The sequence below is a fragment of the Manis javanica genome, chromosome 13 (assembly GCF_040802235.1).
Source record: "Manis javanica isolate MJ-LG chromosome 13, MJ_LKY, whole genome shotgun sequence".
In the NCBI taxonomy this organism is placed as follows: domain Eukaryota; kingdom Metazoa; phylum Chordata; class Mammalia; order Pholidota; family Manidae; genus Manis; species Manis javanica.
The window spans coordinates 76,583,807-76,655,895 of NC_133168.1; the positions used below are offsets into that span (position 1 = coordinate 76,583,807).

The following is a 72,089-nucleotide window of genomic DNA, read 5'->3' on the forward strand; positions in this document are numbered from 1 at the left end:
ATTTTTGCTCATACTTCTATTTTTTAATTTGATTTTTTTATTTGAGGTATAATTGACATATAACATGTTAGTTTCTGGTGTGCAACATAATGGCTTGATATTTTCCTATATCCATAAGCCTAGTTAACACCCATCACCATATAGAGTCATAAGATTATTTTTTCTTGGGATGAAAACTTTTAAGATTTACTTTCTAAGCAACTTACAAATTTATAATACAGTATTATTAACTAGTTTCTACAATGTACTTTACATCCCTAGGACTTATTGTTGTGTAGGTGGAAGTGCACCTCTTTAGGCTGCCTTCATCCAGTTCACCCACCTCCCACCCTCCCACCTCTGGCAACCACCAGTCTATTCTCTGTACCTCTGAGCTTGTTTTGTTTGTTTTAGATTCCACATATAAGTGGAATGATCATGTGATTTTTTGGTTTTTTCCATCTGGCTTATTTCACTTAGCATAAGGTCCGTCTATCCATGCTGTAGCAAATGGCAAAATTTCATTCTTTTTTATGGTTGAGTAATATTTGATTGTATATATATAAACCACATTTTCTTTATCCATTCATCCATCAATGGAACACCTGTGTTGTTTCATATCTTGGTTATTGTAAAGAATTCTGCAATGAACATGGGGGTGCAGATACCTTTTCAAATTACTGTTTTCATTTCCTTTGAATGGATATCCAGAAGTAGGATTGCTGGATCATATAATAGTTCTATTTTAAATTTTTTGAGGAACCTCCATACTCTTTTTCACAGTAGCTGTACCAGTCAATTTATATTCCCTCCAGGAGTGCTTTTTTTCTCCACATCCTCACCAACACTTGTTATACTTTCTTTTTCGATAATGGTGTGAGGTGACATCTCATGGTAGTTTTGATTTGCATTTCCCTGATAATTAGTGATGTTGAGCATGTTTTCACATACTCATTGGCCATCTGTATGTCTTCTTTGGAAAAATGTCTATTCAGATCCTCTGCACACATTTCAATGAAATTTTTTTTTTTGCTTTTCAGTTGTATGAATTATTTATCTATTTGGGATATTAACCCTTATCAGATATATGATTGCAAATATTTTCCTCCCATATAGCATGTTGCCTTTTCATTTTTTGGATGGTTTCTTTGCTGTGCAAAACCATTTTGATTTGATGTCCCACTTGTTCATTTTTGCTTTTATTGCTTTTGTTTATGGTGCTAAATCCAAAAGGTCATCACCAAGACTAATGTTAAGGAGTTTACTACCTATATTTTCTTCTAGGAGTTTTATGACTTCAGGCCTAATATTCTCAAGTCTTAATCTGTTTTTCAATTTTTGTGTATGGCCTAAGATAGTGGTCCAGTTTTATTCTTTTGAATGTGACTGTCCAGTTTTCCCAATACCATTTATTGAACAGACTGTCCTTATACCATTGAATATTCTTGGCTCCCTTGTCATAAATAACTGATCTATATGTGTGTGTTTATTTCTGTGTTTTCTATTCTATTCTATTGATATATGTGTCTGTTTTTAATGATGATACAATACTGTTTTGGTTACTATAGCTTTGTAACATAATTGAAAAAACAGAGTGTATGATGCCTCCAGTTTTGTTCTTCTTTCTCAAGATTACTTTGGCTATTTGGAGTCTTTCATGGTTCTATATGAATTTCAGAATTGTTTCTTCTTTTTCTTTGAAAAATGCCATTGGGATTTTAATAAGGATTGCATTTATTAATTAACTTATTAATTAACAATATTAATCTTTTCAATCCATGAGTACATGATTTATTTGTATCTTCTTTGAATTCTTTCATCAATGTCTTACAGTTTTCAGTGTAAAAATCTTTCACCTCCTTGGTTAAATTTATTCCTAGGTATTTTATTCTTTTTGATCAATTGTAATTGGGATTGTTTTCTTAATTTCTTTTTCTGATAGTTCATCGTTAGTATATAGAAACACCATAGATTTTGTATCCTGAAACTTTATTGAATTCATTAATTAGTTCCAATAGTTTTTTGTTGTAGTCTTAGGTTTTCTATATATTATATCATCTCATCTGCAAATAGTGATAGTGTTACTTCTTCCTTTCCAATTTGAAGGCCTTTTATTTCTTTTTTCTTACCTAATTGCTCTGGCTAGCACTTCCAAAACTATGTAGAATAAAAGTAGTGAGAATGGTCATCCTTATCTTATTTCTATCTTAGAAGAAAACCTTTCTGTTTTTCACCATTGAGTATGATGTTAGCTATGGACCTACCAAATATGGCCTTCAGTTGAGGTACATATTGACTATGTATGATGCTGTATGGTGATGGATGTTAACTAGGCTTACTGTGGTGATTATTTTGCAATATTGCAAATATCAAATCATTGTGTTGTACACCTGAAACAAATATAATGTTATATGTCAATTATACATCAAATTAAAAAAAAGAGGTATACCTCTATTTGGGTAAATTCCTCTGTCCTGTCTTCAAGTTCATTGATCCCTTCTTCTGTAGTTTCATCTAGTTTGCTGTTGAACCCCTCCAGTGTATTTTTCAATTAAATGATTATATTCTTCAGGTCTGTGACTTCTGTTTGGAACTTACATTATCTCTCTGTTGAATTTCTCACTGTATTCATCCCTTCTTCTCCATAATTTGGTGAACATCTCTATGACCATTACTTTGAACTCTTTATCAGGTAATACTTATCTTCATTTCATTAATGCTTTTCCTAGGGGTTTATCTATTCTTTCATTTAGAACACAGTCCTGTTTCCTCATTTTGCTTGAATCTCTGTATTGGTTTCTATGCATTAGATGAAGTAGCTAACTTCCCCTGTCTTGAAAAATTGGCCTTGTGTAGGAGATAAAAATTATCGTTCAACCTTGCCCTAACTTTTGGCCATCTCTTTAATCTTTGTTATTGTCCAAGCAGTCCATTTTATTTTTAATAGTTTGAATAGTTGTGGGTGTGCCAAAGCCAGTCAGTGTCCCAGAGGGGGGGATCTCAGTCAGCCCCTAGATTCAGTTTGATTGGAAACCAGACCCTCAGGCAGCAGCTTCTGAAGAATGAAAATACATACAGTCCTGTGGGACTGAAAGTTTAAGCTCCACTGACCACCCATACCAAGGTATTATGGAATTGTCCCCTGGCAGCAGCACAAATTCAGGGCACCAGGGAAGGGCATAAACTCTTTTCTGTCAGATCCTTGCAAGTGGAGTAAGGCAGAAGGAGAGCGTAAAGGCTGTGCGCCAGCTCCTGCTCCTTGAGATCACCTCTGCAGGCCCCTATAAACATGCCAGAACAGAATTCTGCCCCTCAGGCCAAATCTGCACAAGCAAAAGGCCTCTTTCTCAGAAGAACTAGGGTGTGGTTCAGTCTGCTGTCTGTACAGTGCCCTGTGAATGGTAGCCAGCCAAGAACTGTCTCTCAGATTCTCACAGTCCCGTAGGACCCAGAGGTGCAAGCCCACCTAGCCTCCAGAACCAATGAAAAGGTGTACTCTGCATAGCAGCCACAAAAACCGGCTCACCAGACATAAAAATTAGGGCTTCAGATGTGTGTAGAAGCTTCCTTCTGGGAGATGCTGGTGCTCTAAAGTGCAGTAGAAGGAAAGTGTGAAAATGGTAGCCTAGTACTGGAGTGAAACAGAAGGCCTCCACCAAAAAAGGAATAAAATGGAACAAAAAAGAAAGAAAAGAAAAAAAAAGAGAAAGAGAAAGAGGAAAGGCAAAGAAAGAGGATGGTAATGGCACACACTGGCTGCAGGAAGGCAGAGGGAGAGCTTGCAAGATGGTGCCCACCAGCTGGAGCACAAAGACAAAGACAGCACCCACCTGAAAGGAGAAGGACAGATGGCGCCTGCAGCCTTGAGCAAGTCCGAGGGAGAGCTGGGAGGGGGACGGCACCCGCCAGCCTCTGTCCTCAGAGAGGTCCCCTATCCCAGTGTGCTGCTTCCTCTCAGACGAAAGTTTTAAAATTAGGGAACAAGTGTCTTCACACCATCCGGGAGCCTCTGTGCTGGGCCCTGGGGTGGGTGGTGAGAGCCGCTCCTCAGCTTATGATGGCTCCCGGTTCTGTGGGCACGAGCCACATTGGTCTTCGAAGTCAGATGTTTTAGGGGCTTATCTTTCGGGCACTGGTCTGAAAAGTTGGGGTGCCTGATGCAAGATATTAGCCCTTCGAAGCTCTGGGTTTTGAGTTCCTTCCCAAGGGTGGGTCACCACACTGGGGGTGCAGCTTATGGTGAGATTGTGTCTCAGCCTTTCTTACCCACTTTGATGTGTTTTCCCTCTTGTTTTCCTGATTTGAAGGAGTCACTATGACAGTTTTTAGGTTTTATTCAGAGGAAACAATTCCATAGATAGCTGTGTTTTGTTATGTACTTGGGAGGAGGTGAGTCCAGGAGCTTCCTGCATTGACATCTTAAACCAGAATCCTGCACACACCTGCTTTTGATCTAAGACTTCCGCAGGAGTTCTTGGGATGGATCAAGAGGGGATCCACAGCTGCTGGGTCATACTCCTGCCCTGTAAGGAAGGGTCTGCTGATGTACCTCTTCTGTGTGGCTCCTTGGTTCTTCTGTCAAAACAACTGACAGCAGGGCAGGCTTGCCAGTGCCCCAGATTCCCCCAACATGTCACATTTCTAGAGTGAGGACATAGAGTGTGCTATTCTGGGGGATTTAAATAAGTGGTAACACTCAGATCCTTAGATGGTGTCTGAAATCTTTACGCTGTGCACCTGGTTGGGGTAGGCAGGGCCACATCTAGTGGAGAAACTCGGCAGGGTGTTTTGAATACAGATTGGCACTAAATTCAGTTCTATCAAACATCTTTATTAATGATCTGGAAGTGGGGTGTAAACAGGCATTAATTAAATTCCTGGATACTAAATTGGGAGGTTTCAGAAGATGGACTAATCACTTAACCATTTAATTTGTATACAAAACTTGTATAATTCAGTGTATCTACTGATTAAAAGTGGAAATGATCTTTGTTGACAACACCATTTGCTCAATTTGTAGCTGGTGTCTTGGTTGACTTTCTTTACATATGCATATGCTTATACCAGAAGCCTTCCTATTTATGTGAGTTTCAGCATGATGAGTCATCCTATTTGTATATTGAGGACCCAAGTAGAGAGAAAATATTTTTGAAAGACTGAAGTGATATAAGCAGAAGCAAGGGCAGAGGCCAACACGAGGTAGACAAGGCCAGTGACCTCAGTTGTCTGGCGAAGTGATCATCTATCCTGATCCTGGGCAGGGCCTCCTCTGTTTCTCTAGATGGTACCCATTCTTCTAGCAAGTATCTCAGGAATTTTCTTCTTAGGAAGGGCTTGGTGAGAGTGGCTGAAAGCTTAGCACACACTTCATACCTATGGTGCAGATTTGGAACCAGGAGACCTGAATTTGAACCCTTATTCTGCATTTTGCTGGCTGTGTAGCTTTGAAGAAGTCCCTTAACCACTCTAAGCCTTAGTTGGTTTATCTGTGGAAAGGAAGATAACATGCATGCCTCGCAGGAGAACACTGGGGGAACTAAATGGAGTGATACTCTCAAAAGAATTTTGTGAACTGTAAACCATCCAAAGTTAGTGTGACATTGGATTAATTCTCAAAGAATGAAGTGTACTATCCTCTGTGGATAAAGCACTCCACATGATTATCAGCAGCGCGGCCAAGAACATTTAGAAATATGGATAGGAAATCCAATCTGGAAAAGTGCTGGTAAATACTTAGGGACAGTAGAAAATTGGCAGGGCTTTGAGTTGGCAAAATTAATCAAACTATTTTTCAAATGCTTGGGTTCAACAAACTATAATGAGTTTGCCAAGCACCTTTTTCTTACAAATTTTGGATCCTTTGTTTGTTTCGGCTAAAACATGATCCATAAGCTGCTGATTCATTTACACTTAATTTGCTAAAAGGCTATTTGTTAACAGGAATCAGATGTTCCAGAAACCTGCTGGGCCTGTTGCAAAGATGCGTTCCAGATTTCTCTCTTCAGAAACGTTACTGACCTGGTACACAGTGATATGTGGGTGTATGCATGTGAGCAGCATTTGGTCAAACTCCTTATTTAAAAAATTTTTGAATATACATATGGAAATGTTGGGTGTGCAGGATGGAATATATTGCTCAATTCCTACAACTCATCTTCCTACCTTCTTAATGGTTCTGATAGACTATAACCCACAGGCATGAGCTAGTTACAGCTCAGATATGAACTCCATGGGGAGCCTGGGGTGGAGACCACAGCTGAGATCTGGGCCCCATGGAGTATCCTTCTTCTTCACCCTCAGCTGAAGGATGCCTGACGTGCCCATCGGGGCTGTGCTGTGGGAGGCCGGGCCTGGGAGAGAACTGGCCTTCCCAGGCTTCTGGACCTGCCCTGGACCCCCGAGGGGCAGGTGCAGGGCTCTGCGTTCATTCACTGGTAACTCTGATCCATTACCAGAGCTGCTGAGCTGACTGAGCACACGTGACCTTCTACCCTAAGGCAGTCATGGCCCGGCCAGCAGTGACCTTAGTTTGTGGGACTGGGCTTTGCAGAATGCACTGGAACCATCAGGCTTACTCTGAGCAGTGTGGAAGCTGAGAGCCGGCTCCAGCTGCTGAGATGAGGTGAAACTCCAGGCGGCTGAGTATGCTTGGGCTGCTGTGACGAAGTGCCCCAGACTGGAGGGCTTCAAGAATGCAAGTTTACGTTCTCACCGTCTTGGGGGCGGGAAGTCCGAGATCAGGAGGCAGCAGCTGGCTCCTCTGAACCTCTGTCCTTGGCCTGCAGATAGCCGTCTTCTCCCCGTGCCCTCACAGGGCCTCCCCTCCATGCGAGTGTGCAAACTAATCTCTCTTCTGATAAAGACACCAGTCACATAGCACTAGGGCTTACCAAATGACCTTATTTTAACTCTATTACCTCTTTAAAGACAACTTCTCCAAATAAGGTCATATTCTAAGGAGAGGACTTCAACGTGAATTCTGGGGAGACACATTCGACTTGTAGCAGAGACTCTGGCTTGGGGCACCATCACAATGCTGGGGCTCTGAGGACGGCCGTGGAAAGAAGGAGGATGGAGCCTCAGACGGGGGCCAGGAGCCAGAGGCCCTGAGGGAGACCCGGGTCAGTGCCTGCCTCCATTCGGGGACCTGCTCCAGACCTTGTCCATTCCCTCTTCACGGCACCAGAAGACTTTGAGAGGCACATGTAGCTGTGGGCCCTTCCTACCTGGGAGACAGATGTGAAAATCAATCACGTTTGATCTGTGGAGCTTCCTTGGCTGACTTAGTGGCAGCCTGGTGCCTAGAGATGGGCAGACATTAGTGCAAAACTATGCAGATTCCCCAGATGCCCCAGGCTTAATTTGTGTGTGTTATGTTTTGGGATCACAGTGATTAGTGCTGTTTGCTGAAGGCTCCAACATAATTCCCCTTCTATCCATTTTTTTCTAAAATTTAGTCTTCAGCCAAATAGTGTGGTCCTCACCCCACGTTTGTTAAAAAGGTTAGGGAAAATGTCATCCAACCCACAGCCTGGAAAGGAGCTCTGAGCAGCTGGTGGAAGCTCAGTGGGCATTTTCCAACAGTCTAGAACAAACAGACTGTATCCTTACACATACTGGGAGCTGCCAGCCCTGTTCCACGAGGTGCCATGATCAGGTCCCACATAAACAGGCGGAGCCCGTGTGCCCCCATCCGCCTTCCCTCTTCCCGACTGGTGTCTGCCTCCCACCACGCCCTTCCACCCGGCCGCCTTGCTCTGCCAGCGTGGACTTGTCTCACTGTTCCAGCTACCCTTTGAATCCCTCTATTAGTTTTCACAAACAGAAATAGCCATTGGAGAAAACCACATTTGAAACATTTTAAGGAAATCACATTTTGTGTTGCTTTAAAGAATACAGAGTATTCAGATACCAAAATAACAAGAGTAAGAGATGGGTGTCTTTTGGCATCTCTTTAATGTATAAACGTATGATTGAATGTGAGTATTTACAGTAAGCATTTTCTGTGCAATTCTAATTGTACTGCGTGCTTAGCAAATGCACTTTTCAAAGGTAGTTCAAAGGCAAAGGTCCATCTGGCCCTGCCCAAATTATGTGTACACATATACCAGCAACTCCCAAATGAATAGAGTCGGCATTAAGAATGTTTTACAGGCAGGATTTAAATCAGCCTTGCTTGACCTGGATGACACTGGACACGGGAGATTCATTTAAAAGTGATGTGACTAAAACTCTCTTTTAAATGGGCTGCATTGTGCAGGCATCTTCAGGGCACCTAATTTTAAAATGGGAGCTTTGCCAGTGGGACTCCGGGACCTCAAGCGCACACTTCAGAAGGTATTTCCTTTTTTGGTTGCAAAGCAAGTGTCTGTTTGCTGGAGAGGGCTCGCGGGGGGCCTGGGCCTCCTGGGGTGCATGGCTGCCCAGAGGTGAACTGTGCTTGCGGCTGGAGCTGCCACCGCGAGGATGCCACAGTGGCTCGCAGGTGATCTGCATGCAGAGCTGGTGCGAGCCATCCCCAGGCGCAGGGGCACTGCGAGGCCCCTGTGTGTGCCTCCTGCTTTATTCCAGCAGGTCTCACTAAGGAAGAATGCTGTCCTTTCTGATTAAATCACGGCTGGGCCTGAAAGTGATGAAAGGAAAGAAGCCATGTACAAGGGGCATGTCGCTCAGCGGGTCCGGGTGTTTGGCCCGGAGGAGGCCTGAGGGGTGCAAGGCAAGGAACAGGGCTGGAATCTGGCTGGGTCACCCTGAATGCATATGACTGCGGGCCACTGAGTGACTCCTTTGAGCCTCAGCGTCACTGTCTATACACTGCAGATAAAATAGATGATCGGTGTGTAGATTTCATTATTTAATGTACAAACATTCACAACCCAGTGCCTGGCACAGGGGTGGCACTCAATAAGTGATCATTGTTACCATTGTCTGTTTAATTGGATTTATTTCTATTTTGCTTCCTTTTCTATTTCCCATTTCTGAGGTTGTGGGCATCCTCTCCCCGCAGGACAGCCCACCCGGCATGGTGGGGAGCCCTGACAGGAGTCAGTCAGGGGCTGGGGGCCTGCTCTGGGGTCAGGTGGGGCATGTGAAATTCCCCATACACTGGGTACAGTCGAGGCCTGCATCTAGAGCTCTTCTTGTTCTGAATGTCTGTATGAGTCCCAGAGTGTATGTACATTGCCATTTGAAAATTGTTTCCTCTGACTGAACATTTATTTAGTGCTGGATAATAAATGGGAAGTTAGTAAGTTGGACGCCAGCCACCCTGGTCTGCAGCGTTGAGAACCGTCCAGCTCTTCCTGCCAGAGGCCTTCCAGGGGCCTGTGCTGCAGCTCTGCCTGCAGAATTGGGTCCCTGAACACTGTGCCAACCTTTAGGTGACTCCCACCCCGGAGGGGGGTATCAGGGGCAGGAGCAGCCACCCCACACCCTAGGGAGACAACAGGGAGCAGCTGTCTTCCTGGACTCAGTTTTACAGTGTGGATGGTCTTTTTCAAAGTTCAAGAAATTTCCAAGTGAAACAAGGAAATGTCTTATGATTCTCCAGAGAACTTAAAAAAACACAAACAAAAATAGTGCATATGCTCCTCTCCCATCTTAATACCTCTGACAAGACAAAGGATGGCTTTTTCATGTGCAGAATTCAGGCAGCAAACATACTCTGTGATGGTGGTTTTGAAAGTCAGAAGAGTTAACCACCCCCCTGTGTACCTGTGGGGAGCTTTGAAATGAAGTCCAGGGCAGGGGTGTCCTCCATAGGGGTCCCTTAGGGTCACCCCGACACCGTGGTTGTCTGGATGCTGCTTGACATGGCACCTCACACGCTGGGGGCCGGCTGCCCAGCGAGAGGACAGTGATGGGGTGGCATCTTCTCCAAGAAGAACCCACCCACTTTGGGCTATAAACTCCCCTGCATGATCTCCCCTGGTGTCACCAGGATGCCGCCAGTCATAGGACCGTCCTGCTGTGCCTCAGCTCCACGTGGCTTCTTGTGTCACAAACCCTGCTTCCTGTTAATCCACTTTGGTCCTAGAGAACAGACTTCTCTGATTCTTGTCCTGGAAATAAGTTTGCACCTCTCCCCATTAGAAATCAAACTTAAGTAAAAATTTGAGCCATGAAGAGCACCTGATCTGGAATCGGACCTGGGCCTAAGTCTTCACCCTCCACTTGAAGCTGTGCAAGCTTGGGCAGGCTGCTAATCCTCTCTGGTTCTCAGTTCCCTCATTAGTTAAGGTGGACTAAGATAGCGACCGAGGTTTTCCTGGACCCCCATGAGACCCCAAGCATGGCAGTGGGTGTGCTGTGTCTCTCATAAGCTGTTAGTGTCTCAGGAATGCTCTGGGGTTGGGAGTCCCCTTTTGAACCCAAGTCAAGTTTACTCAACAGTTCAGACCCGTCTGGGACACCTGAGGGTGTCCCCTGCGGGTCTCCGGGTGCAAAGACCTCATAGCTCCCTGGAAGCAAACTCATCCTCAGGCAAAGTCGGAGGGAGACGAGGGAGGAGGAAGGGGATGGTGAACGTGGGCTTGTGAACAGTGTCACTGTCTGCTCGCCCACCTGCTGCCACACCCGGCTCCCGCGGCACATGTGGGAGGTGAGGCTGCGGCACAGCTCAGGAAGCAACTGACTCCTGAAACTGTGGGGTGCATGGAGAACAGGCAGCTTTACATGGACCCACCGAGAGGCCAAAGCACGAAGGGGAAGGGGGGCTTTTTCCGAGTGGCTCCCGCAGGGCACCAGCAGGCTGGCCTGCCCTGGTTGGCAGGAAGCCCCAGGAAGGCCACGAAGGAAAAGGGGCAACTGGTGATGTCCCCACTGGGGACCCAGAAGGACTCGCGGTGGAGGGAGGCAGGGGAGGGCTGGAGCAAGGCAGAATAAGTACCCATGACCTCTGATAGTGGTCCTGCTTGCAGAGCCTGCCTGGCCTGGCCTCAGGAAGCACGGCTAACAGGACAGCTGCTTGTTCATATCCAGTTCTCAAAATATGTCTCCCTTTGAAAGATGTACATGTGTGTTCTTGTTACTGATTGAAAATGCTCATCTTCCTGATAACACGCAGAATGTGGAAATAGCTTTTTCTTAATCTTCAGGACTGGGCAGGGGTGGCGTGGTCACACCGCCTCAGCTGGTACAGGCCCTTGGCTTGGAGCGGTCCACCAGCAAGTTCTTGAGCCTCTTCATTAGCAAGGAGGTGGGGGGACGTTTGGGGGCAGAGGATTCTTCTGTCTGAAAGCACTTGCACCCTGCTTGGGGAAATAGATTCTACACACCCAGAGGCAAAGAACATTTGCTTCGAAATCCAGAGGTGGTTGGCCCTGTGGAGGAGGCAGCCTTACAGGAGAGAGCAGCGTTCACCATCACAGACGCCCCCAGAGGAAATGTGACCTCCCCCAGCACTCACTGAGGCTCGGCCCGAGGCCCAGGACACCATTGGTGTTGCAATGAGCTTTAACGCATCTCCTTTACAAAGTATTGCCATTCGCCTGTTTCAGGACAAACGTGAGGGTTAGCTGCATATATGTGCCCAGCCAATGTCTATCTCTAATATTACTGGTTCCTTTTTACCCTTTCTCCTGCTCCCTTGGTGTATATTTAACACTCAACGGTATTGCAGAGCAGATGGATGAGCCACTTAGGAGCGTCTGCGTTCCCATTACACTTATGCCTCTTACTTAAGGATGCTAATTCTCCTAGAAGTTCCTCCTCTGGATCCTGAAGCTGATGCTGTTGGGCCTTCGGCTCACAGCTGTCTCATCATCCCAAAGGGTGCGAGAATATTCCGCGCAGAAGCAGTCCCTCCAGGCTGTCTCCATCTTACACCGTTTGCTTTCCATTCAATCAGGACTTCTCGGTGGATAGTTATTTACTGTCCAGATTCCCCTGCCCCCTCCCTTGCCAAGAATTCACCTCAAGTTATTAGTGCTGGGAATGAGGTGGGCTCTGTTTTGGGACATGGGAAGGGACTAGAAGCTTGGCTTCCCTGCATGGTGTCTTCCCCTTTTGCCTCTGTTCTTTCAGAACTGTGTTTAGGGGCATTGCCTGTGAGAGAGAGAGGACTGGTGCACAGAAGAGCCAGAATGCTCCTCCGGGGGACTTTCCCTAAATGGGACCCAGGTCCGGGTCCTGAACCTCAGGCCTGGCTCTGCACGTGTTCCTAAGAAGCTGTGCTTGGCTTCCTTGGGAAGCATCTCCCTTTCTTAATTGGTATATGGGGCTTTCCCCTCTTCTTGCTTGTATTGTGCAAAATAAGATATTTCCAAGAACTGTTTGCTGAGTTCTCACCACAGTACAAACTCCAAGGATCTCACACCCCAGATCACTCAGGCTTCCCACGGCTGCTCCTCAGTGGCTGTGACTGTCTCAGCCTCCTGTGCGCCTCCATGCCATGACTGCAGAAAGGAAAGGGAAAATGAGTTTGTTAGCGTGGAGCCCAGAGCCTGGTAGCCAGTGACATCCCTGTAATTGAAGTGCTTATGTGTCTAAACATTTCAGCATCTTCCACAAACCCACACGAAGTGCACAGAAGTGAATCTATCACACGGAGGTAGACACACCTGCTCAGGCAGGCCCTCATGTGCAACCTAGCAACTTTTCTTGGAACGTTGGAAGGATTTTCTCTCCTTGAGTTCCCATTAATTTAAAGCAAAACTAAAGTTCACTATGTCTCTTCTGCTGGTGACATTTTCCACTTCACACATTGTCAACCTCATTTAACACATTGGTACTCCGCTGCAGTCACCTCCGCGGGAAACCACGCACCCCTGCTTCGCCTTCCACCTCCCTGCTCCTTGCCCACCTCTTCTCCCGAAAGCCACTCCCTGTGAGGCCACAGAGTCCAGGTGTGTGGCCCGGGGTAGCTGCTTATTTGGCCTTGCCCCCCGTGGATGCCAGGGATGTCCAGATGGTCTTTATTTTTCTGGGTGTTTCTAGTGGACTCAGATGTTGGGAATAACTCTGATAGAATTAACAGTCTGCACCATGGAGGAATCCCGGGAAGGCAGCCGAGAAAGGATGTAAAACAAAGCAGAGAAGAAGAGGTTGTGATGAGCCACCGAGTGAAGGTTAGCTGAGAGTCCAGGGGCTGAATTAGGGCCAGCATTCTATCCTGTTGTGTAGGGATTTGATGTCAGCATTAAAAGTGAGTGTCTGAAGGTATCATGTAAAAATTCAGATTCCTGGCTTTTCTGGAAATACCAGTCTGTCTGTCAGCACAGCCCCATGTTTCCCTACAGAGATGAACACACTCCCTCCATGTGGCTGATTCCCAGTTGGCTGCCCTCCCCAGCAGAAATCCTTCACTCAGCTGTGGACCTGACCTGTCCTTCTTGGCATCTAAATATTGAGCTCCTGCCCCAAATTTGGTAATGCTGGAGGCCACCGTCTGCCTGCTTCCTGTGCACGGTGTCCAAAGGGAAAAGTTGCACATGGCATGCATATGGTTATGGTCCATATAGCTACATATTTGAAAGTTAGATGTGGTATTTGAATACTTCTCATCATGAATAATTCCCCAGCCAAATTTTCCTAAAGAAAACCAGCCTTAGAACAGAACCTAGATTTTCTTCCTAGAGTCAATGAACAGAATTCATTGCACTCAATACATGCACTGTGTGAACACCAGCCTTGAAGAGGATCTCCACTCTTCCCAAGACTCTACTAAATTCCTGTGGCCAAGAAGTTCTATATTCCTTAATGACTATTTCAAAGTTTCTTTACTCTTATGGAAACTAAAGGCTCAACAATGTCCCCCTTCTCAGAAGAGAACCCTGACTTTTTATAGTGTTTGGACTAGAATTCATCAACTTCCTGATACCAAACTAATACACCTTACTGACGCCTACCATCAGCCTACCGTCAGTCATGCCTTTGGCACTTAGAGGAGGTGTTGGTCTCCTAACAGATGCTTGCATTTCCACCTTCATTCTGGACTGCATCTCCCCCATCTCTCAGAAATGTCTCAGTATTGATGATCCTTTCTAGCTCTAAATTCCCCCTTTTTCTAGATCATTCCTATCATCATTTAAATACATTTGGACTTCTACTATCTTTATAGAAGAAATAAATCTCCTTTGATCTCACTTCTGTCTGTCAGTTTCTAAATTATCTCTTTTCCCTTCCATAACCAAATTCCTTAAAAGAAGTATAGGGTGTAATAACTAGCTGACTTTTTTAAGGTACTAAAACATGTAATGTATTCTATCCTATCCACCTATGAATATGTGAGCGCTACATTTGCAAAACTGAGGTTTTAGTTTTAATTGTGGCATAATACATTTAACACAAAACTTACCATTTTCATCATCACTAACTGTAGGGTTCAGCGTGGTGAGTATATTATTGTGCGATCGACCTTCAGAACAGTTTCACCTTGAAACACTGAAACTCCATCCTTACTAAACACTAACTCCCCATCCTCCTGTCCTCCAGCCCCTGGCACCCGTCATTCCAGTTTCTGTTCCTATGAATTCGATGCCTCCAAGTACTTCATGTAAGTGAAAGCATAAATTATTTGTCTTTCTTGGTGGCTAGGTTATTTCATTTAGCATAATGTCCTCAAGGTACACCCATATCATAGCATGTGTCAGGACTTCCTTCTTTTTTAAGGCTGAATAATACCCCTTTGTACATATACCGCATTTGTTTCTCTGCTCCTCTGTGTGCTTGGACCCCTTCCATCTTTTTGCCGTTGTGCACGGCGCCTCTATGAGCCTAGCACACAAACTCCCTTTAAGATCTGCCTTCCAGTTCTTTTGGGTATGTCCTTAGAGGCAGAATTGCTGGATTGTATAGTAACTCTATTTTTGATGTTTTGAAGAACTACCACTCTGCTTTCTTTACAGGCTGAACTGTTTCACATTCCGACCAACAGTGCACAGGAGTTCCAATGTCTCCATATCCTCGCTGACACAGTTTATTCATTTATTGGTTTGTCTGTTTATTTACTTATTTATGATGGCAGCCGTCCTAATGGGTGTGAGGTGGTCTCTGACCGTGGCTGGGATGTGCATTTCCCTAACCACTAGTGAGGTCGAGCATCCTTTCCTGTGCTTGGTGGTTATTTGTACGTCTTCACTGGGGAATGTCTATTTGAGTCCTCTGGCCCATTTGCAGCCCCCTCGGCAGCCTTGGCGTGGCTGACGCCTCCTCCCCTCCCACCGGCTCTCACCTGCTGCCCCCCAGCCCTCCTGCTGCGTCTTTTCAGTCCACATTTCTGGGTCCAGGTCTTCCACCATCTTCCGCATCTTGTGCTGCCTCCCGAGGTCTCCTCTTCTCCACACTCTACTCCTGCAGGAGATCTCATCCCCACTCAGGCTGTTGCTGTCTGCTGAGCACTGTTTATATTCTAACGGCCCTTCCATTTAGATTTCCAGATCAGCCAGCCTCTCTGAATTCCAGATGCTGTCTTGTCTAATTGCCCACTTGACATTTCCGCTTGCCTGACTTAAGGGCACCTCATCATGTTCAAAACCGAACCTGTGTTCTGCCCCCAGAAGTCACTCTTCCTCCTAGATTTCCTACCTCGGGAAAAGGCACCATTATCTATCTGGTCTTCAGAAACTTTAGGATTATGACATCTTTCTCTTCCTCCCTTCCTCTTGAGTCTTTAGAATTTCAACTCCTCAGTATATTAAATAACTCTTATATCTATTTTTATTTACTTCTATGCATCCTTATTGCCATCACACAAGTCTAACCCTTATGACTGCCTTCTAACTCAACTCCTGTATTTTCTCATTTATTTTATATACCACATGCAGAGCGACCTCTTTACATTGGATAGTCTCTGTCCGTCCCCTAAGGTCCTCCGTGGGCCTCCCTACGTCCTAAGAGTGACATCCAGTGATGCCTCCTCCCCCAAGGTGGGAGCGTAGGGGAGAGGCAAGAGGCGAGAGTGTGAGCTCTTGAGAGCCCCATCACGAGGGTTTGAGGAGTGGAAAGACCCAGAAAAGGGCCAGCAAGGTGGGAAGGGAAGGAAGCTGGAGCTGATGGCACACAGGAAGTGCCGGCTTGTCAGACGGTGCTGACAGTTGCCAAACAGCCAGACGGAAGACATTTGGAGTGAGTCGAGGAAAGAATGGGAGACAAGGAAGCAGAGAGCTCTTCTGAGTTTTGCTGTAAAACAGAATCAGATGGTGCCTTAAGTCTGTCAGGACTGTCGTGACAAAGAACCACAGATGGGGGGCATACGCAGCATTGGTTTTCTCCCAGTCTGGAGGCCGGAAGTCTGAGATCAGGTGTCAGCAGGGCTGGGATCCCCCAAGGCCTCTCTCCTCGGCTCACAGTCGGCCACCTTCTCACTGTGTCCTCACGTGGCCTTACCTCTGTGCGTGTCTGTGCACAAATTTCCTCTTTTTAATAAAAGGCACTAGTCACATGGGATTAGGGCCCACCCTATGACTTCATTTTAAGTTAATCACCTCCTTAAAGGCACTGTCTCCAGAGGAGCATTCCGAGGCCCCGTGAGTTGAGTTAGGGATGTTCAGGTAACACAGTTCAGCCCACAACAGACGGGAAGTGGAATCTAGGTGCATTTTGCCACCCCTAGGTCCCATCTACATAAAAATTGCAGAACTGACTTAGGTTTTCTTTTTTTTTTTTACCAAGTTACTCACTTCTGTTTTCCTAGTTATCCCTTTGCCATCTCCTGATTATATCAGTAAAGATGTTGATTCTGTCGGCAACACCTGTGGTATGTCAGGCTGGCATTCCCCTGCGGGGTCCTGCTTGCTAAAGTTCTTTGCAGTTTTCTTGGGCAGCACTCAGCAGTTTGTAGTCACTTACTTCTGCTTCTTTGATCAGGGTCTCTCTCCCTGCTGAACTGGGAAGTCAAGGGTTATAGGATCCCTGCCTGCTCTGCCCACCACTGTATCCTGAGGATTCAGCAAAGTGCCTGGCATGTGGTAGGTGAGAAATAAATATTTGTTCCATAAATTATTGACTGCAGGAAAAATCAACATGCTCCCTGGTAAACATTTACTTTAATTTTGCATACTTCTAAAGGTATATTCCAGGGCTTCAGTGACTCGTGCAAATAAATAGAAAAAGGCACATTTAGGGTAGAGATCAAGACCACCAATAACAAGAGTCTGATACAGAAGGCACCTTTGGTAACACTGAGCACTACAAATTATTAATTGCCCTGTAGCCCAGAGTCCTTAGGTTGAGCCATATGCCAGCTTCTTAACATTTTGTACATTTGAAAGGTGTTATATAAATTTCCCTCTTTTCTAACGTGTTCTGTAAATATACACTAAAGGACTTTAACAGCAAGAAAGCTGCATATTTGAAGTTACGTTCATGTTTAGTTTTGTAGAAATATTAACTCTACCAAGTGTTTGGAATGAGACCCAAATTCCTTACGAAGCTGCCACATGGAACACTTGCTGTGCTCTCCTTCCTACTCACTACTGCTGACCCACACTTGGGACTTTGAGCTTGCTGGACTTGCAGCTGAGGTGCTCCTCTCCCAGCTCTTAGATGGCCTCAGTTCTTCTGGTCACCTCTGCCAAGAAGCCTTCTTTGACTTACATTTGTAAAGGAGCAGCCTCTGTGCTACCCTTTGTATTGATGGCATCAATTGTCGAAATGTCCCTCCTCACCTGGCACGGTCTGTAAGTAGACGACTGGTCTCTTCATGCTCTTTCAACCCTCTGCTCCTTCTGCTGGACTGTGAGCTCCGTGAAGACAGGGCTGTTATCCTGTTGAATCATCAGCAGTTGGAAGAGTGCCTGGCACGAAGCTGTTGTATGGTAAATACTAGTTTGATGAATGAAAACATTTTTAGATGGGCGTTTAGTTCTATTACCAGAATTTAAGGTACTGGAGAATTAAAATTAATTTGAAGAAAATCAAAGACAAAGCAGGCTTCTGCTTTTAAGTTGAGCAGGTTTCAGGTGCATACAGACATTGTATGAGAGACCTAAGAGTACAGAATTAAAAGGTCTCCTGGTGGGGAGAGAAGCCCCGCTGTGTCTCACTGTGGTGCTCAGCAGTATGCTGGGTGGACCTGAGGCCACAGGATGAACATGACATGCGTATGGGCTGAACTGTCCCCCACATTCATATGCTGAAGCTCTAACCCAGTGTGACAGTCTGGAGATGAGGCCTTTGGGACGTCGTCAGGTCTGGCTGAGGTCATGAGGGTGGGGCCCCATGATGGGATTAGTGCCCTTACAAGGAGAGACATCAGAGAGCTTGTCTCTCTCTACCATGTGAAGACACAGGGAGAAGTTGGCCATCTACAAGCCAGAAAGAACCCTCGCCCGGACCTGAGCATAATGGCATCTCAATCTTGGGCTTGCAGCCTCCAGAACTGTAAGAAATACATTTCTGTTGTTTAAGCTGCCCAGTCTATGATACTCTGTTACAACAGCCCAAACTGACTAATGCAATATATTTTCTGAAAGTGGTAATTTTACACTCTGGTAATTTATTCAAGACAAGAAAGTGCTTGCACACCAACTCTGCCAGGGCTTTGTGTGGCTCAGTCTCTGCTTGGTCAATCAAAAACGTTAAATCAAGGCCAAAAAAAAAACAATGAAAAAAAATAGTAGTGGTATCTTTTTCCTGTCTCCCAAGGAAACAGCTGAAAGAGAATGCAAACTATTTCACCATAAAGATCCTGATGCTCCATGTGGGTGGGGGCTGTGCCCCTAAGTGCACATGTTGGCTGTTCCCCACTCCCTGAAACCTAAGCTGTCCTGCTCTCGCCAAACCGAGTTAGAATTTGACTTGTAGATCCCAGCAACTCCCCACTTTTCCTAACTTCTCTAGCAGTGAGGTGCTCCACTGGAGGGATCGGGTTTTGCTCTTTGTTCTTGGATGAGCCTGAATAAGAGATCTTTTAGGCAGCAGCATCTGCCAGCTTCTAGGGCTTTCCCTCCATGAATGGTTCTGGTGGTAAGCTCCAAATACTATTCAAAAGACTGCTTATTCCTGGCTGATGTCTTGGCATGTCCTGTGACCTTTTCAAGCTTGCAGTGGAAGCCAAGTTGTCGGAGCAGCTTCAGAACTGGCTGATGTCCAGTCTTACAGCAGCTGCCAAGCCCTGGAGGGACCCGGGAGGCAGATCTATCAGGGCCTTAAGTGAGTCCAGTGTGTTTGCCACCACTGCCCCTTTGCCTTCCAGAAAGACAAGCACATGGGTGTCCGCAGAAGCTGGGGTAAAGAATAAGATTTGGTCTGCAGCACTGCAGCCTGTTAAGTGGACTTACATATGATCACGCTCTTCAGATACTGCGCATGAAACACTGAGTCCTGATTGAAATACCCTTCAGATTGTAAAACTGATCTCTTCATGCCCTCCACCACATTCATTATTTGTGGTTGGCATTACTAGTTTCCTACAATGATTCCAATTCTATTTCCCTTTCCAGAAACAGGACGCTTACCTGTCTCAGCCCTTCGGCAGCTGAGTGCGAAGAACCAGCGTGGGATCTGCCATGTTCTCTCCCTGACCATCCCGGCCTGTGCTGAATCTTGTGTTGCAATGGCAGTGCCACAGACTGGAGAAAGCTGCAATTATGCTGAGCCACCTGAGTCAGGATACGCTGGGCTCTGTGTGAATTTGTTTTGTTAGGCCACTGAAACGTGGTGCATTTGCTCTAAGGCATAACAGACTGTTCTGATCAATAGGATCCTCCCAACTTCTGGAGGTGTTGCTGAGAATCAACATGCCTTGGACCCAGCCACGTCTGTACTTTTCCATCACTCCCCCAGTGATCTTGTGCTCATAGTCAAAACACACTCTTGGGCAGGTGAGGAAAACAAAGTACAGACTCCAACTTGGCTTCAGAACACCAAACCCAGGAAACCATGTGGAAAATATTACCCAGGTATTACTGGGAACTATGCAGCCAATATTTTCTCATTATCAGCTCAGATACACACAACATAGACTAAAAAAAGGAATTTAAAGTAATTCCAATATTTACCTTCATTTATCAAGGAAATATCAGTGGGGAGGCGCAGGCAGAGGGCATGTCCCCAGTGTAAAGACAGAACTCTTAACTTCTTTCTCCCTGTTTCTGCTGCTATCCATCCTTCACATGGAGGGCAGCTGGTCCATGAAGCTCTTGTCTGTCTTTGCTTTTTACCCTCAACCCCTCAAAATTCTACACCATCGGATGCTTGCCAACCAATTTCTTCTTCACTCAGATGGACAGGTCCTCTTCTCCTCTGCCCTCCTGTTGTGTTTCTTAGAGGAGGAAAGAGGCTATGTATACTCAAGTGCATTAATAATGTCTGTCTCTGTTGTATATAAAGACAAGTATTAAATTACTATGCAAAATTAGCATGAATTTATTAGCTGGAATAGGAAAAGTCAAACTTGGGGCAGCCCACAGTAGTTTAGAATTTGGGCCCCAGGGTCACACTGGAAGTGTGACTCAGGCAGCAAATTAACCCTTCTGAATGTTCGTAAAAGCACTTGTGAAGTGAAATTAGTAGCACTACCTTCCCCACAGGATTATTGAGAGTTTTAATGAGATAGATAATCCATATAAAGTGTTTAGAACAGTATTTGACCATAGTAAGAGCTCCATAAATATTAACTCCCTTTCCCCTCTCCCCCCTCCTTCTTCTCTGGAACCTGGCCCATCTCATTTTATTCACCTCTGTTACCTGGGAGGCACTGGATTATATTAATTCACTCCACCTTTATAGTGACTTTGAACTAGGGCTGATAGTACTCAGGTAAGGAACACTTACCAGCAGATTAGGAGACAGGGGAAGAAGAAAGATGAAGGAGAAAAGAGAAATGAAACGCTCTGGGGATCTGTTTGCCCCATTTCAATTTTTCTTTGAGCAGTTTCCTCGAGAATTACAATTAACAACACTTTCTGTATTTCCAGGCCAGTTTTGGAATCCAATTAGGAGGCCTGTGTTTCTCTAAGGATTAACATGAAACCATTATTCTGGCGAAGTGAGATATAGACCAGCTACTTGATGATATAAGTGGCCTGCTGCTAGGCTATACTGCTTCCACACCTGTAGGTCAACTGTCCCACTGAATCTGGGATGAGAATTTCCAACATTCTTCCTCTCGCAGGAGATGACTAGCACATGAGTTGGCTCCAGCTGCCAAGACAAAATACCACCGAATAAATGGCTTACACAACAGAAGTTCATATTCTTACGTTTCTGGAGGCTGGAAGTCTAAGACCAAGGTACTGGAAGAGTTGGTTTCCTCTGAGGTCCCCCCCCTTGGCTTGCAGATGACCACCCAGCACTGTCTGTTCGCATGGTCATCCCTCCGTGTGCAAGTGTCTGCTGTATTCCTCTCTCTGCATCTTCTCCTCCTCCTCTAACCCAGTCATGTTGGATTAGGGCCCCCCTAGGGGCCTCACATAAGCTTAATCACCAGTCTCTGAAAATGGTCACATTCTGAGGAACTGGGGGTTATGACTTTAACATATGAATTCTGGGGAACACCATTTAGTCCATAACAGCCATCAGGTACAAACATGCTTTGTTAGATTATTGATATGTGAACATTTTTGATGTGAAAGAAAATCCATTGTTTTAATGCAAAAGGCTCTATAGTAAAGTTTGATAACACCAATGTGAACTCAAGTCACACCCCAGGGAATTGGAAACCCTTGTCCATGTGTGCTATTTTAGGAAGCTGCTGCAAGTGAGGCCTTTTAATATTCATTTTGGTTATAATTTAATGATGAGCAGTGGTGTATTATGTGGATAAAATAAAGGTGCCTGTGGCCAGGATCCTCACCTGAACCTGAACTTCTTGATGATGTAACTGGCCTGCTGCTAGGCTACTGCTTCCACACCTGCGGGCAATGAGCTTTTATTGACTGAGTCACTGTATAAAGAGCTCTGCCCAGTGCTCTGGGCTGAAGCAGAGACGAAGGAGAATCATAGAACTACAGACTGTTAGATGCAGATGTAATTCTAGTGCTTGACCTATCGCCATGAGAACAAGCTGGGTAATAAGGGCTTTCACCCCAAGAACATTCCATTGTCATTCTTTGGTCTCACTGAATCCACAGTGAACTTGCCCAGGGCTGAAACCCATTAGCAGGACAATTACTAGTTCATTAAGTCAGCCCAGGAGGTCGAACTTGGGATGACATTTTTTTCTGAGTTGATTGTTTTAAGCATTTGTTTTACCTGAGAGTGTTAAGCCCTGCGCAAGTTCACTATGGATTCAGTGAGACTTGAGAAATGACAACGGAATGTTATTGGAGTAAAAGGGTTTATACCTGGCTTCATTCTCACGGTGGGAGGTTGAGCACTAGAATCACGTTTGCATCCAGCTGTCTGCAGATCTGCAATCCATCTCCATCTCTGCTTCGGCCCAGAGCCCTGAGCAGAGCTCTTTATATAGTGACTCAGTCAGTAATAGCTCTTTGCCTCCGGGTGTGGAAGCAGTAACCTAGGAGTAGGTCAATTACATCATCAAGTTGTTTAGGGTCAGGTGAGGATCCTGGCCATAGGAACTTCCATTTTCCCCACAGCATGACTTGAGGGAAACTAACAATGCTTAAAGGAGAAAAAACACCATTCTCTAAACCCAGTTTAAAGAAGAGGAACTAGCCCAGTGTTTAAGGAGGAGATACTTAAGTCTACAGCACATTCTAAGGCCATAGTATAAAAGTACTTTGGCCTCAATATGTTGAAGGATTGTTTGACACCATCTCTGTAAGAGCCAATTGGATATAAAAAAAAAAGTACTCAAGCTATTTTATTCCTATCCAGGACTATTTCACAGTGGTATCAGTTATTTTGAGTTGAATATTTTCAGCTTCTACATTCCTCTTTGAAAACAAAACTGGAACCCCAGGAGCTCAAATTGTTATGAAAAGCAGAGTGTCCCAAGGTTGAATATGAATACAGTTTCTTGGATTCCTTAGCATGTTTGGCCAGAATGAAGGCTAAGGTGTGGATAATAAGGTGTGCCCTATCTGATACTCTCACTTTATTACCCGTCTTTAAATCTCAGAGTCCAGCCTGCTCTGGTACCATGATGGAAGTGGCCGGGATGAAGCATGGATATGAGCACGTGCTCTGCTTCTCATGGGTGAAGTGGGAGTTTGAGGGGCAAGTCCAGCCCTCCTTTGAAGTAGCAGCCAAAGCTGAGGTCAGAGGTGACTGTGTGTCTTTGATTCTTCTTGGACCCGGGAATGGATAGTTTGAACCCCTGGCTCCTTAAGATGATGATTTCTCCAGGCAAAATCCTTGTAATTGTTTAGTACCCTTGAAAGTCATCTTTGGTTCTGGTGGACAGAGTCTTTCCTTTTAAAAACAGGTTAGCCCAACTGGGGGGATTTCAAAGTTATTTAAAATATTCATTTAAAAAGCTTTTTGAAAGCTTTTTAGTAATGATTTTATCATCATTAAGCTTCTCAGTAATTTTATAATAAATAGCTTTTCCAGTAATTTTACAATAAATAGCTTTTTTAGAAGAACAGCATATTTCCTTATTTTCCTTAGTTTTAAGGACTCTAAAAATAATATTCAAATTCAATGAACCTTCATAAGATTAATCCTAATTGGCATCCCCCCGTTTCTATGATGCTTTGGATCTGATCCCCTCCTTTTTTCCACTTGGTACCTGATGGACCTCCCTCTGCCTGCAGCTTCCGCTGTTACCTGTGCATAGGAATCATATATCTTTTCTCCTTAGTTCTCATTTCCTCCACCTCATTCAATCGAATCCTCGCAATATTGGTTTACTTCAACTACATGATATGTCTCCAAAGCATAATCAATAGAGGAGGGCTGAGAGTTCCCCCAGATGGGGTGTGAGGCATCATTTAGCTCTCGAGTTCCTATGACCTATTGTTTCATCTCCATAATATACTTCTCTATTTTATCCCACAAGGACAATATCATTCTTTCATCTGCTCTTTTATCAAGGAAGCTTCAATGTTTTTTGACTATTTCTGGGTTTCTCTGTCTCTTATGTGCTGCCAAATGCCACCAGGATTTTGTCTGTAGCATACTTCTTTGTTTTCCTTAGTTTTACTGCAACGAAAGCTTTACACCATTTCCAAAATAAGTAAGTCTCCAATATCTGAGCAGGCAAAGCATTTGGCAAGTCCCAATATTTACGAGAGTCTGTGAAGTGCGTCCTAAATTTTTCCTTGTTTCTCTTTTACCAATACCAGGTGAGCGATTCTTTCTGCTATCTTTTCATCACGTGTCTCCTTCTTGGGCCCTCTGGGGCATGTGGCCAGACGTTAGGGATGTAGTCATTCTGAATGAGAGCCTGTGGATTGTCAGCGTTTCCCTGGGAGGGACTGTATTCTTTCCACAATCCAAACAACCAAGTCAGAATAAAATCTGCTTGATTTTTCTGGCCTATAAACAGCATGCCTTCTTTGGTTCACTTCCTGACACCTCCCTCCGCTGTCTGGGTTTTTGCAAACATCCTTACTGGCTTCAGGAAGGGTGGGATGCAATTGTTTAGTTGTTCAGGGAGTTCTGAAGCTTCCCTCACCAGCCAGCAGTTCCTTAAGGAAACAGGCCCAGAACAGGCACTCCAGGGAGTAAGGCAAGGAGGATAATGAGAGGGAAGCAAAGGGAAATCTTGCCCCAAAGTGCAGATCCAGAAAGATCTGGCAAAGGCAGATGCGTGGCGTGTCTAACAGGTGTGTTCATGCACAGCCAGGAAGAGCAGGGAACCACCACACTCCAAACAGCCTGGGATTGACTCTGTTTGTCCCTGGCTGGCTCAGCTAGTGACACTATAAAGCCACCTTCCCAGCCTGCCACAGGCATGTCATTTCAAGGGAGAAAGGGACAAGTCTTATTAAAGGGTGTGGCAGACCCTTGGTGTAGAGCTTTCGGTATGGCCTTGTGGGTGGTGAGACCTGGGCTGATCTGAGAGCACATCATAGCATGTGCATAACCTGCGGACAGAAAGAGGCTCTCTCTGCTTCTTTCCTTTCTCTTTCAAATAGAAGAACAAGAAAGGAAGACGAAAGGGATTGCATTTCTGCTCTTTGTCCTTCTTCTGACAAGAACAGCTGTGACATTATGAACGACAAAGAGAAACAATTTACAGAGGCACTGGGCCAGATTATCAAAACTGAGTCCCTAATTTACACATGGAAAATACGTGACTTCGGAAACAATTCTTGGAGCAAATACAGATGTGCGTATGGTAGCTGGGTATCTGTGTGCAACCATTTCTGCGGTGTTTAACTCTGCCATTGCACAAATGCCCCCATGTGGAAGCCCTCTGGACACATGCAGTTATTAGCCAGGTATGGTTTCCAGACAGCTGATGTTTCAATTTTAAAACTTTCTTTACTGATAGTAAATTTGCAAACCACAAAGGAGATTATAAAGCCATAAATATGTTCTCTTCTACTTTTCCAAAGTTGTAGTATAATCTGGTAGTATGGTTTTAATATGGTATATATACCCTTTGCTGCATATACGCAATATTTGGCAAAGCTTATTCAATGTACTTCTATGAGTTTATAGTGAGAGTGCTTTTAACAGTCCTGAATCCTACAGATCTAAAAAGCAGCATAGAAAATAGCCCAGAATGGTTAACGATGGTATAAGTAGATTCTGGGTGTTCTTTTTCAGTCTGTAAGCTATTCTGCAGTAGGTGCCACTGTTTATCAACTTAGGTTCTGGTCCAGCGGTTCCTGTGACTCACACTGTAACCTCAGGGAAGTCTTGGTTTTTCTGCTACTTGTATCTGAGGGTGACATTCTTCAAGTGGAAATTGTCAGGTTACTGGTGTCAGACAATTCTCCCAGGGGCCTAGCAAGCTCCAAACCTAATTTATAAGCTAGGTACCTTTGCCAAGGTAAATTCTGGTTCCTCCAGACTAGGAACTAGTCCGTCTAAGGACGGAAGCTGAACAGTATAGCATTTACCGGCTCATGTTTCAGTGCTGGTCACCTTAGTCTCCTCCAGAGGAACTGACCATCAGTTGGGGTTTTCTGTGTGTGAAAACGACATTATGCTGGTCCTTGTCCGTTGCTCATGAGCCAGAGTCTAGGGTGAACTTGGCTAGATATCCAAACCATTACTTGGCAGACCAAGATATAGGTAAGTTCCCTGAGCCTTGGGGTTAGTTAGAGGCTCCAGACAGCACCAGGGAAGCATCACTCATGAAATCTTGGCTAGTCCTTGGTGATGAGTAGGGTGAAAGAGAGCAGCCTCTGGGCCCAGTGAAGTTCTGTTTACTAGCAGGTGCCTAGCAGGGACCTCAGGGCCCTCCAGAATTCAGGTGGTGGGGGAACAATATCACAGAAACAAGTGGAATCTCTTGAGTAAGTATACAGTCCAGGATCACATTTGGATCCTGATTCTAATAAAATGTTAAAAAAAAAAACCTGACACTTATGACAGAATTGGAAATTTGAACACTGATTATGTTAATATTTAATAAATAGTGAAGAAGATACTTTGCAATATAAAATTAATAAGGACTTATTAAGTGTGTAATAATGGTGGTCACATTAGAAGGGAAAATGCTTATGCTTTTGGGATTCATACTTGCACCAGTTATCTATAATTCAGACAACCCCAAAATATCAGTAGCATACCACAAGAAGAGTTCATTGCTCATAAGCCCGGGACACTTGGCTGGGGTTCTGCTGCTCTCGGCTGGGCCTGGCTGAGCAAATCTTTTTATTTCTGTTTGAACTGCTTGCACAGGTGTCAGCTGGCTGTCAGCTAACAAAGGATGACCTTGGAGGGACAGCCATGGTGGTCACACATCTTTGCACGGTGGGCTAGCTCAAACACGTCTCATGGTGACTGTGGAGCACAAGAGTAGGAGTGACCAGGGTCGCTCACATTGAAAACTGCACAAGGGATTTCCAAGCAAGTCTGTGCTTCTGTCACATTTACTACCATTCCACTGGCCAAGGCAAGTCACATGGTGAGCCCTCTGCCATCGTGGAAGAGCGCTAGGAAGGGGTGTGGACACGGGAAGAAAGGGTGCCATGTTGTGGTGCCACAGTGCTGCCTTAGGGAGGGCAGGAGGGGTTCGAGATGAAGTAAGACAATCCATGAGTTGGTCACTGGTAAAGCTGGGCAAGAATACATGAGATTCATTATGCTCTTCCATCTACTTCTGTATGTGTTTGCAATTTTCCATAATGGGAGGGTAAATTTAAAAGGCTTCAGTTCCTCCAGTTGGGAAGACAAGAGTTCCTCCAATTGAGAATTTTGGTGTGGACACTGTTCTCCAGTGTACTTTTTTTTGTTCTTACTAGGCTAAACCAGATCATGATGTCATGATTCTTGCATATGGGGAGCTGGGCCGTGGGTGGGGAGCAGTGGAGGGAGGCGGCAGATTCCTGAACATACTGGTATCCCTGTTGCCTCTGTGTATGTCATCACAGCCCTGCCCTCATTTCCAAGTTTCAGTATAAGAATTCTTTCTACTCATGCCTGCCTACTTTTCTTATGAGCATAGGACAGAAAAACTGTGTCCTTTATGGGTCATATACTATGTGATTAAACACTAATACATGTTAATTGTTTGAGCATATGACAATTTCAACCTATTAGTTTGAAACTTTTCTTTGCCTTCCTTTCCTTCTTTCTCTCTCTTTTTTGTCTTATCATCCTTTCATGCACTTATTTAAAGAATATTTATTACATTCTACTAAGGTCAGGGACTGTGCTAAGTGTTGGTGAGAAAAGGGTGAGCAGAAAAACAGATCTGCTCTAATTGAGTCAACAATTGATTATTTCAAGCTCACATTTATAATCCGGGCAAAAACTCTACTGTGGCTTTGATCCATTAGAATACTATTTAATGATATGTAAATGGATTTTTCTCCCCCTTGTAACAACAGGTATTCATTACAAAATCTTCTGAAACTAAACAACCACCTTCTGCAAATACAATTTTCCATTATTCCGTGCTTGCAAACATTTTATGATTCAAGTAATAAATCAAAACTTTTTCTGAAAATAATTTTTATAGTCCAGTCTCTGAAAATTGCACCTTTGGACCACATTGAATTCATATACAGTGAGGTGCACTCAAAACCCAAAAGATGTGGGGCTGGTAATGTTCATTATTCTGAGAGCACATGAAAATGACTAACTATATTGCTTCATTAATGCAATTTCAGTCTGAATTGGTTTTACTTTTTCTCATTTGTTTTGCCTAGAAAAATCTTATTTTGTGGCATTTTTCTCTTTTCAGTATGGTGCATTCATAAGTAGAGCTGTCATGTAGCAAAGGCTATGCCAGAAGCCAACACTCTACCTGTATACTCAGGTTTGCCCTCTTAATTCACTGCTAAACTTACTCTTTCAAGTGTCCTTCTGGACTCTGGGAAACTTGAAAGAACAAGTCTGGCATAGACACACCAGAACCAGAAGAGAAGATGTTCATTCATCTTTGAAATGTAGCCAGGTCCCTGCTAATTCCAAAAGGCATCCCATTACAATAAAAGCCCTCTTTCGACAAACAAAGGTGAGCTTCTAATTGGCTTCGCACCATGATCCATGTGTAACTGCCAGCAGCCGCCGGGAAGATCGACAGCACCTACTGTGGTTTTACTTGACTGGGGAAAACTAGCCCACTGAAAACTCCAGGTAACGGACAGTCGCTTTGCAATTTTTGTTTTAAGTTAAGTTTTATTTCTGGTGGTCTGTGAAGAACTCAGTGTTTACGATCACCTTAGGAGCAGACCCTATTTTGTACCATGGCTATTGTCAAGAAGAGAGAAAGTTCAGGCTGGAGCCTGTGTGCCCTCCAGCTGGTTTCTTCCACAGAGAAAAAAACCCCACAAAACAAATGTTGAATGCTAGTGAGGGTGTGCTATGCATATGCATTAACAGTGTAAGGGCAGCTCTGTCTTCCGCTCCAGGCACTGTGGGTGAGCTTGTTAACCCTTCACCTCTGCACAGGGGGATTGGCAAGGTGACGCTGCCTGTGTCCTTTGGAATCTGCAGCTATTTGTGGTACCAATGTGCTCATGATGGGCCCAGATGGTGATAAGGGATTTCAGTCATGAGCATTTTGAGCAGTATTCATATGCCAGATTGCATGGTAAAGAGAAACATTTTAGTTTTTCTAGTTAAGGGAATGGCTGTGGATGGTGGAGGCCTAGATTTCCATCTGGGCTTTGCAACTTCCTAGTTAGGGAACTAGGTTGTCAGGTCAGGCCCAGGCTGAGCTCCTTCTGGCCAGAAGGGTTTGTAGGGATATTGGCCTGATATTGGCCTGGGTAATGCAGAATTGCGTTGTTACTGTAAGATATTGGAAGTGACCTGCTGCCTCCTAGCCTGTCCTCATGTACCTGCTGTCTGTGTGCCTCTAGGGCTGGGGGAGGCCATCGAGTGGAACTCACCTCCCTACCTCCTCCCCTGGCCACCAATGGAAGGCCAGTGGTGCTAAATGGCAACACAGCTCTGCACCAAACAGCAGGAGGGGCTTGCCACCGTGGCCAGCATTGGTCTGACCATGACCACTGAGCCTCAGCATCTGCATCTGCAGGACAAGAAAGGCTTTGTATATTCCTTAGCTCGCAGGGATGTTTGAAGATTGGGTAAATACTACTAGGTGGAGCATAACGTTGTGAAAAAGAGGAAGTTTTTAAAACATTGTTAATGAGGATGAGAAGGATGAAGTGGAGGAGAATGAGGGTGACATCTTTCCAAAGTCAGGCATCCTGGGGACAGGGCCCCACAGAGGTGAATTAAATGTCCCCAGGCATCCAAACATCTCTTACTTGTTTTTCAGCGATTTGGATCTTTATCTGTTGAGGGTTAGCTCCCACATCTATGTTTCTTTAAAACTGACCTTTTCTAAGGTTTCCAGCGACCTCCTGATGAACTCTTCTCCCATCCAACTGCAGCAGGCTGCGGGCATAGCGGTTTGCGTCCCATTTCCGCAGCCCTCTCTGCGCTGAGCCTTCCCTCCGCTTCTCTCTTTCGGTATACTTTTGAAATTTAATCTCCAGTAGCTTTAACAGGGTGTTTATTCTTGAGACTGAAACTCCATCTGAATGTGCGGGTAAATGTGTTCCCTGAGCCTATTGAAAACTGGCCAGTGGATAACTGCCGCCCTCTCTCCAGGCGATGCCTACTGATTGGAGTCCTGCGCCAGCTTAGAACAGGGCTCTGCGATCTGCGGCCTGCAGGCTAACTGACCCACTGCCTGTTTTGTAAATAAAGTTTATCAGAGCACAAACAGGCAACCATTCGTTTACATATTTGGGATAGCTGCCTTGTCTTACAACAATAGAGCCCAGTAGTTGCAACAGAGACCTTAGGGCCCAGAAAACCAAAAATATTTACTATCTGGGCCTTTACAGATAAAGTTTACCGACTCCTGGTTTAACAAGTGGAAAGGGTGGACTCTCAGTCACAGCTCCAGGGGTCTGGGATTTCTATTATTCAGCCTGCAGTGTGGGAAGGCCTCTTTTGGGAAATAAGAACTTTTTTCCTTAACCTCCCAAATTTTCAGGTTAGGGGGTGGAATTATTGTCCATTTATTTCCATGATGAAGAAGAAGCACGCACAGAACAGTATTTCATCAGATTTATATCAGTGTTTTCTCAGAAGCTTCTGTGGTACCCAGTTTTCAGTTAGACTTGCTGAACCTGCTAAGCCATGAGGGCAGGTTAACAAAAGCCACTTTAAGGATCATGTCACTGGCTACCATGTCCAGCTGTCCTTGGAACCAAATGATGCAGCTGTGTGCAAGTGAAAGAAGAGAAACACAGTTAGACACGGAGGCACAGTAACAGGCAGAGAGGTTCACGAGCTTGCATACGGAGACTGAGCAAAAATAACAAAGACTCAAAAGAGAGCAAGTTTAAATGTAGAGAGAAACCTGTTGAAACGTGATAATAAATCTCAAAGTCTTTCATGTAATAATTTCTTGGGGTCCCTTGGACCCTATAAAATATTAGGATGCAAAGGAGGGTGGCCTAGGAGGTGACGAGCTGGGAGGAGGAAGGCTGAAGGAGAAACGCGGCGGGGAGACAGAACGCATGGCCGGACGGGCAGGGAGGGAGGCCTGAGTGAGGAGGGAACGACCAGTGGATGCTGCTATCCAGTCCCCTCTGGTTCTGAGAAACGTCCTGGGTGGAGAGACAGTCAGTGGGACCGGAGGCCCCAGCCGCCGCCGCGCCCGGTCTACGGAGCCGTGGCGTCCGAGGAGCTGTCGGAAGAGCCAGCAAAGAATCACTGGCTCCTGGAAGGTGCCTATGAAATCAGTGTTCAAACACCAGCTTTGCGAGTGAAAGAGTATATGCTAGGGAAGAACGGGGTGGTTTTGTGCACAAGAGGAATTAGAGGTGAGCGGGGATGCAAGTATTGCAACAATGAGGCTTAAAAACGGCTAACATGAGACCTTAGTTCATCTATGAGTGAAGCAGGCTGAGTTCAGGGGAAACTGCGCTTGAGGGGGAAGGAAATAGATTTTCAGACCCACCTGTCACCATCTATGTGAGCAGGACAGTCAGCTTCCCACAGGCCGGTGGGGGGGGATGGGGCAGAGACGTGGTGAAGTCCAGTGGTGCTTTGGGCTCCAGGACCGCTACCGCTTTGTGCCTGTCCCATTAGGTCTGCATTACCATGTTGGTGGCTCAAGTCCATCACTTATTTCTCCTTCACTCTCTCTTATCCATCATCGGTCATCTATCTATCTATCTATCTATCTATCTATCTATCTATCTATCTATCTATCTATCTACCTGTCATTATTTACCTATTTACATATCTTGAATGGCTCTCTTTTCTATCATCTATCTTGAAAAATACTGCCATTGTTTGTTTTGCTTAATAGGAATAAAATACAGTCTTTCTAAGTTTTGATAATACCGGTTGCTCTTAAGAGTTTGAAGCAGTCCACACATCTTGGTGGCTGAGAAAATTCTGATTGTATGAGCTCTGTTTTTTTCTTCATTGTCTAGAGTGAATATAATAAGCAGGAAAAACAAATTCTAGCCAGCACAAAGGAAAACCGATACAACTTGGGGCATGGTTAAAAAAATTACATTTGGAAAACCACAGAATTTATGCATTTTGGTAAAGCCACGCTGGGGGAGATGGGAGGGGAGATCCGGGACAAAGTAAGAGAAATGCCGCCATTTCTCAGGTGCTGGGTGCACATCTGCATCAGCCCCGTTCTGGCTCACGACCACCCTGTGTCCTGCTAAGTGGAGAGTTCTGTCTGGGGGAAGCACATTGGCTCAGGGCAGGAAGAGGTAAAGATGAGACTGGGACGCAGGCAGGTGCCTTGCCGCGTCATTCCGTCATCGCCATGCACGCCGCTTCACGGGTAATTAAATCCTCAGCTAGGTTTTGGGGTTGGTGTGGCAAATGTAATGAGCAGGCATGTCGGTCTCCAGCCCTACATTCATATTCCTGCTCCACCACTTACCAGAAGAGTGCATTTGGCAACCTACTCAATTTTATTTTGTTAAACGCAGGCACACATATGCATCTCAGAGGATGGCTGTGGAAACTGAAGAAATTATACTTATTTGTTCATTATCTGACACTTAACAGGTGCCCAGGTAATAATGTTTCTTCTGTTCTCTTCATCTAATGTCCAGAGCATGAATTTTTTTTTTTATTAGAGAAAAAGTTGAGAAGAAGAGAAGGCTGGGGTGCTGGTATCAGCACATTTTCAGTTTAGCTGAAAAGAGGGGAAAATAAACCATGCATACTGACACCCTGTATTTGCTTCTGGGTGACTGCCTCCAAGGAGGCCATGGGGCATTTCCCACAAAGGAAGAGCATGAGAGATGTCAGGGAACTTGAAAGAGTGAGACCAGGTCTGGGACCGTAGGGACACTCTTGGTTTAGTAGGGTGAGAAGTCTGTCTGATGACTTCTTGCAGGACGAAGCTTGCCCGGTCCTTGTGGCAATCCCGGGTGCAGATTGAGAATCTGGTAATGATACCTGAAAGGCAGAGCTAAACCATACACCGATGCTGAGGTTTGTGACTGACTGCATGGGGCAGGAGCAGGGAGGGGAAGCAGGGGGACTGGACAGCCCCAGAGGGTGACTGAGATGACCAGGAATGATGGGCAGGTTGGTGATTCTGGACTTTGGGAGGAAGAGCCTGCACTGCCTCTTAAGACTTTGAAAGTCTTTTAATGATGCCTCAAATGTCACTCAACAGTCTAGTCTTTCCATCTTTCAGGAGGTTCCTAAAGATTCTGAAAACATACTTGAGAATTTGAAACTGTCATTTGGAAGGGTGTTATGTCTTCTTCTAAAATAAGGTCTCTAAGCGCCTCAGAGCATCAGAATATGCTGCTGTTTGTTAGCCCACCAAAATAACCGGAAACGTTCCCCTTAAAGATTTATATTTGTTCTATTGCTGCTAATAAATTACTACACAATGAGCAACTGGAAACAATGCATATTTATTATCTCACAGTCTGTGTGGCTCAGGAAATCACGGAGCAGCTTAGGGGGATGGCTCTGGTTCCTGGTGTTTCAGGATGTTTCCATCAAGGTGACAGCCAGGGCTTCCATCACTGCAGGGTTCCACCAGGGATGACATGCTTCCAGCCTCCCCCAGGTGGGCCTCCCCACAGGGCTTCCTCCCAATATGGCAGAGGCTTCCCCTCAAGCAAGCTACCCTGACTGGACAAGAGGAAGCAACAGAAATGGAAGCCAGTTTCATCTCAGAAGGGATGTTACATTATTTCTGCCATATCTTGTTTGTTAGAAGAAAGTCAGCAGGTTCAGCCCACAGCCAAGGGAAGGGGGTGACACAAGGACATGGGTATAGGGGTGGGGACCATCTGTTTCCAGCATAGGGCTTCCATTTTGCGCTTCCAATCTGAGATTAGAACTGCTGTGCAACTTCATTATCATCATTCAAGTACCATCCAACAACCACAGATTCAGGTCCTTCTGTGCGCAATGCGGAGTAAATCAGGGAGTCTGTCCCCACCCACTGCCTTTGAAATGTGAAGTCACCATCTGAGAGAAGATCAAATGCAAACCCTTATCCTGTATGCTTTCACATGTAAGGGGAGAAAACACTTCTTAGGAGTTTGTATAAAGAAGGATAACATTTTTGTCAGATGAGAGTCCCTGAAGATATCAAGAGGATGACTTTTACTTTTCTTCCTGCAACTTTGAACAGAAGATGTTGAATCACAAGGATCTGTGCCCTTTTTGTATGTTCTACTTCCTCCTTCAAAAATAATTAGAAGCTTATTTATGGAGTAGCTCCTAACTTGTTTCTTAAGGTCCTAAACTGTTGATGGCAGTAAGAATGCTTTCCATCAAGTCATTTACTCATTAGTTTTAGAAATAATTTTAAGTACCTTCAGAATCTCTTTTCTATTACATGCATTCACACATTGTTTCAACTACAAGCACATTTATGCATATTAGCGACTCTTTTAAATGCCTTAGGACTCTTTTGTAACTGAAAAAGGCATTTGACACAGGAAATCTTCTTCCTATAGGCTTAACCTTTAAAGGTATTAGAGATTTAGTAAGTAATACTCTAAAAATAATATCTTTAAGAGTCTGAAAAAAAAGATTTATGTAAAGAAAAAATTGCATATTACTTTATGGTTCTCATCAAACTAAACCAGAGCCAAAACAGTTCCTTGAAGAGCTTTATTTTGCTTGCCATGCATCCTTCTCAGATGAGATGACTTTTCATTATTAACTATTGGATAAATTGAATACATTTCCCTCAGTGAAGGTCACCCTTAATTACCTGGGATCTCCTAATCAAGAACCTTTCTCTCCCTTTGTTTTGAAACAGCTGATTGTCCAGAAACACTTGTATAATATGCTTTGCTTTGCTCTTTTCCCACCTGAAGTAATCAATCACCCAGTTTCTTTTAAAATGGGAATTTTTGTAATTTCTAGTGATTCAACCACTGTGGAAATGCTAAGGTAGGAGAGTGTTTGATACTTGTAAAGCCCTTCCAGATCCTTAAATAAATGATATTTTGTAAAAGCATGGTATTTTCCTGTCTAATTTTAAACTTTTTACCTTAATGAGAAATCAATTTTGCCTACATGGACGCTGTTTATTCCCCAACCCTCAGAACTGTACAGAAAAAAGCACACACAGCCTACTGTGTGTTCCCACCATAAAGAAAGAAAGTTTTTTGAACCACATGGGGGAATTATTCCTAGAGCCTTTTGGGCTCTGGTAAGACAGCTGCAAGTAAGTCGATACCATTTGGGTCAGGCCTTAGATGTGCTGCCGGCCCTGGGCTGTGCACCAGTGTTCACAACAGACTGAGTCTGGCAATACTGGTCCAGACTGGAAAATCCTGGGCAGATGGGACAAATGCTTTAGGGAACAACTGGTTTGAAAGAATAGACTGTTTGAAACTCCCAGCTGTGCGGGCCTTTTGTGAGAAAGACTCCATGCTAGGGCAAGGGTCAGAAACAGCTGTTGCCTGGGGCTTAGATTTCAAACCAAAGTAAATTGCTGGCACCAGAACAGCATTTTGATCACATATGGATTTGTTGAAATTCAGCTGTTGATTTCTATGGGGTTTGACTTTGGACACCAATCCAAAAGTCTCCTGTCATTTCAGGCTTTGCCAGCTAAAAACAGGACCCAGCTAATAATCCCTTAGTCCTGTCTGAAGCATCAGAAGCCTAGCTTTCATAGCCAGGAAGGTATAATTCATAATCCCTGTGTGTCACCTATTATGCAATAAATTCTGTGTGTTTGTTAAATGGGAGAATAATTATCTAAGTTAGAAAACTCTTTTTAAAAGATCTAGGTAGGAAGAATTAAGAGAAGTGCAAGTTGCAGTGCTCCAAAATCGTGTGACTATAGACTATTTATTGTTAAAAGAACATATGGGATGTGAACAGTTCCCAGGAATGTGTTGTTTTAATTTGTCTGATTTTTCTCAAACTATTCAAATTCAGTTAGACAATATCCACCATATTATTGATAAGTTTTCACAAATGCCTAGGGTACCTAACTGGTTTTCTTGGTTTCACTGGATATGGCTGGTAATTGTAGGTCTGCTTTGATTATGTATCTGTATTCCTATTCTATTAATGTGTGTATGCAATTTAATTAGTAGTTTGTTAAAACGTATACATGCTTATGTTACTCTACAAGAAGTTATGTCAAAGAAATAATCAATCTTCCCATGTTTTCTTGTGTCTGCTACTTCTATAGCTTTTCTTCTTCCTTCCTAATTACAACCCTTTAGTAGAATTCGTGCCTCATATTGAAAATTACCGAGTATCATAATTCTTCCAAGTGGAAAAGATACCTCAAGACAAATGCTGGGCATAGAAGCCACAGGGCATAAATCTGCAAAGAAGTAAAAAACTAACCTTTTCAAACAATATTGTTCTCTCTCACTTACCAACCTTACATTTCCCTGTATGGCCCCAGGAACATGACTGGTTAGCCAGAGACGGGTAAGATGCCTCAAGGGAGGAACAACCTAAGACAGGCACAGTCGCAGGGGGCCATCAGGTGAGAAATTGGGGATCAACAGAGGTGAGGCTTAGAACCTCACCCCCCTGTTTTGAGAGAAATCTTCTGCATCCGTGGATGTTTTGTTGCCCTTGTCTAGCTTGGATTAATACTTAGTCTATAGGCACACACCTGATCATCTACATTTGCCCTCTTACAGCACTAAATTATGTTTTCTACCTTTATCTTGCATCTACCTACCACTTCAGCATTTTATTTAAAAAAATACGGGAAAAATGTGGGATTCACATATAAATCAAGTATAAAAATCAAATGGATAATCATATCTGACTTGATTGTTTATAGTTCATGATGCGTGATCAGAACTGAAAGTTACTGTGATATGACTGCCCTTGCACTGTTCACCATGGAAGAACTTATTCACTACGTAAGAACTTGTTCACCATGTAAGAACTTTTTCGTTATGCTTCAGAAGATAGGAGACTGTTGAGAATTAGGCTTGGGGTTGATTAATGATTGTGCATTGAGTCCCCTACACAGAATTTTATTGTTGTTAACAACCATTTGATCAATAAATATGAGAGAAGCGCTCTTAAAAAAAAAAAGATCTAGGTAGGGTGGGAAGGAGACTTCCCTATATCAGATGATGGAGTAAAGAAGGTGTTGCTTTCTATCTTTGAAGAAACAAAAAAGGGCAGTAAGGAAAACACACCCACCCACCAAGTTTGGCGAAACTATGAGATATGAATAACTTAAACCCAGTGTATAGAAGAGTGCATTGCAGGTCAACGATGGATTCAGGAGTTTGTGCAGCAAGGACACCCAAAGTGCAGAGTGCTGGCACAGCACAGTTCTTCAAGGCCTAAGGAACACTTGGAGAGGATAATCACAGTCCCGTCTCAGGGGAAAAGGAGATTTCCAAATTATTTGCATAAAGGAAAATCAAGGAAGATGAGTTGAATGAGAAATCATAGAGACTGGCCGTATTTTCAAGAAATGGTTTGTTGTAGATCCCAGTTATGTGTGGAGAACCAAAAACTAAAAGAACTCATGATATGTTATGAACAGAATTCCACCCAGCCTGTAACAGATTCCTGCCTCATGACCCTCCTATTGTGAACTTGTCTGGGGGTGAGGGAATGAATGGATTAGAATACAACACATTCCTATTCAAAAATGTTACAAGAAAAAAAGCCAAAGGCAAATGGAAAACAAACAGCAGATTAAAAATTAAAATGTCATCAAGGAGATTAAAATCATGATGGAAAAAATACCCATGGATTTAATAATAACAGCAAGAACAAGAATCAAATAATCACAGCAATAACATCTATAAAAATGCAGCAGAAAGCAGAGATATGAAAGCTGAAGGAAGATATGGTGGCATTAAAGGAGAAGATAAACAAATCATGAGAGAGCTTTAGGAAAGAAATGAAGAGTGAGACTGTTACCACAGTACCGACTTTATTGGATGTAGCACAAAAGATAATATACAATGTTAAAAAACACAATATGAGATAAAAAACACAGGATTGGTAGACACATGAATAATTGGAAGGCCCTAAAAGACAAAATCAAAATATAGAATTTAAAAAAAACACTTTAAGATATAACACAGGAAGATAATCCAAAATAAAAGAAAACTAAAATCTGCAGATTGAAAGGACAAATGGAATTCCAGGAGAAATAAACACAAACTATATACTAGATACATCCGAAAAAGTTTATTGGACCTAAAAAAGGGAAATAATTCTTTTGAGATGTAAGCAAAACTACTTCTTAAGAATAAAAACATTCATACTGGTCTTGTACTTCTCAACAGCAACATTCAGTGCTACATACAAAAGAATGTTTTCAAGAGGCATAGCTAGAATGAAGAAAATCAGAAATGTTTAAAGTAAAAGAATGAGAAATTTCTAGCAAATGCAAATAAAAATATGTCCAGAGTTCATGATTTTATATCAGACTTTGGAACAAAAAAGTATTTGACAAGATAAACATAGACACTTACAGTAGTAAAAGTGCAATGAAGATATCACAGAAATACCAAATAAAATAGCATCAATATTTAAAAAAAGATAAATACAGATATAAAGGAAAATACAAGGAGAAATAGATTTAAAGGGTAAAGGGATATTTTGACTCATTCTCTGACTTCACCACAGATCAAGCAGACAAAAAATAACACTGAACAAGGCATATTTAATTGAGATAAATCAACACTATCCCCCTAAAATAGAAAGTGTCTTCTCTTTAAGTGTCACTGAAAGGCTCACAACCTTTCGCCAAAGGACATGACACTAATATTCAAAGAGTAGAAATAGTATGTAAAGTTCTCTGACGATAATTAAACAAGGTATTAAAAAAGAAAAATCCCTATCCTCTGTAAATGAAGAATAAAACAGTCTTAAAAACCATGATGATAAGAACAAAATATGTCCCTTGCAAGCTGCTATTGAAGAAAAGAGAAAATAAGAAATTAAACTGGATTTCTGAAAAGGATATTATGTCCTATGTAGAAGTTATGGAAAAAAATCTCGCAGGCCCGAGTAATATTCATAGTTTTAAATACATGCATTGACCTCAGAGGAAGATGGAAAAATACATGATGAATATAACTCAAGAAGTAATAAAATAAAATAAAATAAAGGAGTTAATAAAGATAAGAACAAATATTGATGCATTAGAAAACTAAACCTGATAGAAGTAATGACTAAATTTAGAAGCTAGATCTTTGAAATAAAAAAGAAGTAAAAATATGGATGTATTTTTGGCAAAGAAGGTTAAGATAAACAGCAAGAAAGCACAAATGCATAAAATAATAGTTAATATTTACACATAAAAGAAATTAAAGAATCATTATAAATTATCCTGCTTATTTCTGCATATGTAATTTCAGGCTCTAAAATAGATGATTTACCAATCTGACCCCTCCCCACAAAGGGAAACAGTTCAAGAGATTGTTTATTGTAGGTAAAATAGAGAAAGCTGTCAGGAGTTATGTTTTGATAATTTGTCTGGATAATTTTATAGGGAAATTCTACCAAACACTTAAAAATGTACAATTCCAGCATTATTAAGGTATTCTAGAGCATATAAAGGGTAAAAACGAGAAGCTTCTAAATTCTTTTTATGTATTTAACATCACCTTGCCAACCTTGACAAAGGTAGGATACCAGAAGGAAGTTATGGATGTAATAATCCTTATCATTGAGCAGTATTAAAAAAAATCAATCCAGCAGCAGCAAAAAAGAATAAAAAAAGTAGAATGGAGTTATTTCAAGAATTCAAGGGAGGTTCAAAATCAGAACTATTTAATTTGCTATTTTAACCGGTTTAAGGATAAAAGTGGTAAGATAATTTCCAAATGTGCTGAGAAGGGTTGTGCTAATATGTAATGTCTATTCTTGATTACAAGAGTGATAAAGGGATACATATTTATATTATCTCACACATGTCATCTCAAAAGGCAGTACCATTCAGTTGTATCTTCTGTTAAAGTGAGGAACAATTAAAAATATTTCTGTCATCAACTTTGTTTAGCCTTGTTTCAAAGGTGTTGACTAAAGAAAGAGAGCTTAAAGGTGTAAGAATTGGAAAGAAGAGACAAAATAGTTTCCATTTGCACACAGTGTGACTGCTAACTACAACATCCAGGAGAATCAATGGAAATACTATAGGTAAGGTGTTAGATACAAAATTAATATGCAGGGATCAGCCATCTCTGCATATAAACAAAAACTAGTAGAGATAAAGTGAAAGAAAAGGCCTCATGTATAATAGCAGTTAAAAAGATGAAATGTATGGGTGTCATTTTAACAAATGTTGCACATACTCTACAAGAAAAATATTTTAAAACTAGTTTCAGTTTTGTAGACATGAAAATGCACTCTGTCTTATATAAAGTTTCAATATTGTAAAGCCTTAGTTCTTTCTAGGTTAATGTATAAATTTAATAAGATTTAAATAGAACACTGACTTTTGTTTTCTTTTGGAGCCAGATAGTATGATTTTAAAGTTTCTATGGAATAATAAGCACCCCAATTAAGCCAGGAAATTTTGAAATAGGAGAACAAAAAGGGGACATACTTCCTATATTAAAAATAATAGTTTACTGTATAAATAGATCAGTCTAACCAAAATAAGCCCAAGCACTCTGTCATTTTGTGTATTATAAAGGTGGTATTTCAAATTAGTGGGGAAATGTTGATATTCAATAAAATGGCATTGGAACAATTATAAGCGACATCTGGAAAAAATTAAAGTTGGGTTTTCTATTTTACAGCCAAATAAGTTCCTAATGAAAAAAAAATACAAAAATAAAATTCTTAAGACTGTTAGAAGTCTTTTTTAAGATAATCTTAAAAAAAAAATCTTGGCATAGAAAATGCTATAAATTTGACCCCAAATCCATATGCTATGTATTTTAAAAAAAGCCTGATAAATTTGGTTTCACAGAACTAAAGAAAATTGTATATGGCAAAAGTATCACAAATAAAAATAAAAATAAAGATGAAAAATTATTACAAGTCATTTCACAAAGAACTTAATTTCCTTAATACACAAAAAGCCCATACAAATCTATAAGAAAATTATCAACAACCCATTGGAAAAACAGACCGAGGATATGATCTGTCAGTAAAAAAATCCAGTGGCTCTTAAATATAGGAAAAGATATTCAACTTCACTCATAAGAAATATTCAAATTAAATCTAAAATAAGGAAGCATTTTTCAGCTATCAAATTGGTGATGACCAAGAAGCTACGTATCACAAGGATTTTGCAATGATGTAAAGAGACAGGCAGTAATTACTTTGGGGTGTATGTATTTTTACAAGCTTCATAAAGGATGAAGCTGCGTCCATCAACACTAAAAACATCCACACCTTTCTAGGAACTAATAGTTCAGCCATTCCAGCTTCTACACACATTCTCATTTTTATGCAAAACAGCACACAAGCAAGGATATTTACCACAGCACCTCTGTATGGCAGCAGCAGTGTCATCAGACCGCAAGTCCATCAACAGGAAAATAGGAAGTTGGTTAAATAAATGGTGATACATCCAATAAGAGAAAAATTTAGCATCTGTTAAAAAGAAAGGAGCAGCTCTACATGTACTGATAGGGAATGATCTCTGGAAATATTGTATGAAAGAGGGGACAGCTACATGCTTAGTATGTTCCTCTCTGTGTAAGACAGTGTGTGTGTGTATTTATGCATTTGTGCATGAGAGAGATGGAGAGAGAGAGAGAGAGAGAGAGAGAGAGAAGGGCAGGGAGGAAGGGAGGGAAGGAGAGGCTATTTCTTTGAAATGATTCATAAGTACCTGGAAGCAATGGTGGTCTGGGCATGGAAGAGGCCCAGTTCATATTGACTCTTATCTTGTACTTCTAGAATTCTGAAGCAAGTGCACATATTATCCACTGACTATCACCACAAAATAAAGGTCTAGACAAATCCTTTTATAGTATCTCTTTATTCCCAGCATTAAGAAGGACATTGACATATTTTAAAAACATGCTATAGTTTTTACCAATATCTTTATGTTTGACCATCTGTAGAAATAAAAGTGTCAGCAACCTCTGAAACATGAACATGTGATTGCATTGCTTTGAAACTTCCATTTCTCCCAAACAGAATAAACTTCTAGCAACCTGTCATGAAATTGAAGGATCTGTGTGCCCTGCCTTTTGCTTAGCTGTCCAGTCTCATCCCCACACTCCTGCTCTGTCCTACTGCACCTGCTGGGCAGGTGACTTGGGCTTCTTGTCTCCACACTCACTTGTAGGCTTCTGGCTTCCATGGCTTCACACAGTCTGCATCTTTTGTTTTGGGACTCTTCTGTAGGCAGCTCCTGTCCAGTCTGCCCTTGAAGACTTTGCTCAGAGGTTTCAGTCCCCAGGACCTTCACTGGTGTCTGACCCTGATCAGCTCAGTACACACTGTGTTATTGTTGCCCCATTTATCTGAGCCCTTCTAGACCAGGGACTCCTGTGTATTACATATTGCAATATAATATTATAATAATATTAAAGGAAGCATTTGGCAGAAACTCATTTTTATGTAAGAATTATCCTAATTCTCATACAGCCATAATTATACTTTATATTCTCTTTGCTTACTTCATATTATACTGTAAGTCTTTTCCCTACTTTGTGTGTTTTTTTAAGATAGTGAACAAATAGGACCTTAGATCCTCTGTTTCAAGTTAAATATGCCTGAATCTCCTAACATTTCCTCAAGGGTCTTGGTTTCCATTAACTTAATCATTGTAGCTGCTCATCTCTGGAACCTACCAGACCCAGCACATTCCTCAAAATGCAGGAATCAAAGTTCCACCAGAGTACATGATGATCCTTTGTTTTCCTTCTTTGCAGAATAATCTGTATTGTTTAGCTCTCATCTCATTGCAAGATGTGCCCTATTTGAAGAAAATGAAAATCCAAGTGTACAGTACAGATTAATCAGAGAGCAATTATTATTCACAAGTGTTCTTTGTTTTTAAAAGGATTTACTGTAATATATCTTTAAATAGCAAATCTTCTGGTATAGGTAAAATAAATTTGATTGAGAACAGCACAATTTACATATGACTTTTGGGGAGCAAAATTGATTTGTAAAATGAGATGAACTTTCACTGGTCAGAGGCAAGTATCCACATCTTTTGCCAGATGCCCAAGTGCCCTCCATTCTGATTCCATAGTTGAGCCTTTCAGCTTCATTTGGAGGCTTTAGTGGTTCTTAGCTCAGACCAACCATGGGATAGAGTTCAGTGCCTGATGTAAGGCTTGGCTGGTTTTGTGGTGTTATTCATTAGACATAAGCAGAAGTTAATAGATCTCTTCATTTCTCATGTGGCTATTTAATGAATTGAACTATAAGGGTCTATGGTATTTGTATAATTAGATTGTCTAATAATATGCCTCTGTTTGTTCTGCATGCAAAACTATTATTTATTATTAACCCTTACCTGTTTTCACTTTTGTTTGAAAGCTAATGTTTAGCTAACAGTAGGCATTTCACATGGAAAAATTACTATTGTTTAGATTAATAAATATTGTAATAATATTTAATAGAACAACTATGCTTCTTGATTTTTTAAGACCAAAGCAAACCTTCTTCACGGGGAATACTTATAGACTATGGAGGCCTTTTTTTGTGAATTCATTGGGAAAGGAAGTGAAAAAACTCAAAGGGTAGAGTAAATCTTTGTAAAACATCTATCTGAGAAGTATAAGGATCTGGTATTCAGAACATACAAAGACTCCTTACAACAAAAGACAAAGAACCCAATTAAAAAGTGGGCAAAAGATCTGAACAGATATTTCCTCAAAGATGATGCATAAATGACAAATAAACTCATAAAACAATAAATTCAGTGTCATGTGTCATTAGGTGAATGAGAATCAAAAACACTTCATACTTCCTAGGGTAGAAATCATCATTGTCTTCAAACAGTGACAAGTGTTGGTGGAGACATGGAGAAACTGGAAGCCTCATACTTTCCTGTGGAAATGTAAAATGATGCAGACACAGTGGGAAAGTTTAGCAGTTCCTCTAAAAATTAAACAGAATTACTATATGACACTGCAATTCCACTCCTAAGTATATACCCAGGAGATTTGAAAACATGTTCACTTAAAATAACCTGTGCATACATGTCCATTAGCAGCATTATTCTGGATAACAAAAAAAGTGGAAACAAACCAATTGTCCATCAACTGATGAATGTGTAAATGAATGTGGTATATCCATATGATGGAATATTATTCAGCAATTAAGGAGAATGAAGTAGTGATATATGCTACAATATGGTGGAAACTTGAAAACATTAAACTGTGTAAACAAAGACAGACCCAAGTGGCCACATATTGTATTATTCCGTTTATATGGAGTGTCCAGAATATGAAAATTTTTAGAGAAAGAAAGTTTAGTGCTTGACAGGGGATGGGTGGAAAGGGGACTTGGGACTGACTACCAGTAAGTGTGGGAATTGGATAGTAGTGACTGCTGCTTATCATAGTGAATATACAAAAAACCATTGACTTATACACTTTAAAATGATGAGTGTTATGTGAATTACATCCTAAGTAAGAAAAAAGCTAGGGAGAGTAAGACTTATTAAAGAAGCTTGTAGATGCTATAAACAGAGAAGACATTGGTAAAACAATTGACCTTTACTAAGAAAGTAAAGGACTAACATGAAGAGATTCTACTCAAACTCATGCAATGTCTCCTTAAATCAGAAGCTAGAGGAGGACCAAAGCCAACAGACAAAAGTCTAAAAGAGAAAAGACTAGTCCTATCTTGTACCAGTTCTTACGACACTCCTATCTGTCTAGTAAAGCAGTGTAGACAACAACAACTAGAAACAAAGACTAGCAAACAGAAACCAATACTGCACAGGGACGTGCATTTGCTTAGGACCTCAGGACCATGCATGGATGAGTCGTTGCCTCCTTCCCTGTGGTACCAAACCCAAAGATTAGTTTGTCTTCGGGGCCTACTGAGAATGCAAACTTTATAGCCTTACACTGTGTTCTCTTAAATCAACATAGTAAATACTTAGTTGCTTCTCTTGGTAAAAACAACACTATACATAGGCTGCCATGCCCCAAGGATTTACTGAGACATTATGTACTTTTCCTCAATCACAATCTCAAAAACCTTAAATTTCCCTTGGATTCTATTCCTACCCAATAGACTTACGCTCTTTTCTTGTGTTCAAAATACGTGGTAAGGGGGCAAACTTCAAGACAGATTCCATCTATCTATTTACTGTTTTAGCTCAGAAAGGTCAGAAGGTTTCCAAAGAGAAGCTACAATCTGTCACAATAAATTTCATTACCTAGGACATGCTTTATTCTAAGGAAGAAAATTCTCTACTTATCACAGAATATAGAACCTTCAAAACTTTCCCAGGCCAGTAAACACAACACAATTCAGAAGTTGTCTCGGTCTCACTTGTTACTGCAAACAATGGATTCCCAACTTTTCTGAACCTGTCATGCTGCAATGTGATTTAACGAAGTCCTTGGTACTAGACCTCTCCCAGAACCCTAAACATTACCAGGCTATCTGTGAGTTAAAATTAGTGCTTTATCAGCCTCCCATTCTGGGCCTGCCTAATCATTCCTACGTATTTTGTACGTAAGAACACGCTCTTCATGTTCTGATTCAGCTTCGTGGAACTACATCCATGACCAGAGCCTTCTGCAGTGTTTCTCTTGACTCCGTGGCAAAATCCTACCCATAGTCTCCGCGACTTTGCTGACCTGGATTCAGGGGATCCCTTAATTTTGTTGGCTCATCGTGGTGAATGATTTTTGTTGCTCAGTAGGAATATATAACACTCTCAGCAAGTAGGCTTAGGTCCTCTGAAATCCTATTACTTTTTCCATTTCTTCACATATTTCCATTCATTAATCTTTTGAATCCTGCTAGTTTTTTTTTTAATTACCTTGAAGAAAGGAAAATTCATGATTCTCTGTTTTGTGAACTATCTATACCCCTAATAGATTTCTTAGAAGCCCTGTTAGAAACTGCAGACTTACTCTTGGTTGTTTATGGGTCAAATTTTAAGACTGAAACAGAAAAATATCAGATGAGTTAAGCTGAAATGAATCGCATTTATCCCTAGAAAAAGATCCTTTACCAGAGGCAAAAGCTGCCCAGATGGGCAGAATAGAGGTAAGAAGGTTTATATATATATTCAGTGGAAGTAGCTATGCTTTGGGGATGGTCTATGATTTTCAAATGCTTTGTAAACAAAGGGAGCTCTTGACCTTAGTAGGAACCCCAATTAAGAAAGGTCAACAAATCAAGGAACATTTGAGTGCTCAAGGCTGTTATGAAAGAGATGTTCATATAAAAGGAAATAACCTGGAGGCCAAAGGAAATGCCTTGGCCGATTATTACTGCAGACAGTCAGCCCCCATTGAGAGTCTAACCCTTATCATACACCAAGAGGCTAATTCACCAGAGATTAAATAAGGCTATTATAGAACATAAGAGATCAGCTACAAAGTAAGAAAACCTCAAAAAGAAGCTTGCAAAAATTTTACATAAAGTTGCCAAGTACAGGATGGAAAAATGGGCAATGTTCAGTCAACACTGATGGGGAGAATTTTATTAAATTTTTAATCCAAATGGATTTCAAACACCTTCCCTCTGTAGTGGGTTTTGCTGTGAGTTATGTCTTTGCAGCATTGTTTATTTTTGGGTGGACTGAAGCTTTTCCTTTCTGAAATGCTATAATTGTCATAGTAGCAAAAAAAGGATTTTATTTTATGTTCTCAACTTGGGGGATGGATTGCTACTTACCTCTTAAATGGCAGGAAATTCCGTTTTGTTGAAACTTTTATTAAAGAGCTTTACAAAGCTCTGCTGCTTGCTCAGAAATGTTATTATCTGTATAAAATCTCCGACCTCCAGGAAAGGAAGAAAGAGCAAAGAGAATTATAGAATTCAAATTGACAAAACTCTCGGGGATTCTAGAACTTCCATGACCTAAGATATTACTATTGGCTTTATCGATGAGGTCAGCTGCCTCTAGGACTCATGAACTCTGCCCATGAATTAGTAAAGGCAGGCCATGTATTTGTCTATACTGCTTCCAGTTCTAAGCTCCACACCATTGCCATCAGACATGGTCAAATATTGCAGGGACTTATGAAAACACCCAGTTGTTTTCAAAGGTACAAGTAGCCTTTTCTCAACAATTTCCTCAACAAACTTTATATTACCTAAAACCCAGATGTCTGGTCTTCTGGAAGAGACATTAGAAGAAGACAGTCTCAAAACCCAATGGAAAGCATGTTATCAAATAATATTAACAGCACTAAAATTTAGAACAGCACTAAAATTCCAAGGGAAAATTATTGGGTTCACATATTTCAGTTAAAGAGCCAGAAACAACCTCAACTCACTGGAAGACTTTCTCTATTGGAGATCTCAAGCTGGGGGTTCTTCAAATCTCCCCAGAAGCTTCTCTCCAGAACTTTGAACCAGTTAATGATTGCATTAGCGAAGACATCTTCCATCTATGATCCACAGAGCAAGACTGCAGACTGCCATGCTTTAATCTGCATTCTCCTGTCCTTTATTTTTCCAGCTCCCCTTTCTTCTCCAATCAGGTTTAGGCTAGTTTGACCCATGTTAACTTATAAGGCCCAATTCTTACTATTGCTGTTTGCAGTCTTAGTCACTCTCTGGTACAGGCCCAGTATCTAGCTACAATTTGCTTGTTCAAACACAATCACACTGACTATAGCATTTTTACACATTTTCCTTTGGACCTACTCAGCCTCCTTTAGTTCCATCTCTGCTTTGTCCATACCTGAGGTGCTGCCACGGCTTAGGCTGGTGCCGTTGCCCTGCTAAGCAATGAACTCAGCTTCGGCTGATCTACAGGTTGGTGGTATTTTGGGGATCCAGCATCTGGTAGTATTTCGATACCACGAAATATTACACAGCTCTTAGATTGAAGGAGTTCTATACTGGCAAACACAGGAGTGCCAGGGTGCAGTGGTTAAGTGAGAGGAATCAGGTGCAGAGGGAACTTCTAGATTTTTATAAAGCACTGACTAAACAAAGCAGCATTTTGGATGAACACCTATACATGTGACCGTGCTTGGTGATACGACCCATGGCAAAAGCTGTGAATAGAATGACGCCAGTTGGTGAACACTGGTCATTTGAGCAACATCAGAGGCCAGATGTAAGAGCAGAAGACAGGAAGCAAAACATGAGCAACTAAGGAGAGCCGTCTGGAGAAACAGAAGCGTGCTCCTGATCAAAGCAGCACTCTTTTTAGGGACTCTCTCTATGCTTAAAAGACAGCTTCAGACTGTCAAGAGTGATAATGCTAGGTTTCCTCGAAGATTCTTGAAATACATGCAGTAAAAAGTATTAACTTTATTATACTCTCTGTTACTTCTTTCTCTAACCTTACCCCCCTAATATCTCATTAATTATAATAATTCCAGTGTACATAGTGAATTTTGAAATAATAAGATCTCCTTAATAAGGGTCTTTTTTTTCTTACAAACAGCCATTACTTGTGCTTTATCATTTGTTTTACAAATCTCATTAAAACCGTATGGCTTGATCAATGTTTCATGAATTTTTAAGGATATAAATCTGCCATGTTTTTTTTTTTTAAACAGAAAACTGCTCCAGTGCTTATATTATCACTGCCACAAAACTAGTCTAATTCCATACAAATTGAAAAGACCTTGACACCACCTTTTTCTCTCCAGTGAAAAATGAGCCCCATCTGATGACTGACCTTCCAAACAACTGCAGCTTTCTCAGAAATATATAGGATCTACCAGCCCACAGCTGTTACCTTACAAGAATCATTACTCTAGTGCTCAGGGGAAAACTGTTTGCCCCAGTAAGGAAGGCTGAGCGATGGAACACTCAAAAATACAATAGAACAAAGGGATGCATATCAACTCTGAGCAAGGGCTTTGAGTAGAGGCAAAGATAAATATTTTTGCTCCTGAAGATGGGCCCAGTTGTGTCATAGTTGAGAATACTTACGTCAGAGACTTAAAGCGGATGCTTCTTCCTGCCTTCTGCAAAATGTATAGGAGTAAAAATATCATCAATAATGATGCTGAGAGAATAGAACTGTGGCTGAGAGTGTATGTTTGGAGAGGTGAATTAGCATTTTTGTGAAATGCTCATGAGCACGGTGGGCAGGCACGGCATGTTCCCTAGACTATGATACTTTTTCATGTTGCTGACAAAATTGCCTCTGATCCCCAGATTCCCTCATCCTGCAACATTATCAAGCCCATCTTGGCTACCCAGACATCTAGGAACAGAGGCTTTGCTTCCTTATTTCCTTGAAGGGTGGACCATTGCAGAGTCTGACAGATGATGGAAGCCGCTTCATTTATAACCTTCCAACCTCTTGATTCCTCGTGCCTGGTTGCATGACAGGGCTCACCTTAGGAAGTCTGGGCAAAGGTTTCATGTTGTTAGAGTAGGAAATCTAACTAATGCCATGGTAATCTGGATGAATTTCCTGCAATGTGGGTACCATCATTGTGTGTGACTTTGGTGTCTGTTTCTGAGGCCCTTTCCCTGCCCACTCGCCAGCTTCTTCCTTGCCCCGGATGGGCCACTCAAGTGCCATTTGGAGAATTGTCTTATTGTTCAACTGCACAGGTAAAGCATATGATTCAGGAAATTCAAAGATTAGATCACTGGGACACTAACAATAAGCCCTTCTAGATAAGCAGAGGGAAATTTTTAAATTAAAACTAATTAACATGAAATTGGAGTTTCTGGGCATTAATTGTGCACAGTCTGATTTAAATTTCTGAAGCTCCTTGGGTCTTGCACTGCAGACTGACTCTTTCGGAACAGGACGTTCATGGGGTTTTGTCTTTGTAAGTGACTTTGCTCAAAATTTCTTTACAACTTTTATGTCCACTCTGGAATTAGACTGAGGTAATATGGCTGAGAATAGAGGCAGGGGATGGGTGAAGGAGTTTAGAACTTAAGGACTATAATTTCCTGCAGTTACAGGAACTTCCTATAACACCAACTGCATCTTCCTTGGGGCCCAGCATTTTCTTCCTCCCTGGAGAAAAGAAATATGTGAAATATCAATGGCTTTTGTAAATTACCCAAGTAATACTATTGACAGCATTTTCATTTCTTCCCTTAGGGCTCCTGAGCCTCTCACACTGCCAGGGAGGAGAGCAGAGGCCTCAGGGAACCCGCACCCTGTGGCAGGGAGCAGAGGCAGCTGGTCTTAGGTCCTTGGTCCTGGTGAATGTAGCTACTGCCACAGTCCAGGCCCTGGGATGTTGGAAGGGGAGCTCTGGATTGGGGTGGTCACTCCCTCTAGCCCTGTTTCTGGCATCTAGTTGGAAATCATCCAAACTTCATAAACCCTATTTTTAATCACAAATGATATGGAAATGATAGCATTTGTGCCATTTATTCCAAGCAAGTCCCACCCACTCTGTGGGCTCTGCTGGGAATAGTGGGAATTGTGCCACAGTGGTTTGAGAAGGGACAAATGAGGGACAGCAAACACTGGTTCTGGTGAAGCTTAGTAATCCAGAGAAGCAGAAGCAATAGGATATGTTCTTTGTCTTAGAGAAATATTTTTATTAATATATTCTTCTGATTATAAATGTAATACATGCTAATGTATGGTATTAGTAAAATACAGTAGAAGTATAAAAAAATAAATAAAATCACCTACAATCCCTTTACCCAGAAATTACCATCTTTTTATATTATGGTATATTTTCTTTTAGCCTTAACTTTGGAAAAATTAATTTTGATGTCACATAAGTGGTTGTATATGAGTATTGCTAGAAGTTTACAGTTAGCAATTATATATCTTATGGCTTTAAACTTGAAATACACACATACACACACACACACTCACATGATTGCAGGCCTGGTGAACGTGAAGTTCGTAGGACAGTCCGGCTGTCTGGAAACCGGGAAGAGCTGATGGTCCTGCTCGAGTCTGGGGGCCGTCTCGGGGCAGAATCCCCTTCGCTAGGGGCGGGCAGTGTTTGATCCGCAGGCCTTCCACCGCTTGGATAAGCCTCACCCACACCACAGGGAGTCACCTGTTCTACTCAAAAGTTTACAGATGTAAAGGTTAATCTCATCTAAAAATCTCTTCTAAAAAATATCCTCGCCACAATATCTAGGCCAGAATTTGGCCAAACATTTGGGCGCCACAGCCTAGCCGCCTTGACAATTAAATTACCATCCAGCGGGGACTCGGTGAGGGGAACCGCGCGGGGCCTGGCCTGGGCGCAGCTCTGCCCGGACGGGTCAGTCGGGAAGTCAGGCCTGGGGACAGCCGCCTGCCAGCCGCCTCTCCCTGCCGCTCTGCTGACGGTTTAACGGGCGTGGGTGGGCGCTGGTCCTGGCACCTTACCTGCCTTCCGCCTCCCCGGCTGTGGGGCCCTGGGAGGAAGTCTGAGCAGGGCGCGGGAGCGGCCGGAGCGAGCCTGGGCACTTCAGGACCGGGTTCTGGGAGGCAAGGTGCTGCCAGGCCTCTGAGGACTGAGGACAGGAAGGGACTCTAACTGGCTTGTGGTTCCAGTCCCCTGAGGGTTTCCTGATTACTCACCTCAAACTTGGTTTTCTCATAAGGGAGCAGGAGGTCCACTTCGACAGTGAGGGCCATCTGCGGCTCTGTTCCCAGCAGGAGGCTCCTTCTTCGCCTACCCTGGGCTTCAGCGTGGAGCCTGCCAAGGGAGAGTGCCTGGGCTTGATCAGCAAGGAGTGTTTATCTTTACAACAAAGAAATTCACTCCTGCATTTCACCCACTTTCTAGTTACAGATCTTAATTATCACTGGAACCACTTTATTTTAATTTCTTAAGAATTTCTTTTTCTGTATTGAGGTATATACAATAAAATGCACAAATCTCACTGTATGATTTGATGAATTTTGAGAAGTGTATATATTCATGTAACTGTTGCCTTGATCAAGACATCAAACAATCTCAGTCATTTTTTTCCCCTTCACCTATTTCTCCCAGCCCCGCATCACTCTCCTGCATAGCAGCCACCAGGCTGTTATTTGTGTCTGTGACTCTATTTCTGTTTTGTTTGTTTGTTTGTTTTGTTTTTTAGATTCTACATAGAGGTGAAATCATATGATATTTGTCTTTGTCTGGTTTGTTTTACTTAGCATGATACCCTCTAGCTCCATCCATGTTCTCACAAATGGCAAGATTCCATTCTTTTTTTCTGGGTGAGTCACACTCCAGTGTATATATGTACCACATCGTTTTTATCCATTCGTCTATCAGTGGACATTTAGGTTGCTTCAGTATCTTGGCTATTGAACGCACAATGAACATAGGGGTGCATGTATCTTTTTGGATTAGTGATTTTGTTTTCTTCAGGTAAATTTCCAGAGGAGAGAGTTTTAAAATATTTTTCTGTTTCATTTTATTTAATATATAATCTTATCCTGATACATTTTCAAGTTCAAAACCATGAAATATAAAATTGCTAAATGTAAACCTCCAACAGTACTTTTTGTATGGAAATATGTATATGACATCAAAATTGATTTTTCATAACTAAAGAATAGAAGAAAATATACTGATAGTGTAAGAAGATATCAATTTCTGGGTGGAGGGATTGAAGATGATCTTATTTATTTGATTATACTTTTACATAACATGTACTATAATTAGAAGAATATATAATGAAAAAGAATTTTGAAGATAAGAATATAGAATTACATTACAGCAGACATTATCCATGTAATAGGTCTTTGTTAATTTAATGCTGCAGAGATTTCAATAGTCTGCTTAGCTTGTCTTACCCACCCCTGGGTCTATGGGAATGAGATAAGCAGTTATTTGTAAGCCTCAAGTGATAGAAAGGTGAAGAATCCATCTGGGGTGAGCAACCTTGTCCTTGTCCTAAGGGTGATTTTTACCGTTTCTTACTTCTAGGTAAGCCTCTGCAGCCCTCCTTGGGAACACACAACATCTCCCCTATGCACACTGCTCAACTCCATTCAGGTCCAGGTCCAGGTCCAGTGATGTCCAGGTATCCTGACCAGGCTCTATGGCTCAGGGTATCCGTACATTCCTGTGGGATCAGCCCTGAAGAATAGGTTCAAGGATGCTGCCTATGAACCAGGCTTTCTTAAGACCCCCAGGTCAAGGTTACTAGATGGAGTCATATTCCAGTCAGAACATCTAGCCTCTTTCTTTTTAAATTCAATTGAGGAGAGTGGTCAATTTAGAGATTAAAATGGATTCTAGCCATAAGGGGCCAGTTAAGCCTTTTAAATAAATTATCCACAAGATCCAAGCCAGTAAGAGGAAAAGCACTGTGAGCTCTATAAACAACTCAAGAACATTTAGAAATGAAACTCCCTCTGTTTGACATAAAGGAAGTCCAGGCTCTGTTTCTTACTCACTGACAATGTGTGCCCAGGGAAATGCAAAATTCTGCCTAAGAACAAGGAAGGACAGGACTCTAACAAAAATATGAATATTAATAACTAGCACTTACATAGCTCATACTACACGACATTCAAGTGGCTTTTGGTAACTCATTAACCCTTTCTTCACATAATTCAGCTTCCAGCTTTGTGTCTCTGCAAACATCTTTTATCCTCAAATTCATATGCTGGTTAGGAGCCACTGGGTTTCTGGAGTTTTGTTAATATTTTCCATTTTCTCCAAAATGATTTATAGACATCAAAGCTTCTGCAAAGAGCATGTGAGTCAGATTTTGTACATCGAGTTTACCTGATATAATATTTATGTTATAATTTTATATTAAAAGGCACTTGAATGTAGCACTCCTTAGGCAGGGAGGCTAAGATTTAAGAGGGACAGATACCTTGTGAAGATAAAGGTGGGGAGATAATAGAACTGCCATCAACAGTTAGAAAAATGGTATTCAAAGCTGGAGATGACATTTTAAAGACCTATGTAGATTTGCAAGGGGCAAGAAAAAGTGTCCACTAAAATCTCAGAATCACCAGCTGTTGAGTGGATTTTTCAGGCTGGGGGATTGAAAAATGTATATTCAGTGGTAAGAAAAGATAGTGAATTAGAATTCCTCCAACTGTCTAGATTTCAAAGGAAGTGCTGGACAGGGTCTGATAGAGGGGAGTTGACAATGGAATAGGGGAGGAGGGAATGTTACCTAACTATGAGTATTCAGGAAATTCACTTCTTTTTATACAAACTATTCTCTCTCTCAGTTGCCAGGTACCAGCCGCCTGGCCCAGGTGGAGCACATGTTCCCAGCAGTCTGGGACAATATGCTGTGCTGGGGAAACACATTTCCGTCCTTCACTCTCTGATGAGGGCAAAGCCAGAAAAACAGCAGTGCATTGAAAACTCACCCCAGACTCTGCAGAAGACTTGCATACATGGAGGACTGGCGCTCCGAGCCTGACTCTGGTAGTGCGGGCAGCTGAGGGGGGCATGTCACAGCTGCAGTGTTCTAAATTCAGTCTTCATTAGAGCTGTGAACCAAACTTTTTTCGGACAGACATATCATATAAATAGTTAACAACTATATGAGCTGAGATTTTCTTTAGTCAAAGAATGTTCTTTAGAAACCCTAAGTGGGTGTAGAAAAAGCAGCAGATAACATCTATGGTATATGAAGGTGCTTCCCTCCCCTGTTGATAAAAGGAATTATTTGTGGACTGACACTATAGTATCTGGGTAAATTGCACTGGGGGCTCCTGTGATGTTTTAATGATGAGGATGTGAAAATAAGATGGCAAAGGACATCTGGTGAGGTGTGGGGGTATGTATGAGTGTATGTGCATTAGTGATGGTGCGGGTTACATTAGGAGGCTTTGGCCCAAACCACCAGCTGTCTCAGTCTTTAAAGATAGTAGAGTTTATATGATAATTGTATATGTGTGTGCATGTGTGTATGTATGTGTGTGTGTTCACACACAGAGGAAACCCTAGTGGTTTTCTTGTTGTCATGCTAAGCCTGCCCTCCACAGGATGACCCTCCCCAAAGTCCAGATGCAGAGTAGCTGATTGCCCATGCCCTGGCTGGGGGTGGCGTTTATAAGAATGTGGGGCACCATGATCGCTGTCACCCTCTTTTCACACATACTCGCCATGTTGTCTCTTGAGATCCTCAAATCCCAGGAGGGGAGTTTTAATCCAGATGGGAAACTCGAATGGTTGTCTTTACCTGTTTGGATTTAACAAGAGAAAAGAGTTAAATGGAAAAGCTAAGAGCTTTGACTCCATCTAAGAGAATGGGGATGCTGACATTTTGGTTCTTACTGTCATTCAACTGTGTCAATTATTGCTTTGGGGAAATGGAAATTGCTGGAGTTGGAGGTAATAGATACAATAAAGTGGGCAAATTTTATCCAATATATAAACCAAGGCTTAGGGTAATTATAATCCAAATGTCCTTTCTCTTATTCTCCACTCCCCTGAATAAAAGCAGGGAGTTGCTCTTGGCTTTGACATCTAATATTAGACTGGTTTTTGCAGGCCATTGTCTTCCCTTATGTCCATGCACATTTGCACGTGTGCACACACATACCTGTGAGGTACAGGTATGTGTGTGCACACTCACACTTTTTACTATTATTCTGCAGTAACAATTAAAGGTCTGGAATGAAGTTTCAGAGATAGACCCATTCAAGCCCTTAACACTAGCCATCCCGATAGTAAAGATGGCAATAAATCCTATTAATGGAGATTTCAAGGACTCTAACTTCTCTTGGTGGCCTGTACTGGCACTTAACCATTGAGACAAGATGTTTTCCTTCCAGCTGAACAAATTTCCTTTGTGTTTGTGCAGATCTAACTTATTTAGGGCCTTTATTTAAAGACAATTAAAATGAATTTTGCTTTGAGGGACAGAGAGTCTCAAAATTCTTCAGTCTGTCTAAGGATAAACTTAATAGACTGCAGATGTCATATAGACACAGGCTGGCCGTAGCACTGTGTGACTTTATAGTCTTTGCGAAGCATATTTCTGCCAGTCTCCAGTTTCTTAGAAAAATAAGACTGCATCGTGTACTTTATTGGTTTATTCTTTTAATGAGAATCTTAATTGAATCTTTAGTTCTATTTTTCTCTCCTTAAAATTTGCTTAGTTCAGTGCTTAGAAAAAAATGGCCTTCAATGAATGTTTGTGGACTGGATTAATGAATATACTTCAGCATTTCACAACTGTTGTTAATAGGTGGTATTAAAAATAGGATTCCATTGTCAATTCAATTTATGATATATCAGATTAAACAAAGTCGAGTAGGTTTCTTTGCTATAGAGCCTGTCAGAGTATAAAATGTCAGTGTACATCATGCACAGCCAACAGGCGGATGGAATATGGTGAGCTTTCTGAATGTACTGGTGCTTGGCATAATGTGTGTGTGTGTGTGTGTGTGTGTGTGTGTGTGTGTGTGTTATTTTTGCTGGTATTATAATTATTGTTATTGCATTTGTGTTTGGAGCCCTTCTTCATAGAATGTCTTAGGATGCAAAGCCCAATAGAAGATACTTTGGGAAAGGCCGACACACCCTCTTTTTGTATTAAAAGGACTCATTGATTCATATTGCATTAGTTAGGGGAGTTTGGAATAATTCACTGGGTTTGGTCTGACTTTTATCTTTGCACAATCTATTACAGTGCAGTTTCTTAGGAAGTATGTTTGGCAGAACAAACTTCAGGAGGAATATTTAATTTTAAGCAAATGAAGTCTTCAAAATACCCACAGGCACTTAGAAAGCACCCATTTATTTGCTTAGAAGTGTTGGTGGATCAATGACATCTAAGAAAATCACCTTAGACCCCTTCCTGGCAACACTGTATTATCCTAATTTACCGTATGCATTTTAAAGCAGGGATGCTGCATTTCTGGTCTTCTCCTGTAGGTTGGAACTAGTGATGCAGCCCTATAACACTTTTCATGTCACACCGAGTTGTGTCAGTGTTGAATTGCCTCAGGGTCTTAGAGCTGATTTATCACATTGACCAAGGTCACGCTGGATGCTTTCTGGTGCTCTAACATGTGAGCTCACCGCCCTTTATAAGCACACCCTCAGTTCTTCACCCTGACCCTCCATTCAGAGAGGAAATTATGGTGAGAACCGGCAGCCACCCCCTCCCTTCACTCCATGAGACATCCCCACAGGCTCATGAGAGCCTTTCTGAATCTCCTAAATTATTGCCATCTTATGTTGTTTCCAGTATTAATGTTCTTACTGAAGCCCTGATAGATAGTGTCCATTGGTTAATATGTATCTATTTCTGAGGCTGGTCATTGGCAGAGAAGGAGTTAGAATGGATCAGATGGGACTGTCATCCACATTTACAATGATTCTCAGATGCATTTGCAAAGGAAGCCTTATTTATAAAAATTGTAATATTTAATATGCATCGAACTTCCATTGCCTGACCTGTAATTACCACTAAAATAGATCTTCTTTCCTTCCTTCTCTCCCTCCCCACTTCTTCCCTGTCTCCCTCCCTCCTTCCTATGAGCCCAAGTTCATCCATTGCCAGGCCTCAGGACTTTTCCTGTCTGCACATCAAATACAATAGCTGATGGTTCTTCAGTAGCACTTGCCTATCTGCCAACATTTAATGTGCGACTTTCCAGACAGCCTTGATGTTCTCATAAATCTGGCCAGAAAGAAAGGCCTTTTGTACTCTGGGTTTATGACTCGTAGTCCCACAGAAAGTTACAAATTCATAAACACACATTCCTCAGTAGGATTTTGAACACTGATTTTCTCTTGTAAGATTTAAGGAAGAAAAGATTATTTAAAGTTGAGTTTATTACAGCTTGAGAGGAGTTGGAAAAGGATTCAAGACAAATATTTTTGGGCTGAGAACATGTGTGAGGTCACTGTGCCCTCACAGAAGCCTTCGGGTGGCAATGCCAAGTGGTAACAGGAGACAGGAATTGATGGTCTATTCCTGGAACCTCCTCTGACTCATCCCGTTATCCGGGCTGGTTCTTATTATTTGCATTGCTCTTCCATCTGTAAAGTGTGGATGCACGTTAATGCTCTAACCTACAGGCATTCTTGAATCTTGCATTTTTCTGCTAAATCTGTCCTTCACAACTTCTGGAAGCCACACGGGGAAGAATGGGCCAGTCAGTCCTGGCATGCAGGGGTGCAGGGGGCACAAGATCTTGACAGCAGAGCCTGGGGTAATTGCAGAGGCAAGATACTCATCAGAGTATGTCAGGATGGGAAGGAAGGCCTGAATCACCTCCCGCGTTTTGAGTCTAGGGTAATTGCCAAGTGGTTAGTTGTGTGACTTTTATATCAGCTAAGAAATGCTGAGGATGCATGCATTTTATAGCTTTTATAAGGTAATCATTTCGTTTGACTTAAAAGAAACTTAGGTGGGGTGTGGGAGGGCATGGGACTGGAGGCCATGCAGGCCCTTCCTGTGGACCATGAGTGATAGAACTCCACGTACATGTGTCAGGTATTCGAAATCAGCCACGTGGTGCAGGACTGGATTTCTGTGTGCAAAGTCCTGGAGGTTTGCTGGGGTGTCATTTGCAGTTGTTTTAAGTATGGCTCTGTGTAATAGAGCAAATGTGAATGCTGGCAGTCCACTGAAGATGCAGTGATGAGAGGCATTTTGGAAACATTATGACTAATTGGAAGGGGTGGGGACATGCAAATAGCTGTTTGTCTCCTGACACATGACCAAAAATGCTTTGACAGTGAGTGGCTTGGGTGCAATGTAGCAAGTTTACAAGTTAAACATCAAGTGGCACTGATAAAGACACTAGAACGCACTATGGCCTCAAGGTGTGTGACCAGACCACACAGCAATGTCTGTTCCAAGAAAGGCAAGATCTTACAGTGCTTACAAAAGAGGAAAGGAGTTCATGATTTAAAAATAGCTCTTTATCTTTCTATTTAATCTATTTGATTAGGAAATAAGAGAGAGAGAAAATCACCACCTGTTCTGTTTCTTGTACTGCGAGGAGTGACTGAGCACCAGTCCTGGACTGTATCCTTGTTAAAAGGAGAAGGCAAGAGGTTCATCTCCAGGGTCCAAGGACTTGCTCTGAGCAAATGATGTATTGTAATTAAGCAGCAATAGATGGAGCACCTGGAGTTTAAGATGATTCTTGCCAATTAACTCTGAAGCATGTGAAGACAGTAAGGGTAGGAATCATTATCCCACCGGCCAGGACAGAGAGGCTGCCCAGGTCACTGCTCAAGGTCGCCTCAAACCCTCGCCCAGACTCTCTGGATTCCTCCTCCTCCAGAGCCCTCGGAGCCTGAAGAGGCACAGGAAGGCATAGTTCCCACTTGGAAAACGGTTCAGACATGACCTTGCAAGGCAGGGCTGAGGCAGGAGTGAGAAATGGGTAGTAACAGCAGTCCCTAGAAAGCTCTGTTTCTGCCTCTTCCTGAAGAAGGAAGGCTGGAGCTGCAAGGGCGGCATTCACTGAAAGACGAAGAGGGAAACGCGGCGCACACGGTCACCACAATTGTCCCATGACACCAACAGTGTCAGAGCCGATGCGGCATGTTGTCATCTGTAGCAGGTAAGCATGGGGACCCGGAGCCAGGTCGCCTGGACTATCGCAGCTCCTCCATCAGTGAGCTGTGTGACATTGGGTGCGTTCCTTACCCTTTCCGAGTTCCAGTTCTTCATCTATAAAGTGGGGATACTAGAAGCTCCTGTCTCATAGAGTTGTTATAATGATGAAATTATACAGCAAATGTAAAGTGCTTAGCTTATTACCTGATGTTTGGTAACAGTTCAATGCGGACTGATAGCATGACTTGCTGAGCTTAAGCATATGAATTCAGAGAAGAGCAAGGTTCTGCAGCCCTGCCACTGGTGGCTCAGGGCTTTTCAGGAAGGGCTTGCGGACTGGCTTGAGTTGATTTCTTTGTTGCTGTGGGGTCTGACTGGGGCCGAGGCTGTTGGGCATGACTTGCAGCCACTGGAAATGTCTACACATCTCGACAGGACACCCAGGCCGTGTGACGTTCCCTGGGTTTAAGATGAGCTGAGCGCATATTGGTGGGGGTTATATCTGGAATGATCTGACTGCTGCTGGAATTAGACTTGCTTTAGGGGCTTAGGATAAAGAGGCACAAGGTATTTATGCAGACTTTGGCTTGTTACTACGTGGACCCTTAGGTTCCACATGTCCACGTGATTTATAAGTCTGTAATGCAGTTGGCATTTGTTAGAGTAAATAACATTCATTTCAATTTCTGCTGAGGAATGACCTTCTGTTGTACTAACAGATGCTGCCCGGAGCGCAGGCTCATATATCTCCTAGGTACCAGGGAGTTGCTGCCGGTACCCAGGAACATTAATGCATCTCAGCATCAATAAGATGAGTGGGACCGTGTAAAAGTGGGCAGGAAGGAAGATGTGAAAGGCAGCTGCTTTATTGAGGCAATTTCCCCTTTAGTTGACTTATCTTCAGAGGTTTTTTTAAGCTGAACCAAAAGCCAAAATAAAAAAAAAAACCCAGTGAGCTTTGGGGCAAACAGGCATACTAATTTATTATCTCTTCTCTTATTAAAAGCATTCCGATTAGTCAGGGATGCTCTCTCATTGAAGAAAACTAGAATTATAAAAAGAATAAATTTAACAAATTCTAAGTTGCTACCAAGAAGAAATCACTGTAAACTTTTGGATAAGTTTCATCTAATGTTATTTTTAATGAATGCATATACATTTCTGTGTGTGTGAAACAGATTATAAAATATGAAGAAATTTGCACCTTGCTTTTTTATGCTTAGCACTATTGCAAAAGTTTCCCCATGTCACTCAATAATTTCAAAAATATGAGCTCTGAGACTTCCTTACATTCCATTGTATATTTCAATATAAAAATCATTAATCTGATATCAAGTAAAAAGTTTCTTTAAATGTTTCACTATTATAAATAATGTGGCAATGAGCATCTTTTTCTCTAAATGTTTGATTGTATATATACACATATATATGTATATATATATGTTATATATGCATAGCATATTATATATAATATATATACCACATTGAATATGTATATATAATATGTACACATATATTGTATATCTACATACACATACCTTGTGTGTGTGTACATACACACACATACACACACATATCTGTATATGTATACACAATAAACATAACTAGATTTAACTGATTGGTTCCTGAGCATAGATTCCTAGACATTTTTTAGTGTTTCTAAGTCTGTAAATACTTCAAAGACATTAGTGCATGTTGTCAAGTTTGCCCTCCAGAAATGTGCCAGATTAACGTTCTATCATCAGTGTGTGGGAATAACTCTAACCACAGCCTCACCAGCACTAAAAATAGGCTTGTTTGTGCTCCGTATTCTTTCTTTTTGCTCTGTATCATTTACATTTCTAATATTTATCTCTAATTTCTAATGTTAATCTTCAAAAGTGGTTTTTTTCTCATTATATAAATTCAAATCATGCTGAAATATACAAAGTGCAAAGCAAACCTTCCCTTTTCATGCACACTGGCCCAAGGCAGCTGCAGAAAGCAATCCAAAGTGTGCCTTTCTAAGTATTCTTCACATTTGTAAAATTTTACATACGCATAGGTAAATGTAAATATTTAAAATAAACTTGGAATTTTAATCCACATATTATCATGCACTTTGCCCCTTTATTACTTAAAATACAGATATCTTTTCATGTCAGTATGTTTAGAGTATTTCTTTATGTAGATGTAAATAATTTGCTTCATTAGTCCTTAACAATAAATGAGGTGATAAACATCCTTACACATTCATCTTTGATCATTTATGCATACACTTTTGAAGGATACATTTCAAATGGAATTGTTCCATCTAATTGTTTTGGCTGCTATCTCTAAACTGACTTCAAAAACTGTTTTACTAATTTATGCTTCTGTATAAAATTCATGAGAGTGTCCATTTTCCTACATCTGTGTCAGCACCAGGTGTTATTGATATTCGAACATGTTTCCTACCTTGTTGGGTGAAAAATCTTTGACTTGCATTTCTTGGGTTTCTTATAGCTAATTGTTCTATGCCTTTATTCTATCAGAAATTGCTATGAATTCTGACATACATTTCTAATATCCACTGTGCAGTTGGATGGAGAAAAGTATATAAAAATGTTCCACTATTTCTGATCTTAGGACAAAAAAGCTTTACATCCTATTTCATTTCCTTTTATTTTTCTCTTTCTCTTTCAAAACAAATTGTGTTTGCTTTTTGACCTGTTATCTTGAATACTTATGGTAGTCTCAAGGCTAATTTGGCCAAAGTAGACTTTCCCTTCTGATGACGCCCTCACACAGGCAGCCCCATCTCAGAATCTAGACCCACCAGTTGCTTGAGGCAAACATGGGTTTCTCTTTCATTCTTTTCTTTAGGGCTTAGTCCATTAGCAAGTGCTGATTTGAACTTAGGGAACATCCTTGACCATTCACTCTGCCCCCCCTGTAAAGCCATCATCAACACCTGCTCCTTAGGAGTGCCGGCTTCCATCCTGGTCATAGCACCCAGCTTTTTCACAAATGTGGTTCAGATTATTTCCCCCTGCTTAGGGGCTCCATGGCCCTCCCAACTTCCCTAAAACAAAACCCAAACTATCTATGCTGGCTTCCAAAGCTCACTACTGCTGTCTTGCCTGTCCTCACCCAGATGCCCCCCACACCACTGTGTTCCAGCCACACCATTCTGCAGACAGGCAGGATCCTCCCCACCTTGGGCCTCGTGCCGTCTCTTCCTTCCACCACATGCTTCCTTTCCATGGCTGCCCCCACCGCCTACAGATCTCAGCCTGAATGTCACATGCTATTATCCACTTGGCCTGGCAGGACTCTCACACATTACTCTGTGATGCTTTATGATGGATGGATTGATGGGCATCTCTAAGCTCTGGGACAGTCCACTTCAGTCACTGCGCTGCTTCCAGGGCCCAGAGCAGCACCTGGCATCTACTGCACCCTTGACACACGTAGAGTTAACGATGAGAGAGTGGACGCATCCCTATTATGCTGCCCTTGCTTCTGGCCAGGCCTCCACTTGCGTAGTTCCCTCAGGCTGGAACTCACTACCTTGTCCATTTTGTTTAAGGTGATTTCCAAGCATCTGTCCTTCGAGGCCTGTGCGGAGAGTCTCAGGCCATTTGCCAGCATGATCTCCGCCTGCTTCAAACCCCTGAAAGAGCACCTTGTGCTTCTCAACGACTCCTAACTCTTTGCTCCATATTTCATAGTTGTTTATGTCTTTGTCTAATTATTCCAATAGAACTGCAGAGTCATAATGACAAGAACGATATGCTTCTTAACCTGTTTCTTGCACAGCACAGCATGGCACACAGACGGATGCTCTCAGGATACTGGCTTAACTGAGCCCATTCTTGCTGTCATAAAGTTGCATAGCATTTTAGGGCTAATAAAAATATTTCATGAAATATACTCTGCTCTAGTTCCTGGTTTCAAGAAAAATATCCCAACCTTGCCATCAATTAGAGCCCAATAGATTCTGCACTGGAGTGAGGTGGGGCACGGAGGGTGAGGGAGTCAGGAGTATACATGATTAGATCTGACAAGGTTTGGTAGAAATCTTATTGAAAAATCAGGTCTCCTCTTTTGCCCAACTCAAACTCATTAGCATATCCGTGGAAACAGTGCCCCAGCCTCTATTTTTCTTAATTTGACAAACCCATGTTGTCTCTGCTTGTCTCTCCATGTAGCTGCAGAGACTGTCATATTTCTAGTTTCCTGATGAATGGGGCTGCTGGTAGCTGACATCTCTGAGCTGCCATGGCTGGTGACATCACCACAGGGTGTCTGTGCTCTGTTGAAATGACAAGTCCTGACACTCTGCTCAGCCTTCCCCTCTTGCTTGAAGGGACGAGGGAATGCCTGCAGGCAGGAACGGGGTAGGCACACCTAGAGGGGACGGTGGCCTCAGGAGGACGTTTGCCTCCTGGAGCTTTTGTGGCACATGGAATCGACAGCAGGGCAGTTAGGGGTGGGGAGGGGAGATGCTCTGACATTTTCCAGGGCCTCCCTGAAATCTTACATGAAACATGGCCTTCTGAAACAAGCTTTCCTGAGGTCATCTGGGCGCCTGACTTGAACTTTAACCTGGCTGCCAAGAGCTGTCTTTACCTGACATTCTCCAGGGCAGCCGATCCTAAGTACATTCTTTGGAGAAAGCAGCATCGATGAGAAGCAGGGATTTTACTCCCCCTCTCAAGTTTCCTTTGTGTTGTTCCATTGTCAAGTTTCTAATACTATAATTTCATTTGCTACCAAGATGCCAACAGTAAAACCATTTTCTTCAGTACAGTCATTATTTTAGGGCTTCCTATAGAATCTACTCTGCTTAAACATGTTGTAGGATTGATTTTTGTATGTCTTAATGCCTTCAGCTTTTCACTTACAGCACATTTTTTAAAGGAGCAGACACAGGGCTCAGAATCCTCAGCTTCGTGGTGGGGGTTGGTGCTCTGTGCTGTGGGGAGGGACAGCAGCAGATGGGGCAGAAGGGTAGAGGGGAGATGGAGGTTTCTATTATTCTAAGACATTGGTGGACAACGACTGACAGATCTTACAAAAGTCTTGGGAGCAGATAGAAATTTTGTCTCACTATCGTCCATCTACTCCATTTGAATTTCACCTTTTAAAAACACCTATTTCTCTCCTTTGGTCTCTAAAACCATAAACTCCTACTTAATAAATATTCTAAAAATGGATCTGATCCTTGTGCCCCGTGCTATTTCCATTCCCTCCTTGCCCCCCAAAACAATTCAGATCAGGAAGTAGGAAACTCCCCATTGAACCCAAAGGTGTCGTTTGTCACTTAAGAGGTAGAGAAAGGACACAAGGCTTGAAGGAGGAATGATAATTTCTTATTTAAGGCTAATGATGAGAACATTAAAGGCATGTGTTCATTAATAACCCATGGGCACAGGGTGCCTGCCTGTGCGTGGTGGTGGGTGGTATGGATAGAGGAGCAGAAGACATCCGCCTGACTGTAGTATGGGACACCTGAGGTGCTCCTGGAGCCTGAAAGGGCTCGGAAGGTGGTCATAGTTGCATTGGCAACAGTAACTCCGGTTCATGCGCGTTGAGCACCTTCGTGAGCACAGGCTGGGTTAAATGGCGCCCACCTGATCTCAGTCTGTTACCAAGGAGGAAGTTACCATTTTGAGCCCATTTTAGAGAACAGGATATTAAAAATATTTAATTTTTTTTAAAACTAGAGAAGAGATCCAATTTAGAGAAGAGGATATTAAAAATTTGAAGAATTACTTAACTTGTTCAAAATGGCAAAGATATCAAAGGATGGCTCTGGGATTAAAGCCCAGGTCTGTCTGATTAAGGAGTCCAACCAAATTTATGATCACAAATGTCTCAGGCCAAGGAATCAAGGGGAAATTCTGGTCTTTGGCACTTGGAATCATGGGAGATGAGCATGGTTCCCTGGACTACTGGACAGAGATTGGACTAACTCTGGATGGCATGAGAGCCTTCAGGCACTTCAGTGGCTGTTTTTGATCTACATCCTGCTGACCAACAGGCACAAAGGTGTGGCTGCTCCTCAACTACCCCACGTTACTTCCAGACAAATATCACTGTGGATGAGGGGTGCAGGCAGGGGTCTAACTTGCGTGTGTGGGGAGGAGTGGCGGGAGGCTGCTGTGTGGACCGGAGAAGGCAGGGCTGACATGGAAAGAGTGGGCCTGGAAGTCACACACAAAACCTTCAGAGAATCTGGTTTCAGAAGTCAAAGGTGAGGTTGGGAAATGCAAAGATCTTGGGGCAACTGATACCTGGAGGCTGATTCCTGGTCAATGTAAGCCCGAATTTTTCCATTTTTGTGGCATCATACTGCTTGGAAGTTGACAAAGTGTTGAGTCTTTTGCTCACTCAAGGATGTCTTTTGAAAGGCTGTTGAGTTATTAGTCAGGAACACATTATTATCAATTCATTTAAAGGGCTCAGTTCCTGCATCTGCCTGGAACAGTGAACTCTCAGGAAGCCTTGGCTGGCAGCTCAGGGTAGCCTGCATGCTGCCCCCCAGGGCTTCCTCCAGCCCGTGACCCCAGCTGAATTTCCTTGGAGTCTGCATCTCTGACAATTGGCTTGCCAAATTTCAGTAGGAGTTGTGCGATAAAACTGTTCCCATAGAATTCTGTTTGGCAGACTTCCACTCTCTCAGTCATGGTCCCTACTGCATGTCAGGACCTGTGTCAGAGTGGCTGGGGATGCGGCGAACCAAACAGGATTTATAAGGAAGAAGCAGGGTTTCTCGACTGCAGCACCCTTTGAGGCTGGGTGATTTTCTGGTGTGGGGCCTGTCCACTACAGGCTGCTTAGCAATACCCCAACTTCTACCCACTAAAAGCTAGCAGCACAACACCCCTGGCAACCACTGAAATTGGTTTCCAGATACTGCCAAATGCCCCCTGGGGCACCAACTCTCCCTTGGTGAGAACTCCCTTTTGAAAGGGAGTTGAAAGAATGCCTTGAAGGTGGAGACATTGAACAGAACCTGGCAAGGGAGTGGGACGGGGCGTGTGGGTCTGGGCAGGGAAGCCGTGGGCCCTGCTATGGGAGAAGAAGGCTGAAGGGCACAGAATCAGAGAGGGACATGTACTCAGAAACAAGAAGTCATTCTTGAAATAAATTAGCTACCCTTATTGACTACTAAGTTTATGCCAAATGTTTTCAAGGTGATACCTCATATGATCTTCATCTCACTTATTTCTCAAATATGAAGACTGAGGCTCAGGGAGATGCAGAGGTCTGTTGAAGCTGGCTGTGTTCCAGGAGACCCAGGAGTTTTCTGGGATCCTACTTAATAAATATTCTAAAAATGGATCTGATCCTTGTGCCCGGTGCTATTTCCATTCCCTCCTTGCCCCCCAAAACAATTCAGATCAGGAAGTGGGGAACTCCCCATTGAACCCAAAGGTGTTGTTTGTCACTTAAGAGGTAGAGAAAGGACACAAGGCTTGTAGGAGGAATGATAATTTCTTATTTAAGCTGATGTGACTCTTCCATGGACATTGCGTGTTTCCTTAGTGGGACCCCCCTGCTCATAATCTCTCAGTGTCTCACTCAGAGTACGTCAAAACCTTTGCAGTGACTGCCCTCCTCGACCTCCCAGTCCCCTCTTACCACCTAAGCCCCACTCAGTCATGGGTGGGTCCTGCCTGCCTGGGGCTCCAGGAACACCCTGGACCATGCTGGGTCCTTTGCACATGATGATTCTTTTATCCAAAATGTTCTTTCCCACCCTCACCTGGATTGTTCATTAAAACAACGTACCTACATAGGAACAATGACCTTCTAACCCACTGTATGTTACACTTACTTCATTAGCTGTCTGGCTTCCCTTTCCAAATGCAAATTCCATGAAGGTGAAAAGTTTTGTCTGCTTTTCTCACTGTTGTAGACCGTGCAACAGTATTTAACACATAGAAGGTGCTATTCACAATATTTCGAATCAGTGAGCAAATTTCCGTTGTGGACAGGTTGGTAGAATGAAATACAATGTCCACGGGAATAGTGTGTCCAAGTGTGTGAAGAAAGCTGAGTGGCATCTTCAGAAGCAAATTTCATGCCTCTCTCCTTGCGATAGAAAATCTCTACCTGCCCAGTGGGCCAGGTGGTCCTGGGAAGTAAGCAGAAAATGTGACCTGCTGCTCTGTGGACCAGTCACGGTCTGTTGGATCCTAGTGAGTCTGAGCCTGCCTTGGCACGAAAAGAATAATCACATTTGGGGGAATAAAAGTAATCATTCCATATTGCTTAATACATCTAATAACTGTTTAATAAAGGATATAAAAATGTCCCTGCTTTCACCTTAGTAAATGTCACTCAATCTATAACCTAATTACTTCAATTTTCCATTTAGAAAATTAATTCATTTTGAAGGCATGAAAAAGCAGCTGAGAAATTTTCCTTTCTGGCTAAAGACTTAGAAACTCAGATGAGTTCAAAGACCTCCCAGTCCTCAGAGGTCAAGAGCAGAGCCTTCCACTTACGTCCCTGCTCCTTGACTTTGACCTGAAGTAAATCAATTAAAGCAGATACAAGATTCTCAGGTTTCTCTCTGTCCCCATCTCACTTTCAATTTCTTTCTACAGGAGACTTGCTTGAGACAGAGAGATCTCAGCAGCAACATTAAATAGGGTAGGATGGAGCTTGTGCCTCTGTATCTTAGGTTCCCTGTTAGTGAAAAGGAGAGGAGAAATACTGTTATTTGTGCCAGGTATCTACTGTGTGTTGGACATTTAGCTAGGCATTGTGCATATCTTTTCTTGTTTTATTACTATATCTTTGTTAAATGAATAAATGAACAGATGAATAATGAACACATAAATATTGTCTAGCATTTAATGAATGCCTAATATATTCTGAGCATTATGCTAAGTATTTTTGAATTTTCTCAGTTCACATAACAACTCTATAGTGTAAGAATTGTAATACAATTATTAGCCCTATCTTCTTGGTACGAAAATGGGTGTTTGGTGAAGGTAAATAATTTGCCCAAATCACTTTGCTTATAAGCAATAAAGCCTGATTTTGAGGTATTATTTTTTCCTTGTTTAAACAAAGCCCAAATGTTTTTGATAACTTTTCAAGCTCACCAAGCTAGCATGTGGCAGATAGGACTACAAAATATTTCTTCATTACATGACATGCAAATCTTCTTCAAAGTGGTTTCGTGCAGGCAGTGTGATGCCTCATTTCACACTGAAATAGTCTTGGATGCAAAATTGTGATCAGTGGGAAGAAGCCTGCCCAGCAGGGTGCACGTCAGTGTGAGCAGAGCGGATCTATAGCCATGGACTTCCCGGCACTACCCGGCCTGCCCTGCTTCCTGCTTGCCTCCCAACAGGAGCGTCTTTCTGTCCTTAAACATCAGGTCTGGAGAGCCCGTGGCTGAGGCAAGAGCCCCATCAGAGACTTCTAGAGAACCCACTCTGCAGCAGGAAGCTGTCTGGAGGCCCTTTGAGAACTGGGCCTGCTGAGACAGAAATCTCAGGCAGGACAGGAGGGTCACGTATGTATTACATACAGAGAAATGAAGGCACGCCCAGCAGAGACCACGCCTTAGGGGTTTCCCTTTGAAGAGTACTTCCTCTTCGGCAGGGTCTGTCTATGCTGACCTCAGGGTCTAAGTTGGTCCAAATGATTTCCTCAGTGGAAGCTCCTTGAGGCGGGATTAGATGGGCAGCCGGCTGGTGAGGCTGGGTGGCATTATCAGACTACTGCAGCCTCATTATAAAAACTGGCTCATCAACACTAATTACAAAGCTCTCTTTGGGTAAAGAGATTTCAGTAGATCTTTGGCTTTCTGTTCCTTTCACCCAGTGATAAAAATTGATTGTGACTAAATCTGAGTAATATTCTCCTTGTCTGGCCCCCTCCCTCTTGCAGGTTGACCTTGTGCTAAGCTGACACCTTTTCGCGGGCCCGGTACCGTCCCTGCTTTGACTACGTGGGGCCTCAGCCAGTATCTATTACTAGTACTGGGATGATGGCAACGTCTAGTCAATGTCCACACGGGGGGGAAAAGGATGATGTTATCTTCTTTAAACTACCTGGCACAATTCCTGGGGAGGATGTTTAAACAGCACAGAGGCGGGCTGTGGGGCAGCTGTCTCAGGTTTCCAGGTTGGCCCAAGTGGCGGCAAGCAGGGGCGGGTTGTCGGGGGCGGGGTGCTGCTGTAGGGCTGGACAGCAGGAGCATTCAGGATGTGGCTGTCCAGGGGGTGCTTAGAGGAACTGCTGATGGCACTACAAGAGCCACTCCTCTCTCACTCTTGAACCACCAACGTTAAACGTGGACAGATCAGTGGACTGTTGTTATTAACAAGGATGATCCAAATAGCTTTCCTAGAAGAACAAAGTTCTTATCAAAGTAAGATAGATCATTCATTTTAAAAGCCTAGAAATTACTGGTAAGGAAGGTAATGGGCTTTCCTTCTTATTATTACAGACATAACAATTCAAACCTTCATAAGGCTCCATGCAGAAGACCAATGGGAAGACCTAGAGGCATTTCAAATTCAGTGGGTTTGTGTCCAGTTCACACTGTCTACAGCAAATACTTCTTTTGTTCCTGTCTAGTTTCTTAAGATTCTCTACTGATGACGCTCACCATTATAATTTAAAGGACAAAAAAAGGCATGAATTGGCATTGAGACAAGGCAAATTGAGCTTGGTGAGCAAAAAAATGTTATTTACGGAGGTGGGGATGGGAGTGCAACACATATCTTTAATTTCACAGTTACATTTTAGGTAGAACATATGTTCACAAGTTATAAGCTTTAATATTTTAAGAGTCAAGGAAAAGAATTGTAATTCATTTTTGTTCATCAGGATTGTCAATCTGCCAGGAATTGCATGGGGTGCCAGGAATAGCAGGTCATTGTGATCATAACAAACTGGTCTTGGGTTTTGCCTGAGAGCCAAAAGGGGCATGGCATGATTTGAAATTGTGCCATTTCTTGGACACATCAAGGCTACATTTTATTTATTTGTATTTTCTGTTTCTGAATGAGAATATATTTGTTCTTAAAGAGGATAGTTTGTATGGTAAAATCTACAATATGTATTTCGCATCCTTCCCCAAATGTTACGACGCGCCCTTGGGTACAGGTGTTTCCTCGGACGGAGCGGGGCATGCAGACCATGAGGGAGTAGGTGCATGATGCCGTGACGTGGCAGAAATTCAGAAGCCAGAACCATGACACTGTTGGTGTTTTATTTGCCTTCATAGTTTATTTGCTTATTTATGATGCACAGAGATGGTAGTTTCATAAGAACCAACCTAATAGTAATAGGTTCCAGTAATAGTAAGCTGTGGGCATGTAACAGTAACCTCCTAAAGTGAGTTGTCTGCCATACCAGGAACCAAGGCGGGGGCTGGGAAAATGGCATTACTGTCACGGGACAGTGTGGCGCTCTGCTGCGCTGGGACTGTGGGTCACACTTCGGCAGAGCCTCCCAGCAACTCCACTCCCCTGCCTGCAGCTGGTCTCCTTTTTGGGCTGTGGGGTTGGATATTTACTTGGTAACAGAGCTTCCATGTGAGGGAGGGCTGGGTCTTCCCCTCCCTCTCCTCACTTCAGGTCTTTAAAGGCTGAGCTCAGTTTCCTTCAACAAGGGGCTTCAGGGAATCTCGATGATGTACATCATCTTTGAAGCCTCATTTCTTGCTTTAGGGTGTTTTGATTTGGTGGTAACACCTGAAGTAACCCTCACCCACAAACGATATTCTAAAGCTCACCTAATATCTTCAAGGATCCCGTGAAGAATTTTGATTTTCTCCCAATCTCTAGGTTGCAAATAATACATGCAAAACCGTTTGCTCGTGGCATATTTCTGAGTTGGATTTAGGAGCGTTTTGAGCCATTTTCCGAAGGTACCTTCTATGAGCACAGTGCTCATCTGCTGAAAAGGTCTTACAGAATCAACATTGATTCTTAGGGTGAGGCATGCGATATGCACCTTCACAGTATTTTCTGTATCAGAATCAATTCCAGGCCCGCAGACACAACTTAGAGCTTTAAAGATTGGCAACCTTAATAACTTTGGAAAAAAGAAAAAAATATACCTACGGTGAAGGATTGTTTATCACTGCACACCACACGTGGAAACGACTTCCAACTTGCTCTCCCAGGCACTTACCAGTATTCCTGCCCAAAAACATAAGGTATGCTCCTCTTGACCATTTGAATGCATATTTTAATTATGATAAACCTACCAGCTGTAACAGGTTTAACAAGATCAACCTGGAAGTTCCAGTGGCTCAGCCCAGTTGAATTTATTTATCATGTAGTAGGACAAAAATATTTTCAGTAGCTGGCCTTCCGCAGGGTGTTTTAGGGTTCCAAGCCCCTCCCCTATTATGGCTCCAATATTTCCTACACCAGAAGGGGAGCACACATCTTTGTTGGACAACTGGCTGTCTGCCACAGTAGAATATGATTTTTTTGCTTTGTTATCATTAGAGAATCATGACATGCTAATTGCAAATGCTTGGGATTTTTTTTCTAGAGAGTTTTGTAGAGTATTCATTCTTGAAAAGTTGCTTCTTTGTGCAGACTCTGCCTTCTCCTAGAATGAGCAGATGGCATGGGTGTGGCCCTCCACAGCCTTCGCAGGGTCTGATCTCCTGACTCACTCCTGTGGTCCATTAACCTGGGAAGGAGTCACCTGCCTTCATGGTAGAGAAGGCATTTCTATTA

The 72,089-nt window shown here is 42.5% G+C and overlaps 2 long non-coding RNA genes across 2 annotated transcripts; both read right to left on the reverse strand.

The window, feature by feature from the left end:
* Nucleotides 1-7,918: 7,918 nt before the first annotated feature.
* LOC108401768 (uncharacterized) lies at nt 7,919-30,038 on the reverse strand. Its single transcript, XR_001854263.3, has 5 exons — nt 29,741-30,038; nt 19,377-19,542; nt 17,586-17,725; nt 12,268-12,374; nt 7,919-8,602 (listed from the first exon to the last, which is right to left on the reverse strand). It is a non-coding gene; the product is annotated as an uncharacterized lncRNA (long non-coding RNA).
* An 11,856-nt stretch (nt 30,039-41,894) lies between these two features.
* LOC140845844 (uncharacterized) lies at nt 41,895-51,241 on the reverse strand. Its single transcript, XR_012124752.1, has 5 exons — nt 51,104-51,241; nt 50,771-50,886; nt 48,898-49,948; nt 46,675-46,779; nt 41,895-42,772 (listed from the first exon to the last, which is right to left on the reverse strand). It is a non-coding gene; the product is annotated as an uncharacterized lncRNA (long non-coding RNA).
* Between the last annotated feature and the right edge of the window lie 20,848 nt (nt 51,242-72,089).